The sequence below is a fragment of the Chroicocephalus ridibundus genome, chromosome 1 (genome assembly GCF_963924245.1).
Source record: "Chroicocephalus ridibundus chromosome 1, bChrRid1.1, whole genome shotgun sequence".
Classification (NCBI taxonomy): domain Eukaryota; kingdom Metazoa; phylum Chordata; class Aves; order Charadriiformes; family Laridae; genus Chroicocephalus; species Chroicocephalus ridibundus.
In genome coordinates, this window is record NC_086284.1 from 107,923,039 (window position 1) to 107,995,127 (window position 72,089).

Consider the following 72,089-nt stretch of genomic DNA (forward strand, 5'->3'; position numbering starts at 1 on the left):
CTTGGCCTCATTTATCTTCGTTACCATGTTTCCACTTGGCTACACACTAGTGCATCAAATTCTATGCTTCTCCTCCCAGTTACACATCGTATTTTAAGATGCATATCTGAGGAGGTGGACCACAGTATAAATATTCTTAGGACAAGATATAACACCTAGAGGGTCACAATATTTGTCATTGTCTATTTATGGATTTTGCTAAATGGGTGACAATATCAGCATACACTGTAATATTGTCTGGTTCTCTCCCTATAACTTTTGAGAAGCATGCTCTCGATCAAGCTTTAATTATTTTTTTTTGTGAGGTCCCTCCAAATCCCATACAAACATAAGTACTTCCCAATGATTAGTGTTACTGTAACTGACATTTTACTGACACACGAATTTGCTCTTTTTTTCCACAGTGTTTGCGTTCCTTCTTCATTAGGCAATGATAAACCGCACGTTTGGAAAAGAATTTATATAACTTACCTTTAGTTTTATACCTTACTTGTAAATAGTCCTGTAAGAACTGCAAATAGAAGAAATGGAGTCTAACAATAGCCTTTCTAGGGCGCAATTCACTGAAACATTTGTTTTAAATCCTGAGGTAAGGGGGTAAACGCTTTCTCTGCCATACACTGTTCATGTGAAAATATTTTTCTGTGGAACTCAGTTTCCTATTTATAACCATTAAAAGCAATTGACTCCCTCATAGATACAAATATATATATGAGACCTTGTGGTGGTCAAATATTACAATAATGAAGTGGTGTAATACTGGGTGTGTACTGGGTGAAGTACAAGTTAGTGTTTTCTGCATTGTAACATTAGGATTTCAGAGATATTATAGTCTTTATATTATGTAAGTACTAGAATAAATAAAAATATTAATAGTTTTCTATGATGAATAATAGGAAAAGGAAGGTTAAATGCCCATTTGAGACCTATTTCTATAATGAGAAAAACAAAAATGGAGCTAACTTACCAGTAGGACCACTATATTTCCCTTTCTGTTACCCTTCAATTCACTTTTGAAGACACATTAAGTGAAAATCGATTGTGTGCATGTGGCTAGGGACAGTAGACTGAAGTGTAGGGTGCACCTACACTACATATGTGTGAATTTATAGATCTCAGATCGTACCCAAGAAAGACATTTTAGAAGTTGTCAGAAGAAATACACATGAAAATTTCATCAGCAGCTCAAGAGAGCATATGGCACACTGTCCGGCAGTTAAGTCATTTCCCATCATGATTCTGTGGAACATTAATAATGCCCTTTCCTTTTCACTGCAAAGCTGCTAGTACAGGTTCATAATTATTATGTTTCTGATAACAGTTAACAAATGTACAGCAAGTATTGTGATACATAATTAGCAAATCTGGTCTTTCCTTATCCATTTAATTAGTTTTCCTTTCACATGTCCTTCACTTAGTGTGCAGCACTGTTTTGACTTTTGGGGGTGTGTGTAGTTTTTTGAGAGTGAAAAGGGTGTGATGTCTCAAAGGTTTTTTTACATTAGAGACTCAATAGTGAAATAAATCTGACAGAGTTGTGACCTGCCCAGTGGGAAGGTGAACCTGTTACTTCCCAAGAAGTGGCAGGTACATTGTGATGGTCTGCATTGCTTTTTGGTGGCCTTCCTGAGCTTGAATTGTGCTGTGGTACCCAGATATAACCCGCTGTCTTTATATGCCACTTTCCAGTAAAAGTGATGGCTTTAGGGCATAAATTATCCCATACTTGATTTTTTAGGTAAAACTCTGCTTTAAATCTAGCGTCTTGGAACCACAGCTCCTTGCAAGGGGGCAAGTTATACCAAGGTAATCAAAAGATTCATGTTTTTTAGCCAGGAAAGCAGAATATATCCACCTATTCCCAGTCATGGGCCCCTGTCTAATCTTGAACTGTTTTCTCTGTCATTACTGATCCATTTAGAGGATGCCTCCATAAATGCCTTTCTAATGACCCCTTGCTTGGCTGCCATACCAGTCCCATGGTGATCATCAGCTCTCACAGTGCGCTATTCTGCCAATGGCCAGGACTCTGGGATTTGCAGCTTTACAGTTTTTCTCATCTCCTGAGACTTCAGCCCCTGAATATGAATATGGGGTGGAATTCTTTTTCTGCTGCCCTTGCTTTGTCTCATCTTAGTGAGCTTTGTGAGAAAGAGAGATGCTGTTAGATCTTAGCCAATGTCAAGACATCCCATAATTAACCTGAATTTAAAAGAAAAAATACTTGTAAAAATATTTATTTAGATAAATTAATTGGATTTTTGCAAGCATTACAATTACCAATATTTTTGTTTAAAGGTCTTAAACAGAGGATAATTTTCCTGATAAAACATTTGCGCTTTCCCTTCTTAATCATTAAACAGACACAAACCTTTCTAAGTTTCATCCCTTTGGGTAGACAGTTAGTAAATCATCTTTGTTATAGATCTGTTCAAATGAACAAGTTTTGTATTTATACAAATATTCTGATAAAGCTGCAAATTACAGTCTTTAGTAAATAAAACCAGTCTTATTTAACAAAAATTATTATAGCAGCTTTGTTTGCCATGGGGTTTTTTGTTCCAAATTGATATTCAAGAATTATTTCAATTCTTCAAATCTGCCTACGACAACTTATCCATGTGACTCATTCTGTTTTGGAGAGCAAGAATTGGACAACATGACAGGTCTTTTTGAATCAAGCATTCTCAAATAGTTTCAATTTTTATAACATTGACAGTGAAGACTTTTTCTTATTTATGCATCTCTACAATTGCACTTCAAATTAAAGATTAAACTGTGATGTGGCAGTCAGAAGTCAAAGGTATGCCTTTGATTTTATAAAGGGAATATAAGACAGTAAATAAAATATTTTTTTAGATAAATAACCTTCTAAGACTTTTTTCCTAAGTGCACTTGTACTGATACTGCATTTCCCCCCAATTTTTCAATTTAATTGCATTTGCTTTGACTGTGTTTACACCTTTCTCTCTGCTTGCTGCAAATAATGAGCAAATTAGTTCACTAGCATGAATGCTAATGTAAAATTTATTTTACCTGTGTATTGCCAAATATTTGTAGAAATAAACCATCATTCATATAAAACATTATTCACAGATGAAATCTTATTATTTTGCTTCATTAAATAAAATAAATAGATTTTTTGACTGTGTTTAATCCAAACAGCTGGATTTACAAAATACAAATGTTTAAAATTAGTTGTATTTTAAAAGCTACTGAGGAGGAGTTTGTGCACACAATTTGTCAGATCACAAAACGATGGCTCAAAGGTGAACTGGAGACTCGAATTATTTTGTTCAGTTTTTTTAATGAAATTCACCCATGAAGTAAGTGTTTATTTACAGAAAACATATAAACAGAATTAAACTACAATAATTTGTTATGAATTCCTTGCCAACGTGTGACTTACATGTTGGATCACAGTGTTGGTAGGAAACAGCTGTTCATTATTTACAATCTGTGGCAGGTCTAAAGAGCAGCCTGTTATGCTGTGCCATGCATTTAGAAAAAAAAAAAAAGATAAAAACTCAAAACATAAAAAAATAGTTTGTATCACCATATTTTGCAAACCTGTTATACTTTACTTTTTTTAAAAAGCTCTGTCTTTAAGAATTAACTTATGAAGTGAAAACTTCCATTTATTTAAACAACAAAATCATGGTTTTGTTGCAAGAATAATGCTCAGGACATGATATAAACCCAAGAACAATATTAAATAAAAATAAACAAGGGAAATAAATTTAAAAACTAATTTTCTAAACCCAGACATAAATATATCTTTTCTTGGCAAATGGTTCATCCTTGATGTGGGCATTTTTTTTAAATACGGTCTTTAATCAGAAACTTAGTCCACTTCACTCTTTAGGACCTATCAATGTGAGTAGAAGTTATATGTTTCTTATTATTTCAACTGTTTTTGAGAAAAAAGACCATTTCATCTTGAAGCCTTTAATCAAAGCATAGCAAAGGTCATTATTTGCTTTAACAAGTTCAGTGTATGTGTGTTTATTTTAAGAGGATTCCCTTAAAGAACTCTTCATATTGGTGTAACGAGCTTCTGCTTATGGGTGCTGAGCATAAGTCTTGATGATCATTCCAATTGAATGACTGAGGCATTTTCCTAGTTTGAGACAAAACACAGAGGTTGACACACTAATGACTGACAAAATGGTCACTTTATATGGTGTTATCCTTTCTAGTTTCTGTAACATTCTTTTTATTAGATGTGGATAGACAGGGAAACAACAATGAGGAAGAGAACAGGATTTACTCAGAGTTACTTGTGATGCTGAACATCTGCAGAAAGCAGAGGAGGAAGAAGAGCTTTTTAAATATAGCTGGAAGAATAAGGTTGGCTAAGAAAATTTAACTGCTATCCAAAGATATTGTCCAGGACAGCTGCCGTCCCGATAGAAACCAGGAAAAGATGTTTGTTTTGCTCTAGGTATCTGGCACCACATATGAATATCTAAGCCTGGCAATTGGTAACAGGCTTTTGCTTAGTCTGTAGGATAAATAGCTTAATCAGTTCTGTGCAATCAATGCTTGATAGTTAGTTAATCAATTGTTTAATTAATTAGCTTACAGCAACAACTCTCTGAGCCTAAAAACATTCACACCTTTAGCTGCAAGAAAGGTGGTGTAGAGTCAAAGCCAGAGGTGAAAGGGAGTCTTTTTGCAACTGTAAGGAATAAGCCTTGCCTTTGCAATGGCCACTGACCTGACCCAGCTTCTCTCTGTGAGTGCTGCTGCTCTTCAGCTGTGGGCAGCACTACTGAAAACTGTGGAACATCAGGAAGACTGAAAAAGTTTAGTTCTATGGCTGCCTTTGTATCTTGGAGGCCATAATTCCACTTCAGAACAGGGCAGGTTATGACTTCCTGTAAGAAAAAGCTGAGTTAAGTTTTTCATCCTGTGTGGGTGGAATTTTGGTCTTCAAAGTCAGTTCTGAAACAAACAAACAAACAAACAAACCCCCAAAACAACAACAAAAAAACCACAACAAAACTGGTTATTACTCCTTAATTCTCAACTAGCTTAACAAGAAATTTATTCTAGCTGTTTTTCTTCCCTGAAGGCTGACAATAGCTGATTCAGTAAACTCCAGTGGAACCATATGCTGTCAAACTATGAAGTTTTGTCAGTTGAAATTCTTCACAAAATTGGCTTCTTTTAACCAGAGTCTGTTTCACGGAGGTGGTGTCGGTTGGGAAGTCCTGTTTTGACACTTACGCTTTGAAACTTCCTGAAGGCAAATGTAATTACTTTGTCTGAAAAATGAGGGTTTGGGCTTCTCTTAATCTGAAGTTGTAAAAAATATTTTGGCTTCCTCAATAAATGTAAAGTAAAAGATAGTAAATACTGCCAATCTCCTCCTCCTCAATTGTTTATTGTCGCTCTTTTTCCGGCATGAGCATGACAGAACAACTGTGCAAAATTTGGACACAATTAATATTTGTCTCATTTAACAAGTCCATTAACTGATATCAAATGATTCTGCAGCTAATGGTATCAAAAAGCAAGTTTTTTTTCTGTTGGTCTGCCTCCAGTTTAAATTAACTCTATCTGCATTCCTGTTAAAATTTATTTTCGGTGATCTTTTTGCATTTAACAAGAAAGCACAGCACAACAGAATGCATGGGAAAGAAGTAGGTAGTGAGACAATGAAATTACCTCAGAAATGAAAAAAAAATCTATGAGTTTAACTTAAATGGAGATAGCTTGGTCAGCTGTACTGGAAGGATTCATCATTTTACTAGGAATCACATATTGTTGGAGCTTTCTATTTTCACAGCATAGGAATAAGCCTTTGATGCTGAACACCAATTTGTTAAAGTGTCATTTTTAATAAAAAATGAGGGAGCAGTAGTTAAGAAAGGTAAGTAATGACGATGAAATACATAAACTATTAATTATGAGCTATATAAACTATTAGATCTAAACTCATAATGAACTCTCAGAACGAACAAGTCAATAAAAATAGCAGCTTCAACTTTCTGAATTCATAGTTTAGGAGATAGAGAAGCTTTAGCGAAGACCAAATTAAGCCCCTTGAAACACACAAAATCGAAAGAAAAAACGAAAGAAAGGGGTCCATTGCAGTCTGAACTCCTAACCCTTATTTTCCTTCCATCTTTCATCCTCTCTTCCTAGAAGGATTGCCATACATAAAATACTTTGCCTTTAAGAATTATCTGAAAACATCTAAACAGTTACATTTATATTGCAATTTCCATAAATAAGTAATTAAAAAATCCCAAACCCTGCTGTTGGAAATATTGCTGCAAGAGACCTTCCTGCCCTCCTACTCCCAGATGTTTGTCTAGACATAATACGGTGTATCTGTGGGTTTGGTTCATTCTTTATGCACTTTTCCTTAAGTAATTCAGTTTGCTAGATTAGAAGGCTGCTTCAGATTCCAGAAGGATTTATGCATATGGTCTCATGCTTGTGTTGCTGGTGGGGCAACCATGGTAGTAAGCAACTGGCAACCAGATTGTTAACATGGGTTGCTGTTTTGGGTAGTACCAGTAGCTTAGCTGGTAGCATGAACAGAAGTCCTTGATTTTTACTGCTGTATATATAAATACAAATATGAATATATGTTTTTTCATATTATTTCCTTACTACATGAAAAAGATTATTGCAAGTAGAGTTACGAATAACTCTTCACAAAAAAGAAGTCTTTGATGTGATTTTTGCAGACAGGGTGCTTAAAGAAAAAGTCAGAGGGTAGACTTAGGTCCTGGTTAGAGTCTTTGACATCCTTAACCACAAAATCACAGAATCACAGAATGACAGGTGTTGGAAGGGACCTCTGGAGATCATCTGGTCCAACCTGCCTACCAAAGCAGGTTCACCTAGAGCACGTTGCACAGGAATGCGTCCAGGTGGGTTTTGAATGTCTCCAGAGACGGAGACTCCACCACCTCTCTGGGCAGCCTGTTCCAGTGCTCTGCCACCCTCAAAGTAAAGAAGTTCCTCCTCATGAAGGTCCCTAGAGGCTTCCGCACAAATCTGTTTAAGGTGCTTGTTAATGTCATGTTGAGGAGGATCCTGAGCTGAAGGGGAGTGTTAGAGATTTCATGGTTAAAAATGGATAGAGGGAAGTTTGGTTTTTTTGTTTGATTGGTTGGGACGGGTTTTTTTGGGGGGGAGGGTTGGTGTGGGGTTTTTTTTTTTGGTTTGGTTTGGTTTTTAAAACAGGTGCTTACTGGGTAATTATTTTAAATATCTCTTCTACAGCAGCTCTTGATTTTGAGTCAATAACAAAGGAATCCGTGTTTTAATAACAATGGAATTTTCTGCCTACAGAGATGGCACTAAGTCAAAGATTGCAGAGCTGCTGGCCTGTGACCTACTCTTTGCTAATGATTGTATACAAACTGTACACGCACTGGAGGATTTGCAGTACATTACTATTTTGATCCTGCTGCTAAGTGGTTTGGCACAAACATCAACGTAAAAAACAGAGGTCTGGGTCCAGCCATATCCTAATGGAAAGCTAGTCAAGTCAGTTGTTTCTGTTGTCAGTGCAGCACCAGCTCTTCTGCCCTTGTGGCAGCGTGCCATCTCAGAGTGTCATGATTGACGATGAAGTCCCATGGAACAGAGGAAAAGCTTGAACAGCTTTTGAGGAGATTTAAACAGGAAATCGGCATCTGAATCTGAACAAAAGTAAATATGCACTATGCAGTTGTAATCCCCATTCTCCTGTGCGGCTAAAAAAATGTAGACAATTTAGAGCTGTTCCAGTAGGCATTTTTGGCTGTTAAACACACACACACTCTGTGCCCATGGAGTACAGTCTTTTAGAATAAGAACCAATGCAGTCATAGTCAAATATTCAGCATTCAAGCAACAGGATCAGTTATATTGGTCTGGCATCTGATGCATATGTCAAAGTAGAGTGCCTAACACTATTTCAGGAGGTGGTAAAAAAAAGTTGTATTTCCAGGCCAATGAACGCTTGAAAAAGTGTATTCAGGCAAACCATTAGCTATCAGATGTCAGTTTCACAACATGAGAAACTGTTATTATGGTCCATGTGTCGGTGGCAGAGTTGCCAGAGCTGGTGGTTGTAGTGATGCTGTCGGCAGCACTAAGCTAAACCAGCAGAACAAAAGGCAACAGAGGAAACTGGACACAACAAACAGGAGAATCTGCATCTGTGACGCCTGTGGCAAAACTGGGCTAATTTGTCACCCAAGCCAGAAAGCAACACTCATTCCTGCAGTTTATACGGGCTATAAATTTGGGAGAAATCAACTCATGATTTTGGTTTTTGCACCAACTTAATCTAGTGTTACCCATTTCACATATGAGATTCAAACACTTTCAATAATTATTATCTGTTTCTATCTCTATGCAAGAGATAGTGGGTGCATTGTGTCTAAAAGGGAAAACAGCCAGTGATTCTGGTTTGGACACAATTTCAAGGTAAGATTTTAGCTTCAAATGGAGTTTCTGGGGTCAGTGGAATGGATTGTGCCTCAGGAAGTGCTGCCCATTTTGGAGCGATAATGGTATTCTATACTGCTATGCCATGTCTATATGGCTTTTAGAGCACTTAAGGGTCAACACTTAGAGAGACACATTTTCAATCTTAAGTATAATAGAATGGAACTCTGTTATAATCAAAAGGTTCATAAGTTGCCCTCAAAAAGTCTGTAAGTTACCCCATGAAAGACACAGACAGTAAAACCCAAAATATGAAAATTATGTTTGCAAGAGAAATCATTCTTGAGAACAGTGACGGGCTGAGTCATTTGTCAGTACAGTAAATTCTAAGGCGTCACTTGGGCCTCTGTGCTGTTTATCACATTTTGTTAACCATGACAGCGCTGCTAGTGATGCAGTCTTTGACAGACCTGGTTTCAGTTAGACATGAGTACAGCTCTACCCTTTTATGTAAGAGCAAGGTTCTATCTCTTCACCTATTTTGCCTAACAGCTTTTGTTGATTAGTGAAATTCCTTTTCGGAGCTTGATGTCTCACTACTTATTATAAACTATTATTTATTTTCCTAATTACGGAATCATGGAATCACGGAATCTTCAGAGTTGGAAGGGACCTCTAGAGATCATCTAGTCCAACTCCCCTGCTAGAGCAGGATTGCCTAAAGCACATCCCTCAGGGCTGCATCCAGGCGGGTCTTGAAAATCTCCAGAGAAGGGGACTCCACAACCTCCCTGGGCAGCCTGTTCCAGTGCTCTGTCACCCTCACTGTAAAGAAGTTTTTCCGTGTATTTGAACGGAACTTCCTATGTTCTAGCTTGTGCCCATTGCCCCTTGTCCTGTCACTGGGAACCATTGAAAAGAGCCTGGCTCCGTCCTCCTTAAACCCACCCTTTAGATACTTGTAAACATTAATCAGGTCCCCCCTAAACCTTCTCTTCTCCAGGCTAAAGAGTCCCAGCTCTTTCAGCCTTTCCTCATAAGGGAGGTGCTCCAGTCCCATAATCATCTTGGTTGCCCTACGCTGGACTCGCTCCAGTAGTTCCCTGTCCCTCTTGAACTGGGGAGCCCAAAACTGGACACAGTACTCCAGTTGTGGCCTCACCAGTGCAGAGCAGAGGGGGAGAATGACCTCCTTCGACCTACTGGCCACAGTCTTCCCTATGCAGCCCAGGATGCCATTGGCCTTCTTGGCGACAAGGGCACACTGCTGGCTCATGGATAATTTGCTGTCTACCAGGACCCCCAGGTCCTTCTCCTCAGAGCTGCTTCCCAGCATGTCCACCCCTAACATATACTGGTGTTTGGCATTTTTCCTTCCCAGGTGCAGGACCTTGCACTTGCTTTTGTTGAACCTCATTAGGTTCTTCTCTGCCCAGCTCTCCAGCCTGTCCAGGTCACGCTGGATGGCAGCACAGCCCTCTGGAGTGTCGGCCACCCCTCCCAGCTTGGTATCATCAGCAAACTTGCTGAGGATACACTCTGTCCCCTCATCTAGGTCATTAATGAATATATTGAACAAAATTGGTCCAAGTATTGACCCCTGGGGGACACCACTGGTTACAGGCCTCCAATTGGACTCTGTGCCACTGGTCACAACACTCTGAGTTCTGTCACTCAGCCAGCTCTCGATCCACCTCACTGTCACCTCGTCTAGCCCATACTTCCTCAGCTTCCTAATGAGGATGTTATGGGGGACAGTGTCAAAAGCCTTGCTAAGGTCAAGGTAGATGACATCTACGGCTCTCCCCTCATCCAGCCAACTCGTTATAACATCATAGAAAGCTATCAGATTGGTCAGGCATGATTTGCCCTTGGTAAATCCATGCTGACCACTTCCAATAACTTCCTGTTCCTCTATGTGTTTGGAGACGACTTCCAGAATGAGTCGCTCCATTACCTTTCCAGGGACAGAGGTGAGACTAACCGGTCTGTAGTTCCCTGGGTCCTCCTTCTTGCCTTTTTTGAAGATTGGAGTGATGTCAGCCTTCCTCCAGTCCTCAGGCACCTCTCCTGTTCCCCATGACCTTGCAAAGACAATGGAGAGTGGTCTAGCGATAACATCTGCCAGTTCTCTCAGCACTCGCGGGTGCATCCCGTCAGGGCCCATGGATTTATGAATGTCCAGCTTGGCCAAGTGGTCTCTGACCCGGTCCTCCTCAACTAAGGGAAAATCTTCCTCTCTCCAGGCCTTCCCCCTTGCCTCCAGGGTATGGGATGCGTGAGGGACGGCTTTATCAGTGAAGACCGAAGAAAAGAAGGCATTCAGTAACTCTGCCTTCTCTGTGTCTTCCACCACTAGGGCACCCGTCTCATTCATCAGTGGACCTATATTTTCCCTAGTTTTCCTTTTTCTGTTGATATATAATTATAAATAATATAAATATAATTATTTAATTCTTGCCTTCCTGTTCCATTTACCAGTTTGTACTTCATCATTGTTTTCATAATAATTTAGATAACACTGTTTTGCAAAGCCTGTCTTTGGAACATATATATATAACCTATATCTTAAGCCCATTATTTTCAATTGTTTAAACATTACCTGTTACATTAGTAGACGGTAAGCATACTCTTTTCTTGTTGACTTGTGTTATTATACTAGACACATCTAGGGTGCTGCATTAATATCCTGTATAATCAAATGATATCGCATCTACATGACTGGAATAAAATTTATCATTCTTAGAAAAAGTTATCATACCTATTTTTTTTTGTGTGTCTTTCATGTTTTCCACAAGTTCAAAAATACTCAAGTAAAAGAAGCGTTTCTGAAAAATTACTGCTTTAACATCAAATAATTTAATTTCCTTAAAGGCCCAACTGCTGTCCCCTTGTGGATTCTCTTGGAATGAAGAGGTATTCATAGAAATAACTCATCTACTGGAATACACTGTTCGGTTTGCACAACTAGAAGGAAGCCATCAGCCTTAAAGCGTCTGGATGTCTAACTAAATACCTGCATTCATTTGATATAGCCATCTCTATCCCTTGTTAACACCAAATAAGTATTAGAAACATGGCAATGAGTAGAAGAAAAATTTTATGCAGGCAAAGGGAAAAAAAAAGCATGATTTACACTCAATGTCTGTATCTACAATATGCATATGCACACTCACATGTATGCATAATAAGAAGATTGTGTGTGTATACAGAAGAAGAGAGGTACACATTACATATATAGAGAGAGATGCACAAAAATGTTTCTAAACTCATTTTATGGTAGAAAAATAAGACTTGCTGACATGAGCTTAGATCGTTCAGATTTATTCAAAAGATATAAACTGTGTCCCCATGAAATGACAGTTGACAGGAAATAGTGCAGTAACATTTTAATTCTGTAACCTGAAATGAGTTAAAAAATTACATCTGTTTGGCAAAATTGAAAATTTCTTCAGGAAACAGACTACTCTCATATTCCAGTATTTCCAAAAGTGAGAGTAAGCTACATGAACTTTGACTGTAAAGAAGCAAAATAAATTTCAGCAAAAACATGTAAATCTGCGAAGTGCCTAACTAAACCATAAGTTAGGCAGGAAAAAAAATTGGAAGTCTTTATCCAAGTCACAATTCAAAATGGTCATATCCTTAGAACTATGAGTTGTATTAATCAGGACATACAAAAAATTCTCTAAACTCTATTTAGATGCTGCAATTGCTTTCTAATGTGGAAAATTTCCATGCAGAGAAACGAAGAAACAGAACTATATAGGCACTGCTATTAATGCCTGTATGATATATTTGACAAGAAATCAATCCTGACCACTGAAAGCAGACAATTCCATAAAGATAATCCTTTATTAAAAGCATAAGATCGTGGTTTTTTCCTCACCATGTATCCTTATCACACAAGCACATCAAAAGACATTCCTTTCATTTAAGAAGAGAGTTTAAAAAGACTGGGAGAAGAAACTAGTACAGCACACTCAAAACACTTGTGAGATAAGCTCTGTTTGAGGTAAACGTCTGGGATATTAATTCAGCAAAATTTCTCTTTACAAGAAAGAAGAGTTGAAACCATTCCAACTTTCTTGAAGTCTTAGGTAGTTGAACATAATACAGGATTAGTTCAATCATTTCTTCATTTAAGATATTTATATGGTTCAGTTTTGCTTTCCTGTACCCACCAAAAAGGAAAAAAGTTATTTTGTACTGATGTTCCTCTTCCTCTGCTTTTGTTGCTGCATTGGCTAGGGCTGAACAAATCAAACAAGCTTTAATAACACAATTAAATGTCTCATCAAATTTTACATTATATAGACTTGACTGGAAACTATGCTTTTTGGAAGCAAAGCAGTAAAAATAGTAATGAAAATAACAGTAAAATACTTGTTAGCTTAACTTACTTTGTTCATGTTTAAATTCGGGCAAAGTAAATATAGTCACAGTATTATTTAAACATTGCATTTGTTTTCTCAGTACTTCATGTAAACTAGCACTATGATCTGATCTCACCTGCCACATTTATTGCACATGCATTAAAACTATTTCAATCATTATTTCATATTACTTTACAAAGTTAGCTTTCCAGTAATGTGTTTCATGTGCTGTTGTCAGTTACCAAAAACTAATGTTGTCAGTCTATGCAACAAACTTGATGTGCAGCTGAAGGTTCATTCTGAGTTCTCTGCTCTACTCCTGGTACAGTCAGAGAAGGACATATGCTGAAAGGGATAGCCCTTCTGGCTCATTACTGGCACCTTAAGATTTTGTGCAGATGTAACTCTTCTTTTAATTCTACCCTTTGATTCTAGACTTACATAGAATTTTGCTCCCTTTGCTCTTGACATTCTCTTCATTATCAGTGTTCATAACTGTTTTAGATTTTTGCTTGAAATATTTAATTTAATGTATAAGAATGACCTGGAAAATATAAATTTTCAATTTTAAATTTGCTCACAAAGTATTACTCAAAATCACTTTGAGACTGAGAGACTAGCAGAAGACTTTCAGACTCTATCTAAAGGTGAAAAGGAACATTGAAAGAGTTCCTGCCACCTGGCAAATTTAATTTGCATATTTATCACTTGGTTTCAATATCATTTTATAAACTGTTCAATTTTTTTTGTATCAGAAGCTTTCCTAAGAGGATTTCTTTATAACCTTCTCTTAGGAATGACAGCAGCAATGATATGTAGCTCAGTGTGCATAGGAAGGTTCAGTGAGCACACTTAAGGGAAAAAAATATGTATCAAAGGTTCTCTTTTGAGTCACTTAACAGCTCCTTTCAAAAGGAGTCCTACTTCTCATAATCAAGTGCATTTTAAAAGTTTAATTTATGATACAATAATTTATTAATACTATGGAGAGAAAGTTGGACATCCTAGTCAAGTGGTCCCTTGGTTGCATTAGATAGTCCAAAATGGAGAAAGGTGAAGTGGAAATTCCTAAGGGTCTTGCTCAGTCCAACAAGTTATAACCTAGGTTGTTGAAATTCATTGAAAGGTCTCAGGCACCACCGGAAGTCATGATGTGGATGGGAATCTAGAGCAGAAAAAACGAGTCTGTTACCTGTTCACTGCATTCAATAGTTATGAATTGCAGATGCTCGCTTTATGGTAGTGATACGATGACTGGAAATGAGGCCTTCATTTAGACTACAGAAACCACTCAGAAAAATACAAGGTTTAGGATTTTATACATGTTTTCATAGGCAAATACCCAATTTCAGATAGTGTAAGTTGTAAGTATTGCTAGAATCTTTTGAAAATTGTTATTTTGTAGGATTATTTTTTTTCCCATTCGTAAATGACACTACAAAATTTTTTAAACAATTGTATTTTTATTATACACCTGGATAAGAGCTGTAAATTTGTACCAGACAACTGACTAAAATGCCAGTGCACACAAATGGATGTTTCTGCTAAGAGGATATTTAACCATGTAACCACAGCAGTAGCTCAGCAAAGATGAAGGATGCAATGGAAGACAACAGACCTCAAATTTTAAAGCTTTGGAAAAGAAATGTTACAGGATAGCTTTTGGCATTGTTGAGTAAGCTAGAATATTAGCAGTAGATTATTGTCTCTGATGCAGTCCTGAATTACACAAATTTGACATCTGCATTGATACTCGGTTGTTGAGATTTAATTTATGTTCCCCCCAGTTAAAGTTGCAACATCCTAAGCCGATATCAGGATACAAAAGGAAATGGTAACAAATCACAGCCCTGGCATCATGGCTCAGGCGAAGCCTGAATCCACACTGCCAATATGAGCTCTGAAAAGCAGCACTGTGATTTCTCAGAACTCAAGAGTTGGTTCCCTACGTTAGAGGACCCAGCAAGAGCAGGATGTTCTGGAGGTGGGCTACCCTGTGCTGGAACCTCAGAAATGTGATAGTGTTCCCTACATTATCACAGGGAAGTGTGATTAAAATCTGGAGAGGTGAAATAGCTAGCAGGGGAGTGGGGCACCAATAATCATAGAATCATGGAATTGTTAGGGTTGGAAGGGACCTTAAAGATCATCTAGTTCCAACCCTCCTGCCATGGGCAGGGACACCTCCCATTAGATCAAATGTTTTCTACTAAATAGAACTTTTTTTTTACCTACCTAGTGAATACTACGTAGTATAACAAGATGTCTGTGAGATGGGAAGAACTGCTGATGACAGGCTGTAAGTGTACACGTAAACATTCATATTCATGTGTCAAGATGGGGAGATAATTGTCGGTTAAATCTACTGGAAAAATGATTAATTATATTTAAATAAAGCTTTGAAAATAAAATTTCTTTTAAACCTTTTAAAGATAACGCTGACTTCATAAATATTTTTACTTTAAGGATTTTAAATGACTATTTTTTCCATTTTGCTTCCTCTCCCTCCTCTCTGCTTCCCCTCCATTATATCCTGCTCCTTTTCCCTCAGTTCAAGAAAAGATCTTGCAAGAAAGATCAGATGATGGTGTCTGTCTTGCCTTTCTACCAGGGAGTAATTTAAGAATAGCACAATTATGCCACTCAGGTAAGCACAACCTCATAAGAACATCACCATGTGTCATTTTTAAAGGTATTACAAAGACCCTATAACTTGGTATTTTGCGAAATAGTAGACAAAGGTGAACTGGTAACCATAATTTAATTAAGGATAATATTAAAGTATTTATAAATTAACTTGCAGCAGAGAGCACAACAGAGCAATAGAATCAAATTAATACTGATATACTATGCTGCAATTTTGTGTGGTCCATTTACATTTCAATAGAAAACTGGAAATAGGTAAATAGGTATTCTAAAGGATGCAATTACATAAATTGCAAATGCACACTAAGGACTTCCTTTTGACAGCAAATACTTTTCCAGCTTGGAAAAACAATACAAATGAAACAACACAAAGTTACTCTGGTAAAGAGGTCTAGCAGGTATTTCAGATCTTGGTGATGATCAGTCAAGGCTAAAAGATAACTTTTGGGTATAAGATAACTAACAGTTAGCATGAGTGGGATGAACAGGGTGTTTTCTTTTAGCTTTTTTTTAACCTACTCACTAAGAATGACTCGTATAGCACCTTGGACATGTAAAGTGCAACCGTGAAACACGCTATCCATCCTTAACAGAAATCATCAAGTACTCATATAGAAAAATTGGCATGACACATGAAGCATTTGTTCTCCACATGAATAAAGATAAGGGTTTGTATCACCCTTTAAGTCCCTCCCCAAGATTTTCCACCTCTAGAGACCTAACTATTTTGCAACAGTAGTTTGTTGATGCTATTCCTATTTCACAAGTGGGAAACAAGAAGCAAATCTGTTTTAACAAGTAACATGGAAGCATGTCTTACACTTTGAATACCAATTCTGATTAAAATTAAAAATCCTTAAATCTGCATTAGACCGACATAAGCAAATTCTTGCACTTACAACTTCTGCTTTCTTTCAGAAAATTGGTTAACAATTCTGCAGGTCCAACTAACATATAGTAACAAAGTATGATTACAGTTCCAGTTCAAATCAACTTTCAGATAACCATTTCAAGACTAACTCTTTAGTGAATGAATTTGTATGTTGAACTTGTCAACAACAGCAACATATGCAGTCTTCATCCAGTTACAGGCATCAAAAGCAGCTCTAGACCCAAATGTTTATCAGGGCCATCAGTATAAATTTACTATACTGAAGCTATACTTTATTTTCCAAATTGACAGATTGGGTGTCATGTCACTAGATCAGGCAGGACCTACACTTTCAGTAGCTCTTGCTTAGTGTGATTCTCAGTGAGTCAATCTAGGACAGCAATTTTATGTGGCACACTCAAGTATTTCCTTGGGAGAATGGTATATACACTTTCAAAAAGTAGAGAAACCATTTCTTCATTCAGATGTGTCAACGTAACATATTTAAAAGACAGACACTCCTGCCCATTTACTCATTCCATGTAACCTCAATGAAGGCAGGATTTTGGCAGACCAGAGACAAGTGAAAATTCAGGCTGTCTTTTACTGCATTGCATACCGGGTATAGTACAAGGTTCCTGTCTATAGTTGCCTCAGACTTTCATATTAAGCAGTCTTCCTCTGTCAGGCTTTCTTGCCAGTCTCATTTTTTGCCAGCTGAAGCAAAACCTCAAACATTAAATGTGGTTAGCAGACTACCCTTTCCTGAAGAAAAGTCCAAAGTAAATAAGCACCTTATTGTGTGCTGCAGGAAACCTAAGAGGACACAGTCTTAATTTATGTTGATTTTATACTTTAGTGATTTTATACTTATTTTAAGTATATTATATATTTTATATATATATATATATATTTTAAGTGATTTTATACTTATTACTATTTTTAATAAAATGAACATCACTTCCACATATTAGATGTTTTACAGCAGATTGGTATGCGGGACCTGCCTTTCATGGCCTTTCATCTGAGATGAAAAGCTTGGTAACTGGGCATTCATATAACACATGTAGTTACAAGAATCAATTCTCCACTGTATTTTCAGTACAGGATTTAGTCATATCTGTGTGTATATATGTGTGACTCTTAAGAGGTACTTTACTTTTTTAGATTCTTTCTTTCATAGGCTCAAATAATAGAGGTTCTTTTCAGCAGTTGAAAATATTAGCATATATTTAAGATGCAAGAACAATACTGCATTCTGCTAAATTCGCTATTAAAGTTAGAGTCAAATGATGATATCAACTTCCAGGGTCATCATTTCAAATAATATTTTACTCAAAAAATGTAAAAGTGATAAAGATATTTTCATTTGAAGCTTTGTAAATAGTTAACATAGCAGAGAAACTGAAACATACAGGTCAGCTGATATGTAAAAATTATATATATATATTGAAAAAATTAATTTGTATATTTACATAAATCTGTGATGTGAGAAAAGAATCAAAAAGAACAGTAACATCTGGCAAAAGACAGACAGACAGACAGACAGATAGATAGATAGATAGTTCATTTGGAATGGTAAAGATTTTTTCAGATAACTTATTTTGTTTCCTTTTGGACAGATTTTTCCACTAGATGGATGTGAATAACTTCTGTGACATTTTTGTTGCCAGGCAACAGCCTGGGAGATATAAAAAGATGAGCCAATAGAAGTAAAGTTATACTAGAAGCCAACCCAAAATTTGCATATTCCTTCTATAGTTCTTAAAAAATATGGTGTAATTATGCAAATCTTCCTCATTCTGTTAGTTAAAATGTTTGTCAACCAATCAGAGTTAATGTGAGGAAGACAAAATATCCATATGGCATTTTTGTAAAGCATGATTATTTCAGTAAGAGTGCAGGGATTCCCTTTGTACAGCTTCGTTCCAGCTCTGCCAAGAGCTGGAAATTATCCTTCAGCTGTTTTCTCCTTGCGGCAGGGATGTATGCTTGTGCCTGCCAGAGGAGAAGTCTTTCCTCAGTCTTGGCATCACATCATACAAGGCCCAACTTAACGCATTCATTAAAATTTGCACTCCTCAGAAACATCTTGTAATACAAGCCGTAAGCTGTACTGGAGCTACCACTTTATTTGGCTTCATTGCCCCTGTAGGGATGATGCACCCTAACCTTGCTCACATCGCTTGATCTGCACCAGGTAAACTTACTGTAAATAAAGACAGTACTTCTAAGCAAATCTTAGGGTATGGTATTTATTATGAGAGTAGGTTACAGGTATGGAAAGAAAAACTGCTATCCTGGTCAAGCAGAAAAGCTGGATCCCTTTCAAGTGATTTAGACTATTTTATATGCTGTCCACCAGCCATAGATTTTTAATTTCTAAAGCCAGACTGGCAGCTGAACACAGCTATGCAAGATACACCTCATGTTTGCATGCCTTCTTGTAGCCATTGAGGAACAGGTGCATCCCTTCCACTGAAGGTGCCAGTGAATGTAATTGGACAAGAAATTCTAAAGCTTCCATCAGCTGCTTTAGAAATGCTGTTAACTTTCTGCAAGTGTTTGTTTCCTTTTCTAAGGCTAATTTATTAATTAGGTTAATTAATTAATTAATTAGGAGATATTTCTCTTCTGAAATTTTTTTCCCTCAAACAATATTTGAAAAGCTGCATCAATGTCATCTTTAAGAGATCTTACACAGTTTTGCCAAAATGAAGTTGCCCTACTAAAACGTCACTGTATGGAATCAAAAAACAACTGATACTAAACCAAAAGATTTAATCAGGCGCTGTTCTTCCTGGCATTAGAAACGGCTATTGATTCCTGTAATTTTCTATTTGTGATGTTACTTTCTTGAATTGTGCACATGTAGCCCATATCATTTAATTTTCACTGGCAGAAAATTAATTGAGCTTTCATTAACAGAACACATTTCAGCTAATGTGAAGCTTCCTGTTTTCAGGTTAGGTATATTGAATAAGACAGTATATATGTAGTATATATTTCTTAATCACCCTCTTTTCTGTCCTTTAAGACAATGGTAAAAATTGCACACTGTAGCATTTTTCCTTTGCTCCTTCATAGAATGTCCCTTACTGACAATTATTCATGAGATTTTAAAAACAGTACCAAATCACAATAAGAAATTTCTTTTTCCACCTTCCTTACACAATTTCTCTTCCCCAGTCAATGCATATCTGCTGCCATTTCAGTCATGCCGTAAACATCCATAATTTAGAATGCTTGTTTTTTGCACAATGGCATTAATATAGACATAGAGAGAGTGTCTCTACAGGACAAAATGCTGAAGTTCAGGCAAAAGTAGAACAGCGACTGGCAACTGCACTTCCGAAAGGAAGTGAAAAGATTGCCAGAATACAATCTTCAGGCAAGTTTATTGATAAAAGGAGAAACTTTTAATATGTTATACTGAAGTGTTACTTTGGCATGCACGCTTTGAAGAGAAAATGAAGAGAAAAAAAAACCCGGCACTGAGGCTGTTTCTGTGACTGAAGGCAGTGCACAAAAATGAAAGAGCAAATAGACCTGTGAGATTTGACTTGGAAATCTGAGTTTGGTTCTTGGGTCAGCATAGTGTGCTTGCATTGCAGTACTCAGAATTCAGGAGGAAAAGTTTTCAAATGCAATAGAGCCGGAGTTAAAAGTGTAAATTAAACTTCAGTACTCTCCTGGAAGGTGGCCGAGTAGTCCGTGTGAACATAGATATTGTCCAGCATATAGTGCTTTGGGTAATTTTTCTTCATCTTAGTTGCAGCAATTTTCTGATACACAGAATTTAAGAACAGATGAGTAGATTATTTTGATCACTAACTCAGAGTGTTAATTAATTTGACAGCATGGTATAATAAACAAATGGATAGCCCAATGCTCATAAAAATTTTATATCCAATTTAAGGACATTTTGGAATTCAGACTGCAGTTTCATAGCATCCATTGCTACTTGGAAGAGGAAGCTGCAAAAACTACCTCACTAGCATGGTCTCAGCATTATATATCATCTCTCACTGGTTCTTGCAGCTCTTTTCTGGTACAAGTTGTTATATTTGTTTTAGGCATGTGCAAAACTGCTAGTAGCTGGTCCTACAGTATTGTCACATGTTCTCTGGGATCCCCTCGTTCAGTTATACAAATTCTTTGTTCATCAGGAAACAGCAGATAATATCTTGATGGCTTTGTTGGAGAAGATCAATCTTGGAAAACTACCTGGTAAAGAACTGAAAAAGGAAATCATTTTAGCTTACTCTTTGATTTGTGGTCTCAGATCCTTTTTAAGCTGTCAGAAACGCAGTCAAGGTGGTCATGGTGCTACAGCACATGGGTAGAGCATGTTATCAAAACAGTCAAATCATGCATTTACATAATTGTCCTGGTTTGAGGTAAAACAGAACCAAGTTTCTGGTCAGTAATTTTATTTCTTACCTAGGCCTCTTCTAACTGTCTGAAAATTAACAGCATATTGTGCCGAAAATGGTTTATTCTCAGAGTGATAATACCAATGTTTATAGTTAGTGCCAAGGAATGGTACACAGAGAGGCTCTTGCTTATACTTATTGCTATAAGAACCAAGGTCAGCTAATTTTGTTATTTGCCCTATTGGAGGGTCAGAAACAGAAAAGTGTAGAGGGGTCCTACCTGTGGGGAGGAACGGGCAGGACAGGTGACCCAAAATTGACCAACAGGGGTATTCCATCCCATCTGCCCCATGCTCAGTATAAAAGCTGAGGGACCAAAGGGTCAGCTCTCTCTTTCTTCAATGACAGATGTCCAAGGAGGACCCTGTTTGTTCATCTGCCTTTGATCCCAATCCGTGGGTTCCTGGTGCCAGCTCTGGAATCCAGTTCCCACCCATCGCTGAGTCCAGTCTGGGACTTTCCCAGTGCCTGCTGGTGATGTCATCCTGGGAGCTTAATATGGTTTTGTATATACTGTATCTATTTTGTTATTTTCTTTTTATTTTATTATTGATATTTCATTAAAGTTGTTTGGTTCCTTCTAAACTTGTAAATCTCTTTATCTCTCCTCCTCCTTTCCTTGTGTGAGAGGTGGAGGGAGAGCATCTGTCACCAGCCATTGGCCAGTTTGGCCAAAACCATGGCAATGATTCCATGGACTTAAGTGACAGTATGATTATACTTGAGGAAATAAAATACACAAATGGGTTCATAGATGTTGGCACGTATCTATGGGCAGGGGATTTGACATCAAACTGTATTGTGTTAGGAAGCTATTTTGGTGTCAGTCTGATCAGGCATGTGTGATATAATGTGGAAACTTTATACACAGCATTGCTGATGGTAGGATTTGAGAAATAAAGAATCAAGCAGACTTTAGCAACAGTCAAGGTCCAGACCAGTTTAGGAAGTGTCTCATGCAGGCTGGAAGAGTCAGACTTGGAGAAAGAGGGTGGGGAACTCTGATTTTTAGAGGACAAGGTATCCTTCTTTCTTACATTTTATGACTCTTACATCAACCAAAGATTTTGGAGTCCTACTACCATGAAAGTGTATGATAAGATGCATGCATCCAAACACTCAACATGTCTGGATACAGATCTAGTTATGAATCAAAATTTTATTATAAGACTACTATTCAACCCAGTTACTTTAACATGTGTCATCTTTTCAACCATGTTACCACTGAGCATTTTCCTGTGTCCCCAGCTTACTGTTAGGACACTTAACAAGAATAGCAGACTCTGGATTAGCTTCTGAGAGAAACATACAGTTTAACTACTAAAACATCTCACAAGATTCTAGGTGGGATTTGTCTTTAAAAAGCTGAGATGAAATAATATGCATCAAAAAATGACACGTTGCTTGATGGAAATTTTCAAAATCTAGCAGTAAAACAGCTGTCAGATTCTGTTTTTAACTGCAGGGTTTATTCTCTTGCTCTAACTTTTATATCATCTAATGTCAATCTAGTATGAGCTAGACTCCAGTAATTTTAGCAGCAAATTCTCTTAGCTTGCAAGTATTTTTCAGTGTTTGTGTCTTAGTCCATTTGTAGGGTTGTGCTTAATATGCACCATAATAAACTTCAGTTTATGTATCTTTCAGTCATGCTGGGAATGTATAAATAGGCAAAGGAATATAACTCGCTGAAAACCACTTTCTGCTTAATGTCAACAACTGCTTAGTAGGCTCCTTTATGAGCTTATTTAAATCATGAATTGCAAGGTACAACAGAATTTTTCTGTGAGCTAAGTGGAACTGTCTAATTATTCTTCCTAAGTAACTGCAACAGAACTCCTTGGCATTCTTCAGGGTACTTTCTCTTTCAGTCACTTGCATTAGATTTGCGATGGACAGCAGTGTATGTTTGCTACCAGTATTTAATCACCTTAATTTTTTAAAGTCTTCCCTTAAACTACACCTGATTCTCTACAAGCAGCTCCACTCTCGATCAGTTAGAATTTAAGGGCAAGCTACCAGGCAGTTTTAAAACAGAAAATAGAATACTTTGTTGTATTTTCTGCTTAACTGTGAATACTTCTGCAACCTTGCAGTTTAGTTGACCCATTTTCCTAAATATCTCATGTTGATTGTAATCACTCGTCATATTTTCTCCTATATGTATAGGTTAAGAAGAGAAGAATTTAACCTGCAGATGCTTCTCCCCATTGTTTTACAACATCTTGTGGAAAGATTGGAAAGGTTCTCAAAAAGGCATGGGGAGTCCATATGATTTCTCTCTCTCCATCTCTACCACCCCTTCTCTCACCTTACACGTTATGTGTACATGTGTGTATACATAACTAAACACTCCAGTGTATTTTATATGTCCACCAAAAAGTCAATGTTCAGGTAACACAAGCTAGTCCTTAAATACCATAAATAAGTCTATTCTAAATAAATGAAGCCCATTAGTTGTAATGGCCTTAATGTTTTACACTGCCTGACGTACTGCCCATCTTTTAAGCAGTGAATTTATTTATAAGAAATGAGAAATGGGATTTTTTCATGGAATTTGAGAATGACATAGGAACACATAATTTTTTTACTAAATATTTCAAACAGAGTGTGTTTTTATTTATTAAAGGAAAAAGAAGACATGCTGGTTTTAAAGATTTTTACTTTTATAATATTTTTTTTAATTACTTGTGCTTTACCTTTTCCCTACTGATTTTCAGGAGGAGAAAAACCCACCTATTAGACAAAGTGATCCTTAGAGGATGTAAATCAAAGGCAAGGAAAAGAAAGACTCGCATAAATCTTTTGGAAAAATATTGTTTCAGAAATCCATTTCAAAACCAAATCCTCTTTTAAAAAATGTGAGAGTTTTCAATTTTGCATTATGAAAACTGTTTTCCCTTCTTCAACCAACAGTATTTAACATGTTCACAAAAAGCAGTACTGAAATCCTGCACTGACAAAAAGCTGTGAGGATATTATTTTTCATCAATTTTAATGCTGTATTTGTATAATATGTATATATATGTATAATGAAGTAAAAGCTGAGTGCTTTTATGTCAAAAATTCTTTAAAGAATATGCTTAAATCTAAGCTTCTAGTTTCAATTATAGCAATGAAGAAGTATTCATAGATATTATAGCAGTATTTACTGAAGCGCACAAGCAGTGACATGATGTCAGCGAACACTTCACTGCTAGTACTGAAATAAGTAACAGTGCATTACATACATGCTTAAATTTAAGCACATGCTTTAGTCAGAAAGCCCAGGGACTGGGGATCATCTTGATCCCTTCTGCTTAGCTGCCTGCACGATGTAAGCCTGTGGCCCTGTAGTGTGGTGTTGCAATTGCTCGTAATGGGCCATAACCAGTGTGCTGAGTTTTCAAGGCCTCAGCACTAAGGTTGTCCAGGCCTGTTCTGTATTAACTTTTCTTGACCTGCCTGAAGCTCCATTTTTCTTGGTTTAGCTGTGACAGCATTTTCTCTAGTTGACCGGGTGTCCATGGCTAGATCAGTTTACTTTGTGTGACATGAGCACAGTTGTAAATAGATAGTAGTCACAAGCAGTTACTCTGCTCAGAACAAGATATTTATGACTAACGCAAAGATGCAGTGTAGGAAAACACAGCCCTGTTATGACAGCAGAGGCCTTGAGGAGATGGCATAGGATGGTCAGAGATGGGACACAGCGTGTCCCTGGAGGCCCTGCAGCTGTCTGCACTCCATTACAGAAATGAAGACCTGGACAAAATGGGTTTTAGGAGTGACAAAGACAACACAGAAATAGTATTTAACATGTAAAAGGCACCATATACAGTAAATTCAGATGTAACATGGAACTGCGGACCAGTGAAGAAGCAGAAAGGTGTAAAAGGGTGTTACCAAACATATGAAAAATAACCCAAAGTGAATCCTAGACCAAGGAATAAGCAATGATCAACATCAGCATCATACTCCTGGCTACAAACGATTCAAGATGCTAAAGACTCCCTGTAACATGCATCCCCTCTCAGCATCAGCATGAACCCCCTGGTCTCAGGACCCAGAGGAGCAATAGCAAGGGAAGCATGGGTCCAAGGAGAAGGGGTAGAAACTAAGACGTGTGTATAATAATTTTAACTACTTTTTTTTCCTTTCTTTTTTCTGTAACACTTAGATATAGACTAATAATTATTGATTTATACTATTAAGATTTCAGTCATACTAACAATAATTTTTTTTATTTCTATACCTATTTTTACACATATAATGTGTGTTTCCTCTTTGCATATAAACAAGATATTAAGCATAACAACAATGAAGTATTGGACTGTTTGTAGGAAATCTTAGTATTACCAGAACAAAAATCAGTGCTTTTCTATACCGAAGGCAGCACGTTTTATGAGGCAGAATTCTCGCTTTAGAAGATAAATAACCTCAGGGCTATGTCAGCAAGCAAAATTCCTATTGATCTATTGTTTTGCTCAAATGAAGATAACACTTAAAAGAAGCAACACTCTTGGGTCAAATTTGCATCACAAACTTTTGCTGGAACAGTTTGTTTATCTGAAGTATACGACGAATATGATTAACTCTCAAATTAATTATGCTAGGGAAAAAAATACTGATATAGGGTATACAGGGACAACTTCATAAATTTTTACTTTTTAAAGACAAGATTCCAGCTGAACTCTTTTCACATAGAAGATCAGCTGTATATTGGATCCCAAAGATGATTTATCTTCTCCATATACCCTCCTAAGTGACAGACTTCTCTACTTATACTGTCAAAATGTTCCCAACCATCAAACTAGTCTGTTCTGGTACCTGTCTTAGGTCTCTACATCCTCCTTAGAGACTGCAAATCACCATCCTGTTTCTATAAATGTGAGAAATATAAGTATTTGTTAAGCCTTTGGTAAGCCAACAACATCATTACCTTTTAGGTTCTAGTTTCCACCTTCTACAGTTTTTTATTTTTTGCATGTTTTTTGTCTGCCTCTCACATCTCATGTACTTAATTTATTCCCACTTCATTGACTTATTTCCTTATTTCTGATCTTCAGGATGAAACCTTTTCCTACCCTATCACTTTTGTTAGTCCTGTTTTGGTGTGGGTTTTTTTCTGTATTGCAGGTGTCTATGCTTCTGGAGTTGCCCATGCAGCTTCTGCTCTTTTCTGTTCCATCACATCATGAAAATTTCTCCACATTCAGAAAGACCCACAATAAAGTGTTACTCCAGAAAGATATGATGTGATTGCAACCTAAGCATTTTCTTGACTCTCAGACTACTAAGGCAGACCAAATTAACTAGCTTTTGGAAAACCTGCCCATTAAATTATTAACAAATAATCAAAGGGTAAATAAAGATCATATCTCGTAACTGTGTAATGTACTAGGTACATAATCTACTGAAGTCAATGGGATACTGCTTTTTCCTCACACCCCTTAATTTTCATAAATGTTACATTGATCTGACTGAGAGGAATAAGGACTTTTAGCATATACATGTTCACCTTGAGGGTGTTGTGAGGGCACAGCTGGCCCTTATTGCTGTGAGTGGCCTTACCTGGGACCTGGACCCACAGCCATGCCCATGGGCCCAGGAGCCCTATTCGAGCTGAATACCTACAGGCCTGGCTTCTTAAAGGGTGCTTTCTCAAATCTCAAACTTAAGTTGTAGCTATGTTCCCAGCTCCATCTCCCATTGCCCCTGGTGGGTGCCTCCTGGTCAGGCCCCAGCCTGTCTGTTGCCTTGCAGTGTCCAGGGCTGGCTGAGGTGCCCACTGCCTCCCACAGCTCTGCCCACCATGGTCAGTGGCTAGAAGGTGAGGGCAGGGCCCTGCCCACGCTGGGGTCAGACTCATCCCGCCATGCTCCCTGGCAGGTGTTTCTGGTCAGGCCATCTGTTAATAGGAAATACCATGTTCCCTTTTCCTTCTAGTCCTGCCTGCTCAGTCAGTCCTGTCTTTTCTGCTCTTGTCTTTAATCAGATTAAATGGGCATGTGGGGGAAAGCTGCACTCTTGAAAATAAATACCGGTATTGCTCTTAAAATGCTTGGAGAGTATGTGGATCACCAGCTGAAATCAAGATGGGGCATAGCTCAATTTTCTCTGCTGTTCACCTTGCAAATTAATATTTCATAAAGGGTATTTTTAGTGAAGCAAAACTCCAGTTATGGAGAACATAACATTGTGGTGAGGTTTTTTTCAATAAAAAATGAAGGAAAGTTTAAGTTATATAAACCGTATTTCTTCCTATGTTATTTCTAACATAAAACAGATTTTTTAAACATGTGATATAAATCAAATGCTCATGCAATGTTTATAAATATTACTTCTTGAATTGATCAACATTTACTCTGGTTTTAATTACTGAAAAATCAAGTGTTAATTCGAATGTGTTAATCTGGGTTTGCTTCAAGGGCCTGTGACTACAAACTCTCAGCTTTTTGAAATCTATTGCAAGATTTTCTGTACTGTTTGTGCTGCACAAATTCTTCTCCATGGGGTTTAAAACCTAGCAAGATTTTTTAAAATCCAGAACAAGAGGAGAGGATCTTATAATACAAACCCGCATAAAAGCAAGTAAGCATCTACTTATGTGTGATGAAACAAGGAGCCCCAGAGGTAAAACATATTTAGTTCCTCAGTTTAGGTCTTCTCTACCAGTGAGTTTTTAGGATTTTTTGGTCCACATAAAATTGACCTTATTTCTTGGTTTTGGCATGTATTTTGTTGGAATTTTTTTGTTAGGGAGGAAGACGGAGTCTAGATTTAGAAAACAGATATTGTTTTTAATCCATGTAAAAATCTCTCCAAATTACCTGAACTTTATCACTTCCAAAACTGCAGTTCTGGGCAACTCTAGGGAAACACTTTGGTCCTGAACATTCCTTTACATTGTCGTATCTTTACAAAATTGTGAGAAGGCTAGAAATAACCTTCTCTTCCACAAGGTATCAATCTCAGCTACAGAAAAAGCCTCCCACAGAACACATACCTTGGTCACTCAGTCTTAGTAAGATTGCTATATATTTTTTTTAGTTCCTTCCACATCAATAGAAAGCTTAAAGGTCGGTGATGAAGGATGTGTAATTCTATTTTTTTATGCAAAACATTGCATAATTTCTTTGAAGTTAAGAGTTGCTAAGAAGATTATCTCTGTCAGTAAAAGGTTCTGCTAATGATGAAAGATGCAAGTGTAAGAAAGGCAGGTATTGCTTTTGCAGAGGAGAAAAGCCGTTTCCATCAGAGGTGACATGATAAGGGAATGACTAAGACAAAGAGGCTCCAGCAAAGGCTTGTAGAACATCTCTTATCACACAGACAAAAGGACAAACTGTTTCATACTGGATTAGTGTCTAGAAGGGTAGTCAAACATTTAACCAGGGCTAATGACATTGAGCAATCTTTTACCAAAAAGGAAAGAAATAAACTAGTCAGATAATCCCTCTAGGTGTAGCATAAAGAGAAGTAAACAGAGGCAGGACATATGGGAAGAATTTTAGGTGCCTCGGACAGACTGTGAACCCTGGAGTACCTAACCAATGGGAAACAGGGGAGGGAAAAATTCGGCCGGGATTAGAGAATAAAAAGGTGTGTTTCAAGAACTGGAAGTGTGCCTACTTGCTAGGTCGCCCGCTCTTGCAAGAACGTAAATAAAAATGTGCTTCACAGCGGATTCTGCCTGAGCCTATTTCATTCAGACCGGAACTTGTTTCTCACACAAGGTAGTATCTTGTTACGAGGTTTCACCATTTCAGCCTCCTTTGATACTTAAATACTGAACAAACTAAAATAATTTGAAGGTAATTGTGGACTGTGTCTTGGGTGGGGATTTGGGAGACAGTAAACAGACTGGTATTTGGAGAATTTCTACATGGGCTGGCACTGGAGTTGGTAATTCTGCCGCTTGCTGGACAGAACCACTGGGACCGCAAAACAGTACCTGCCATAAGAAGAAATGTGATCTAGTGCTAATTAAAAGAATGAATGAAACATGCTATTCTAAGCTATAGACCTATGAAATAAAAATAGCACAGCAGTATTCTCTTCCTCTCTCTTCTGTCACACCATCGTATTATCAACACCTAATTACTTCTAAACAGAGAGACTATAAAGTATTATCCTAAAATGCTGACAGAAAAATACTCAGGTTTCATCTGTTATTTCTATTATAGCTAAATATTTTTTCCCTGCCATTAATAGGTTCTGTGAATTTGTCAATGAGTGTTCTTTTTATTGGTGATTCTAGCACTTTCAGTCACAGAGGACATCCTGCCATTTTTTTCAAAGAATGGAGATTTGGACATTGGGTTTTTTCTTATAGACATACTGGGTAAGAGTGGACTTTGAAGAGCATGTAGCATAAATAAAGAGGATCACAATTGTCTCTTGTTTTAGACAACTTAAAAAAGTAACCAAAAACCAATTACTCAATTGTACAAGATCTTTGAAAGGAGAAAAAGCTACATTTATTCTCTAGTTTCAGGTTTTTGCCCATATTTATACGATACAAGAGCTTCGTAAACAAAAGTTAATTACGATTTCACTTAACCATGCAGATAGTTCAAATGCCACTGAATAACCCCTTGAGAGAGCATCTTCTATCAAAAACCTCATTCTTTTCCTGCCTTTTCCCAGATGTAGCTAACTAAAGCAGTAATACATACACAGAACTAATTTATGTCTATAAATTGTTAGTGATCACTTCTCTTAATCATTAGAAATAATAATTAACATCTGAAAGTAGAATAAAACGACAAATGGTCTCTTTTTATGTTACTCTTTGCTATTCCTATAAATTCTTTCCAAAATGGTCTTGAGTGTGTAAGACATTATACCAGATACTGGGTTGGGGCAAACCGAACGTATATAACCAAAACAAACCCAACAAAAACCAGCAGTGCCAGATATAATTCAAAGGTGTGTAGGCTTCTATTACTTATATGTAAACACAATTAATCATGCATATTCTTGAAGTAAAGCACTTGTTTAATTGCATTGCAGGTTGAAAAATTACTCACGTAAAATCCTTCTATAAGAAAAAAAGCCTATTAATAATTTTATTATCTTTTCAGTCGTGGTGGCCTACTTCTAATGATGGGACAAGGCAGGAGGGGGAGGTTTAAGAAATAATGACATCTACTTAGTGACCAGTAGCCCATACAACTCCTCAAAAGAGATGTAAATATGAAGGAAGAGGAGACATAACATTAGGGTTTTGAGGAAGTTGAAAAAGAAGGTAGTCGGCCTTTTAAAAGACAAAGACTATTGTGAGAAATAGGTAGTTCTGTTGGAGAATAATGAGGATACATGTAACAGGAATTCACTTAGAACCAGAAGTGCCACGTACTGTTTCATCTGCTGACTTTTTCAAAAACTTTGTGATTGGGATCCCTTTCATTAAATGCTAGCCATCAAAACTAGGCATCTGGTCTAAACTAGCCCTGGCTTCTCCTGCAGCCAATGGAAAAAGAAAATATCTCCACCTGAAACTTCATCCTGACTCCTTTGCCAAAAAGAGGTAAGCTAACTAATTTTCAAAAAAACGGCTGTCTGTCTCCACCTTGGGTAAGTAGAGTCTAAATGGGTAATCTGGCCTCAACTTCTCAATTTGAGATGTCAAAGACTAAGTGAGATGTATTCTACTGGTAGTGTTAAATATATGCTGAAAACAATAAATTGAAGAATAATATCTATACTTAGTTTGAAATTCACTAATTTCCACTCAATAAAGCTAATACCAGTGAAAGAGTTTGAAGTCACAGAATCATTGACCTGTGAGAGATCAGCAAGCCTGTTCCCATGTCTCAGGACATGGTGACTTAGATGATAACCTTCTTGCCAGGATCTTATCTAGTTTGTTCTTGAAGTTTTCCATGGGTGAAGTCCACTTCACTTACTTCCATAGTAGAAAATCGTACATAGACATCCCATCGTTATTGGTCTTCTTTCTTTCTTTCACCAACCTTTTTAAGTCTTTGGACATCTGTACCATGCCCATTCTCAGTATTTATCTCTTTTAACTAAAAGACACAACGTAGGACATACATAATTGATGATTGATTATTTTCTCACTTCTGCAATACATCTAGTTGAAGCATGGCACATGGCCAAAGTAGTCCAGGTAAGTGTAGGACACATTTGTTTATTCACAACCCATCCAATTGTTCCTCTCCTCAGCTTGGGAACACTTTGGTGATCTATTCATCACTAGAGTAGATCATTCTCTTTTAGGACATTGGCATGTTCTTGATTCACCCTCAGCTTGCGATTCAATGATACACCCTGACCCTTTTCCTGGATAGCTGCTACCTACAAAGTTCCTAATTGCTACATGAATTTGTGTGAGTGACAGCACCTTGCCCTTTCCTCTGCTGAAGAACATAATGCATTTTTCATATCATATATAATCAATTTTTCAAGATCATTTTGAGTCCCAAATTCCCTCTTCTGTATATGAGCAATCTCTTTCAAAGTGATGTAATTCATGAGTTGAATAAGCATATTCCATCATTCTGGTTGTTAATAAAAATATTGAAAGCAACAAAAGTCTGATTCTGCTTGATAACCTTTCGTTGTTAATAGCAAACCAGAGAGTCATTCAGATTTCCAATGACTTTATAGTGCATTATTTTCAGCTAGACCATGCTTCCTCGTTTGTATGTGTCGTGTCAAAAACCTTGCTAGCATGAAAAAATGACATTTGCTGCTTCTTCTCAATCCACAAGTCTTATTGCCATGTCAGAGAAGGAAACTAAATTGGTCTGACAGAGCTTTTTTCTTGACAAATCCATGTTAGCTGCTTTGTACCTCTGAAAAGACACTTTTTTCCACTAGGTCATTCAGCTTCCAGTTTCTTAACTGATGCTGTCATGAGACTTCAGTTGTTTTGTAATTACCACAGAGCTTCTGGGACAGAAAAGACTGCTTCTTTTTAAAAGTCAATTTTTTTTTTTTTCTAGGATTTTTAACAGAAAAAAAAATATGTAAGCAAACTTTGAGCTCGTACCTATTAGTGTTTATTTGACTACTGTCTGCAATGCACAGATGGCTGAACTTTAAAACAACATATTTGAATTTTTTTTACTATTTAGATTTTTTTACACTTAACTTCTATCATTATCTATAAACACAAAATATGTAATATGTGATTATAGTATGGAATAGTCTGACATGAATAATATCAGTAAAAATATTTATTCCCAAGAATTTGAGTTCCAGGGCAGCACCATGCATTTTCCATCAGTGTTATAATTTTCCATAAATTCCAAGTGTGGAAATAACAATCAATTCTTAAAAACCAAAATAATACTCCAAAAAGAAATTCTAAGCGATTACCCATTCTGATACAATAATCAATGGCTATCTACTTTTGAGATGCTTTTTGAAAATGCATCTGACCATTTCATTCATAATTATTCTTTATTTATAAAATAAAGATGAATAATCTTTATTTGTAAAATGAAAATTAAAAGTATTTTGTCTTTTGTTTGTGCTGCACTGAATATCTGAATGTTAATATAGCTTTCTGCTTGTGGGAGGGTGTAGTGATTTAACCCTGGCTGGCAACTAAGCCCCACACAGTAATTTCCTTACTCCCCCCTGGTGGGATGGAGAAGAGAATCGGAAGGGTTAAAGTGTGAAAACTCATGGACTGAGATAAAGACAGTTTAATAGATAAAGAAAAATCTGCACATGCAAGCAAAGCAAAACAAGGAGTTCATTCGCTCCTTCCCATCTGCAGGCAGCTCTTCAGCCACCATCTAGAAAGGAGGTCTCCATTATGTGCAACGTTTACTTGGGTAGACAAACACCATAACTCCTTCCTTCCTTCCTTCCTTCCTTCCTTCCTTCCTTCCTTCCTTCCTTCCTTCCTTCCTTCCTTCCTTCCTTCCTTCCTTCCTTCCTTCCTTCCTTCCTTCCTTCCTTCCTTCCTTCCTTCCTTCCTTCCTTCCTTCCTTCCTTCCTTCCTTCCTTCCTTCCTTCCTTCCTTCCTTCCTTCCTTCCTTCCTTCCTTCCTTCCTTCCTTCCTTCCTTCCTTCCTTCCTTCCTTCCTTCCTTCCTTCCTTCCTTCCTTCTTCTTCCTCCAGCTTTTATTGCTGAACATGGCATCACATGATGACCAGTTAGGGTCAGCCATCCCAGCTGTGTCCTCTCCCAACTTCTTGTGCTCCCCCAGCCTACTCGCTGGTGGCGTGGAGTGAGAAGCAGAAAAGGCCTCCCCTCTGTGTAAGCACTGATCAGCAATAATGAAAACATCTGTGTTTTATCAACACTGTTTTCAGCACAAATCCAAACCATAGCTCCAAACAAGCTACTACAAAGAAAAGTAACTCTATCTCGGCCAAAACCAGCTGAGACAGTCACAGTACCAAACACTATGTAATGATACAGCTCACACAGGGCAAACAATGGATGATGGAAATACATTCAATAATCAGAGGGGAAAAAATGCACTGAGAACAAGGCATGTGCTATTAATTTTATTTGTAGTGTACAAGAAGTCATGATGAAATATAGAAGAGATTCAAAAGCCTACTACAGAATGAAATTATATGCTAAAGGGTTTTCCTCTTGTCTCTTGTTGAACATCCGTGCTAGGAAACTTAAAGTTTACCTCCGTATTCTGTGAATATAAGAAAATTGCCCTTAAACAGATGGCTTGGTCATTTGTGGGTAAGTTTAGATAAAGCAGTCAGGTGGATTCTGTGTTTGAATGTGAACTAGTTGATCAAGACGGAGTGAGAAAATCTCAGACATACTCTTATTGTGCCTATTAGCTATCTAACATTTGGCAAGTGACTTTTTCCTTTTTTTTTTTTTTTGTTACTTTCTTCATACTGCCTTCAAACATAAGAAGGAAACATAAGAACAGTCCGAAGATACATCTGATATTGTGTTCTCCTGCTGACAGTGGTCAAAAGCAGATGCCTAGGGAAGAGTATAAAAATTGCAAGCACGTGGTGACATTTCCCAAAACACTCCATTAAGGCATTGGCTGCCCTGCATTTTTTCTCAATCATTTTCTTTTTTCCTTGTCAATTTTGAGGCCCTTTTATGTAGCAAAGTGCTTCAATGGAGGTACTATAAGTGTTCTGAGCTGATGATCTTCCAAGAAGAAAGAAGTTGAGAACATGAAAAACCTATTGTTTCACAAAAATTTGTGATACAGAATTTTGTTTTTCAATGGTTTTGTCATTGACAATTTATATTCACTTCCAACCACACATGCATATAAGAAGATTTTTTTTTAATTAAAATATACAATATTACTTCAAACTTTTTGAAATAACAGTAAATTACAGCACATATTTTTAGTTGCTATACATTTGGTGAGCGATGTGACAAAAGCAAGGAATCAGTATTGATTAAGGGTAATCAGTTCTGGTGGGAGAATCAGTTACTATATAACATTTTAAAAAGTTAGCTTTAAGATAATAGTGGCTAGAAGGTGAGGACAGAGTATAACTGCAGTAGAAATACTCAAATTTGATTTCCGTCTAAGCCATTAATAAAACCTCTAGAATTCATTTCTTGCTGATTACATTGTCTTCTTTTTATAATCCAATTTGAAGGCAGCTTTAGGCCTTTCAGACATGGATACATGACATCTGAGTGTCAGGTAAATGTCAATGAAATCAATCTTCTGTCTTTTCTATTAAAACTTCCTGATGTTGGCAGTTTGTAGGCCTAATATTCAGTCAATAAATAAAGACCCAAAAGCTATAGACAGTGTTGTAAACACAAAGTATTCAAGTAATGAAAATCAGAACCCTTGAATAAAAAGAAGAAAAAAAAAAACTTTAGGATAATTAACTAAAATGCATTTTTTGTGCTTTTCATATGCATTGAAAGAATTAAGATTAATTTTTAAAGTATTTTTTTTTCTAACTTTGAGGACTGGAAATGTCAGTAAGTGGGGTTTTTTTTGTGTAATCAAACGACTGGAACACCTGGGCACAAATTAAGAGTGGTGGAATATGTGGAAAGCAAATTTTAACCATCAAAAAAGAATTCTGAATTGATTAATTTTCTGTGCATAGTCTTTTTCTTCTAAACAATGTGCAACTGGTACTGATGAATAAACAGATTGTAAAATTCATGTGTTACTTGCACAGTTTGGATTTATAGGAAGGAGAGTACTTTACAGACACAGTGAGTGTGCAGACAGGGGATTAGGAAAGGCAAAGCCCAACTGGAAATGAATCTAGCAAGGAATATCAAAGACAACAAGAATGACTTATAAAAGTACGTAGGTGACAAAAAGGGGACTAGGGAAAATGTGGGCCCCTTGCTGAAAGAGTTAGAGGACTTGATTACACAAAACATGGCAAAGTCTGAGGTACTGAATGCCTTCTTCACATCAGTATTTATTAGCAAGACCGGTCTTCAGGAATCGTAGGCTTCAGAGACCTGGAGGAAAGTCTGGAACAAGTAAGATGTAACCTTGGCAGTAAAGGATCAGGTCAGGGAATACTTTAGCAAACTGGATGTATGTAAGTCCAAGAGGCCTGAGCGCTGTGGGAGCTGGTTGATGTCATTGTGAGGCCATTCTTGATAATCTTTGAACAATCATGGCAACTGGGAGAGGTGCCTGAAGACTGGAAGAAAGCAAATGTCACACCTATCTTCAAAAGGAGCAGAAAGGAGGGCTTGAAGAACTACAGATAGTTCAACCTAATAACCTTCTACAATTAAATGACTGGATTGGTAGATGAGGAAAGAGCTGTGGATATTGTCTGCCTTGACTTTTGCAAGATATTTACATTGTGTCTCTTCAGATCCTCACAGAACAGCTGATGAAGTATGGTCTGGATGAGCAGACAGTGAGGTGGATTGAAAACTGGCTGAATGTTCAGGCCCATCAGTGGCATGAAGTCTAGTTGGAGTCCAGTAATCAATGGTGTAGCACAGGGGTCAGTGCCAGGTCTGATCATATTAAACATATTCATTAACAATCTGGATGGTTGGCCAGAATTTACCCTTAGTAGCTTTGCTGATGACACAAAACTGGAAGGAGAGGCTGATACACCAAAAGGTCATGTTGCCACCCAGAGGGACCTTGATGGCTGGCAAAATGGGCTGACATGAGGTCAGGTTGACATAAAGTTCAAAAGGGGGAATTGCAAAGTCCTGCACCTGAGAAGGAACATCCACATGCACAAATATATCCTGGGGGGCACCCAGCCAGAACGCAGCTTGGCAGAAAAGGACTAGGGGGACCTGGAGGACATCAGTTTGAACATGAGCCAGCAATGAGCTGTTGAGGCAAAAAAGGATAAAGGTAGCCTGGGCTGCATTAGGAGTGGTGGAGGGAGGTGATCCTTCCCTACTACTCAGCACTGGCGAGACCACACCTAGAGTACTGTGTCTAGTTCTAGGCTCCCCAGTACAAGAGAGATATGGAGCTTCTAGAGGGAGTCTATTGAAGGGACATAAAAGTGACTAAGGGACTGGAGCATCTCTTCAATGAATAAAGGCTGAGAGAGCTGTGAGACCTCAAGGGAGGATCTTATTAGTGTGTTTAAATACCTGAAGACATTGTTTAGAAGTAGCCAGGCTCTTTTCACTGGTGTCCAGGGACAGAATAAGAGATAATTGGCACAAACTGAAGTAAGGGATGTTCCACCTTAACATAAGTAAACACTTTTTTACCATGAGGATCACTTATCACTGGAGCAGATTTCTCAGAAGGGTTGTGGAATATCCTTAGAGGTATTTAAAAGCCATATGGACATAGTCCTGGGGAACCTGTTCTGGGTGACTCTTCTAAAACAGGAAGGCTGGACCAGAAGACCTCCAGAGGTTGATTCAGACTTCAACCATTTTGTGATTGTGTGACTGACATGCAAAGAATCTCAGAAGGAAAGAAAACGTCTCCTCCCTTGAGTATTATGGATTGCACAGGATAAAAGAAACTAACATTTCCTTTCCTCATGAGAAAGAAAAATGGAACACTGAAGAAGTCACTCACCTACTATCTGAGCATGCCATGTGTCTGCCTTCCATGTAGATGGAGATTAAGATCTGGAGGCAGGTATCTGATGGTTTCCTTTGTGTCTCAGCCATAACCCTGACTTCACCCAAGAGTTACTGCCCGAAATCCTTGCCCAAAGTATTGCCTTGGGCAGTCCTTGCCCCCATTACTTTGACAGCAGTCAGAGCAGATTTTTTAACTGTATATCTATATACTCTACTGTTATTATTAAATCATGTTTACTACAGCAGTGCCGAAGCACCTGTCAAGACTGAATTCTCATCATTCTAAGTAATATAAGTGCATACCTACAGACAATCTCTCATGTGAACAATTTATAATTTGCACAGGACAGTTGCAAAATTTATACCCACAAACAGTGGTACACCTTTACCCCTTTCTCTTCACAAAAAATAATGAAGCTTTCAAATGTTTGCAGAGAAAAATACAAAATCTAGCTCTCTGGACCACAGAAGTTAAAGCATTAGAAATTATAATTATATTGATATTGATCACATGAATCACAGAGGTCTATTTATTTGCCAAACAATAAACTACAGGGTCTAAAAGTAATGAGAATAATTTTTTTTATTTTTTTTTTCATTCAGATGTCACTCCTTCCTTCCCATCCTAGGTTAAAGAAGTCTTTCCACTGTGAAGAATCTAGTGAACTGTGGAGTGTCACGACGAAGATTTCAGGGAAAATAAAATCTTGAAACTGCATATGTGCTTGAGTCATATAAAGTCAAACAGTATTAACACTGATTTCTATGGAAACTGGAGCAAATATATTGTATTTACCTAGAAAATATTACCAAGAATATTCAGAGAAATTAATGTAAACATTTTTTTTCCAAGCCCAGACACTAATGTTTACCATAAAATAATGTAATATATAAAAGAAATCCTGTTTCTTTCTTAGAAATGTCTATCACTCTAGGTAAATAATCCCTGAAAATTCACATAAAGAACTATTATACTATAAACTAGGTTTAATCTGTCACCAGCCATTGGCCATTTGGCCAAAACCACAACAATGGTTCAGTATTTTGGGCCACAGTTGGACACTTAGGGTTGGATTTTCATTTTTCCGTAACTCCTTTTCATGCCTGCAGCATTCCCATGGGGAAAACAAGCCAAACTGTCTGTTTTGAATTCTCCTGCCAGCAGCTAATCAAGGAATTAGAAGCCTGGCTTGTGAATGTTGTCAGTGATGACCTCTATTCTCACTCCTAATTACAAAATTAATGGAGTACAAAAATCATGATATTAAGATTTAAATTATTATAAGTAGCTAACCTACCATAGAACTACTTTTATTTCATTAAAAAAAAAAAAAAACAAAAAAACAAAAAAACCAAACCCAACCAAACAAAGCAAAACAAAACAACAAAAACTCAAAAAGCAAAACAACAAAACAACAAAGCAAAGAAATTTTGGGAAACATATTGACTGTGAATATTTTGTACAAAAACATACTGAGAGTGAATCTTTTGTATGACTTGATAGTGACAGTCCTGAACAATAATTCTTTTAATTCTTATAATGAAGTCAGGAGGTCACAATAAATGGATTTATCAGTGACTCAGTGAGAGAGCTGCAGTAGAAGCTGGATCTTTTGAAACACTATCTTATATTTATATCTCCCTGAAGCTGCAATTTCCTGACTGATGCTGAAAATATGGGTTTCAGAATGAACATCTGAATACAGGAACAACCCTTTTGCCTTCTATTTTGTGTGTGTGTGAAGCCTAACTGCATGTAAGACAGACAGCATATCACATACGAGAAACAGTGAACTTTGCATTACTCCCGTCAGATTCTAATAATATTGTGAGGTTCAATAGTCTTAGAGCTAAATCCATACAAGACTCAATTTCTGCTCAACTATCAGCCTATAGACTAAGGATACTTACTTTATTGACACAGAAACATGCACCCAAAGTTCTGCTCTTATTCTTGTCTCTGTAATTTTACACCTGTCTCCCCACCTGAACTCTACCAGAACTGAGGAAGGATAAAGCTGATATACATGGCTAGAAGCTTATCTCACTTTTATCCAAATGATAGCAAGGACTTTACCTCCATTATTTGTAGGAGCATGATGTAACCCTCAATCAAAAGTGAGTTCCAGGTATGGTGCTGTGGAAGCAATACACTATACCTGGAATAATAAAAAACGAGGGAAGGTTGTTTTAACATCTGGCCAGATGGTTAGGGTACAGAGTCTCTCCTGGGACAGGAGAGACCCAATTCCAGCCCCTATTGTATTGACAGCTCAATAAAAATAGTGCAAACATTAGAGCATCAGGATGAGCCTTTCAGTATAGCCCCTTAATTGAATGTTTCTACAACCTAGGCATAACTGCCTCTCCTCTATATCATAAACATCTCATATTTTCATGACTATATAATGTCAAGCTCTAACCTGGAAGTCACTTCATGAAGAACTATTATAAGTTGGAATTATTCACTTTGGAATCACTGGGAAATGTGCAGTGAAGACAACAGTAGACAATTACTGGCCTCACAGTAAAGGCCAGCAAGTGATTCACATTCTCTTTGATCATTTCTTTAGTATCCTTCTTATCTAACACATTCTTTAAATTACCTTACATAACACCAATGCTTTGCATTTTCACTGGGGTTTTTTTGCATCCACAGAAGGATTCAAAATATTTTCAGAGACTTTTCAATTCTCTTGAGCCAGCACTTATACATTGCAATGTTTATTCAGATCAGGAAGCAAGCAATCTTTTAGATAAATGACTTTACCCTCTTCTATTCCTTGTGCTATCTTAAGTGCTGCAGATACATTGCAGTTTTTGTACGTATGGATATTTGTATAAGCTGAGCTGAATGCCTGGAGGCTGCAAGGAGTAATAATACAACCCAACTGGAAAAGTGAAATCAACGATTTGACTCCAGGTGTGTAAAGTTAAGCACATGCATAAGAGTTTGTAGGACTGAGGCTCAATATAAAAAGCATTGTTGAAGTGCAAATTATGAACATTGGCTTCATGCGAAGTACTTTCATAGAAAAGGTAATTTAAGTTTTGTATCTTTCCTTAGCATCATAAAAAAAATAAATGTGTTTCTCAACAAAGTTTGTTGTGCACTTTACCTGTCAGGACAATAGGTGAGGCCTGAAAGAGACAATTGACATTTAAACTCACTATGCCGTTTAAATGGAGCTCCCACTATTATGTACATCACTTTTTGAGGTTTATTTTTTCAGTGTAATCACCAAATAAGAATGTATTTTATGTCCTAAAGTCTAGTATTCTTAGGGAGAACAACTACTTTTCATCACAATTATGGGAAAACCATTGCAACTGTTTCATTTTATAACATTCCAGACTTAAAGGAAAGAAAAGAGACAAATCAAGTATTCCTAAATTCTGGGATAGGTACTATGAGTTGTATGCATGCTACTAAAAAGTGGTATTCACATAGGCCACTTCAATAGATCATTCCACCCCACTTCTCTGCTTCCAGCCTTGCGTTAGTTTTCAGCTTTACGCTTTCTCACCTTTCTCCTGCGATACGCAATCCAATCATAGTCAATCACAGTCACCCACATATTATTTCCTTCCCTGTTCATCACCAGGCTTTCACAGCATGCTGCTGTGGTACAGAAGAGTTCCGGTTGTCCTGATCTGTTGGTTATTTGGAGTGGCAATGGGCCAGACATCCTGGGTCTCTTGTATTAGTCATACCAGAGTTTTCTATACTAAGCATTTGGTGAATGAGGGATGAGGAAGAAAAGGTATACCTGTATTTTACTACATATACAGAGATGATATAACTGAGGAAGACTCTTACACACACACATAAACGAAAAACACACAGGCATACTTACATGTATATGTATTCAGAAGGACAGTGACTTTATCTCTGACAATATTCCAAGGTGCCTTTATGTCCAACAATGTTTCAATAACTAGTATCTTGAAGAGGCATTTTCTTCATGTACTTCCATTACAGAACCTTAAATATTTTCTAAAATTCTAAAGAAGTTTCTCCCAAGCTATATTTGAGAGTTTACACTCATCCTATTTAATTCTACACAGCTAAATCTCTCTCTTCTGTGTTATATACAAAATGCTGGCCAGATTCAAATGAAATATAAGCAGAATCATATTGACTTTACTTAGAATTCACATATGAGGAAAGATTTTCTTTTCCATTTCCATTACATCAGTATTTATTACAAAAGGTGTGGGTGAGTATTTATGGTGATGTTTATGATACTTCTTGACTACATTGTACAAATTAGTCCAGTATCAAGTGTAAGGTAGGTATTTCAGGAAGCTGCATGCAAAGAGTCACAGCTTTGAGGAAAGAAAAAATCTGAAGCTTTCTGAATTTCCTCACACTTAGTTTAGTAATGCGTTTCAGATTCACACACCCACACTCCTTTTTGTATCTTCTCATAGCAATAGCTTGTTAAAATTGATAGAAGTAGCCAAGGTCAACTGTTAATGTTTAATAGCCTTATGCTATTAGATTTTCTTTTAAATGACACCATTTATCTTTCTAAATTCAGTCTACAAACTTTAGTGATAATAATGCTAAGTGGTTAGACACCACAGCAGCTTTGCTTTCATTAATCATTGTCCTCTGAGAAACTATTAACTGTTATCCCCATATTGCTTTGGAGATGCAGAACCAAAGTCCAGTGACTTGTCCAAGGCCTATGAGGTGGTAAGTCTCTTATATGAACTTCAGTGTCAAATTACCCTCTTTCAAATTTATCTTTCTAGGTATCTCTTGCTAGCCCACATTATTTAGCAGATGAATTTATTTACAATAAAATGCAATTACTTGAATTGCTATGTCATTCTTCAGCTATTCTGATTCACATAGCTGTGAATCACAGAGATGTAGATACACCTTATCTTCATCATTATTGTGCAAAACTCCTAATTAATGTATCCACTTGCTATTATTTCCTACAGTGATAATGGCTTCTGAATGCAGCAGCACAGTATGAGAATCTTCAACCAAGCAGTACAATTTAAATGTCCTGCTAGCAAGAAAACAAAGCTTGTCACTACTGTAGAGACGGCTTATATTTACAAGTCTTCCATTGTGACACCTTAGTTTGGAGAAAAATAACTACTCAGAAACACATCTATATTAAGAAAGAAGTGAAAGAGAAAGTGACGGTTTGCCGTGCTGGTTTTGACCGAAAGCTAAGCAGGCTGAGGGTAAAGGAAACAAATGGAACCAAATTGGAGGCAAGGCTATAAAATTGTCCAGAAGGCCCACTCAATAACTACAGCTGACATGTTGCAAGAGGATCCACCCCAACAGTTTGCTGCCTGTTGCATTGTATTTTGAATCTTCTCAAAGACAGCTGGGAGTTATATTATTACATCGGAATTTTTGTTTTCTTGCCTGCGTTCAATTGAAGAAAAACCAGAAAATATGAAACCTATACCAAAATACCCATAAAGACACAAGCAGCAGCAGCAAAATCTCAAAGATATAAAACTTCTCCTTACCTTAGATACACATCATCATATTTAATTTTGGTTGCATTGATACTGCCATGCTTGTATTTCAACACCACAACTCAAGTTGCGAGAAGAGCTCTGAAACTGATTTTCTTATCAGAACAGATAAAAATACAGGTGAATTTATAATAAAGTTGGTATTATAATACAGAGATAATTTGTGCAGCCCTTTGCTGCCTGCCTTGAACAGCACCCAAAGATGAATGTATACTGACTGCTGGTGTAAAAAGAACAATATAATTTGGGGTCATATGAATATATATGTATTTGATTCACATCTTCTGAATCATTATAAGGAATTTGAAGCACGCTGGTTGTTCTCCCATTAAACAGAGCAGACGAAGTATCAGAGTTGATGGGAACAGGCCACAAAGACTTTTTAATCTAAATGCACACTACAGAGGGATAGATACTTTTTATTTTAGTACCTTTATTTGACAACACCACAAAGAAAGGTAAAGATCAATTTAATACCCTGATTTTTTCCTCCCTGTAGTGCTGTGGAAGTATATATACTTCTTAAAATATGTTATAGGCTTGGGTTTATATTTCAGCCCTAATTATGTATCTTCTACTTTATTACTATAAATTGAGTACTAAGGAATTTGGAATCCCCTTTCTCTTATCCTGCTTTCACTGTTTTGGGTTTGTGACTTTGTCAGCGCAGTTCTCTCTCTTTGGCATTGAGCTTAAAAATGTAGCAAGCCTGTGCAATCCTAATAAGGTGTTTCTTTTGGCCTTTCAGATAAAACATGTAACTACATAAATTAACTTATTCCAAAGGTTTGACTGGAGCATGTTTTCTTGTAATATTTCTGGCCCTCGAAGAAGTTTTCAGTCAAGCCATTATTCTACATCAATGCATAGTTGGCCAACACACATTATTTACTCCTTATATTTTGATGAGTCCTTTGGGCACATTAGGTTTTCTCAGTGACTATATTCAATACAACTCAAGGTCTTAATATTTTATTGCTAAAAACAGGAGATGAAAAAGTACTCTAAAAAAAAACCTCACACAGCTGCTACTACTTCATTACAGGCTCTACATAAATTTCTCTTAGATCAAGGATCATTGACCTGATAAACTGCAATAGAGTTGATTGCACTTGCTTTCCATGTGGATGTCATGAAGGTGCATTAATTAAGTAAATGCACTAATGCTGCCTTTCTCTGTTGGAGGGTACGTCGTTAATGTGGGCCTGACAAAACAAGACTATTCATATTATTATTAGGATAAAACCACCTAATTCAGGAGATGATTCTTTGAATGACAGAGCTGAAGGTGTTCTGCTCACAAGGGAACAAGTCCTGTGACTAAAAAGGTAATCCGACTGAAGTTTGCACATGCTATAGAGCTGGATGTCTTGCTTTGAATTGAAAGGACAGAAACAGGCCAACACTGAGCCAACTCATGAATGCAGACATTGATCTAAAGGCTAAATTCTAAACAGTACTTAAAGAAAGTAATGTAATGCTTTTCCAGGGAAACAAACAGGTCTTACTCTAAACCAAAACAAAATTACAAGGCAAACCTGAAGTAAGAGCTTAAAATGTAGTTGTTCAAATAAAATCACAAATTCTTAATTTCTTTTCCATTAATTTCTCATCCAATGATCTGTTAGCAAATTATTTTTGGCATAATTTTCATGAACAATTATTTACATAGATGTTGTTCTAAATAGTGAAAGTTAATTTGGCATGGGGAGAGGAAACCTTGAATTTACACAAAAAGCAGAACAGTGTACAGTAAAAGTTTAACCAACCCCGTTATCACAAGCAGATTAATTTGGTCTAAACTTCAAAACAGGGCTGAAAGAGTAAATAGTAAAAATGTTGTTACTAACAAAAACAAGATACCAAATAAATGCAAGCTGTGGTCAAGGTTGTGCTACTCTTCACTAACTACTTAAAGGATCTCAGTTCTTAAATCTGAACACAATTAAACTAGCCTAAAAATAATAACACCTCTTATTAAAGGTACTTTTCCAGCAAAAACAAATGTCATACCAAGCATGTAGAGCAGCTATAGTTGGGGGCCCAGGCTGAAAATAGACTAGTTTAGCTTATTAAACAATAAATCATATGTATATAATATCAGTAAGTAATATTTTGGAGTAAATGTAACAATGGCGTATTTAATTGTATTTTTTTCTTATAAAATATATAATGTGGAAGTTTAATATCCAGATCTGATCATGGTCTCCATAAAGTGTGTCTCATGCAAAAACGGACGTCACAGAATCATAGAATTGCCTACGTTGGAAAGGACCTTGCAGATCATCTAGTCCAACCATCAACCTAACACTGACAAAAACCGTCACTAAACCATATCTCTAAGCACTATGTCTACCTGTCTTTTAAATACCTCCAGGGATGGTGCCTCAACCACTTCCCTGGGCAGCCTGTTCCAATGCTTGATAACCCTTTCAGAGGAAATTTTTTTCCTTACATCCAGTATAAACCTCTCCTGGCTCAACTTGAGGCCGTTTCCTCTTGTTCTATTGCCTGTTACTTGGGAGAAGAGACCAAGCCTCACGTCTCTACAACCTTCTTTCGGGTAGTTGTAGAGAGCAATAACGTCTCCCCTCAGCCTCCTTTTCTCCAGGCTAAACGACCCCAGTTCCCTCAACCACTCCTCATAATACTTAAGCTCTAGACCCCCAGCCAGCTTCATTGCCCTTCTCTGGACCCGCCCAGCATCTCAGTGTCTTTTTTCTGGTGAAGGCCCCACAACTGGACATAGTACTCAAGGTGGAGCCTCATCAGTTCCAAGTACAGGGGGACAATCACTTCCCTAGTCCTATTTACCACACTTCATGATACAAGCCAGAATGCTGTTGGCCTTCTTGGCCACTTGGGCACACTGCTGGCTCGCATTCAGATGGCAGTCAACCGACATCGCTAGGTCCTTTCCCCCAGGCAGCTCTCCGTCCACTCTTCCCCGAGCTTGTAATGCTGCATGAAGTTGTTGTGACCCAAATGCAGGACCTGACACCTGGTCTTGCTGAACCTCATACCATTGGCCCCAGCCCATCGATCCAGCCTGTCCACATCCCTCTGCAAAGCCATCCTACCCTCAAGTAGGTCGACGCTCCCACCTAACTTGGCATGGTCTGCAAACTTACTGAGGGTGCACTCAATTTCCTTGTCCAGATCATTGATAAAGATATTAAAGAGAACTGGAAGAGAACTGGCCCCAATACCGAGCCCTGGGGAACACCGCTCGTGACTGGTCGACAACTGGATTTAACTCCATTCACCATATCTCTCTGGGCCCGGCCCTCCAGCCAGTTTTTCACCCAGCAAATAGTACTCCCATCCAAGCCATGAGCAGCCGGTTTCTCCAGGAGAATGCTGTGGGTAACCGTACCAAAGGCATTACTAAAGTTCAGGTAAACAACATCCACAGCCTTGCCCTCATCCACCAAGCAGGTCACTTGTCATAGAAGGAGAAGCAGGATCTCCCCTTCATGAACCCATGCTGACTGGGCCTGATTGCCTGGTTGTCCTTCATGTGCTCCATAACGGTGCTCAGGATGATCTGTTCCATAGCCTTCCTCAGCACTGAGGTCAGACTGACAGGCCTGTAGTTCCCTGGATCATCCTTCCAGCCCTTCTTGTGGATGGGTTTCACATTTGCTAGACACCAGGCAACTGCGACCTCCCTGGTTAGCCAGGACTGGTGATAAATGATGGAAAGTGGCTCGGTGAGCACTTCTGCCAGCTTCCTCAGTACCCTCGAGTGGATCCCATCCAACCCATATACTTGTGTATATGTAGGTGATGGAGCAGGTCCCTCACCATCTCCCTTTGGATTACAGTGGCTTCATTCTGCTACCTACCGCTAGCTACTAGCTCAGGGGTCTGGGTACTCAGGTAACAACCGATTCTACTACTAAAGATTGAGGCAAAAAATGCATTAAGTACCTCAGGCACCTTCTGATCCTTTATCACCATGTTACTGCCAATGGTCAGATATAGATAGGGGGGATTCATGGTAATAAATAATAATCAAGAAGCTTAGACATAGCACTGAGATAGTTCCCATGATAATTCACAAAGAGCAACAATAACTTGGTTAAAATAGATAAAGAATGTAGGGTTTCAGAAAGCAAGATATTAGGACAAGGGGTGAGCGTACCATTGAAGAAGCAATTACAATAGATGCAGAGGCCAGTATGTGTAGCCTTAAAAACATGAATTACATGGAATAAGAGAAAGCTGCATTTTATTAAGTGTGAGAACAGAGGAAGTACCAGCAGCAATGTTTTTCCTGACATGGGAACTTTAAATAAAAATGAAAATCTTGCTTGGCCTGCTTAGTGAAAAGGGGATGCAGTACAAGTGATTGGTATATGAAAACTGTACTCTTAATTAAAAGAAATAATTACAGTATTCATTATTTTAAGTGACTCAAGTGTTGTGAATGACATCTCAAATGAACTAGGACAAATAAGAGATAGTAATGGGGTGAAAGACAAATGGAGAATAACTGCTGAAAAAGGACAAATTCATTAATTATACAGTTTTGAGCCTGGGAAGCTCTCAGGTACTTTTCTGACAATGTCATGACACCCAGATTCCTGTGTTGACTGTGTAGAGAACAAGTGGTGTGTCCTACAGCAGTACCCCAGAGCACGGAAACACCTTTACATTCCCCATCTGTGTATCTTGCATACGACAGGTCAAGGTCTGTGTTTCAGGCTCTCACATGACCTCCAGACCTTGAATGTGTTTTACTTGACATGAGCCTTGTGAAGCAGGAGGTGCTGTTGCCCCTTTCTACCTCCAAGGCAGTGGGTCACTGAGGTTTACAGGACCTATTGGTATTAATACATTTAGCTTCATACTCAGAGTAACCATTGAGAAGCACTTGCCTTTCCCCATTTACTCTGTAGGGATTGTATCTTGCTCCGAAGTTAGATGCTTGTTGCAATCTTCAGTAAAGTGTGTCACCAGTCTTATAAATTAAACTAGTTTTTTTCTCTCTTTTACGAGTCCCATGAATATGTTCCAGTGTATTCTGCTCTATCATTTAGACTATTAATAGTGATATGCACATTTACGTAGATTTCTATTACCAGTGCATTTATTTACCTTTCTTTTGGAATGAAACATATTATTTATTCAACATATTTCAACGTTGTCCATAGAAATTAAAAACATTTTTAAAAGAGATTAAAGTAATAATAAAAGGTGATTTCTCTTTGGGTTTCAAGCTCTTTATTGCATAATACATACCATTAAATTTTGTAAAATAAATAGTAAGAAAGAGTAGGGGAAAAGGTAAGAGAAGATGCTGGTAATCAAAGGAAGGTCTTCACAACATAATTCAGTGTCCGCTGAAGACTGTAGAATTAAATTTTTCTTGTTTATAGACATATATCTAAGGAGTCATTCATATGTGCTTAATTGCTGTACTTATTTATTTTAAGAATAGTGTGTTCAGATATCTGTCTATTCCTTTCTAACAAATTAAGGTATGTGACAGCTTATAAACACAGAAAGTTTGTGGCATATTTTATCAACATTTACTAGTTCTTTTTAATATTTTGGAACTATAATTCAAATTACTGGAATATTTTACTTCAACCATGACTTTTCATTATGTGGACCTGGTGGATCTTCATTTGTCCTTAACTTCTCTTTACTTTTGTCTAATTAACTTGATTTATTCTTGCAGCATTGAAGCAAGCTTGTTAAGTCCTTCATAACTGAAAAAAAAAGCAACTTTGTCTTCTTTTTTTTTTTCCCTGTATTAAAAATTTGGCTGCTGTGAATATCTTGCTGCTTTTGAAAGGCTTCGCTTGAAGCCATGAAAGAAAACTCTTCAGGCTTGAAAGACTAACAGTCACAGCTATTGTGCCCTGATCTGTCAAAGCAATATCTCAATGGTGCGAAAACTTCCACCCACATTAGAAATCCATTAGTCAGTGAACTTTAATGGCAGAATGAGCATAATGGGTGGATGAGCTTCTGCGTTGTTTTGCCTGCTTTCTTTACTGCCTATTATATACATGATGGTTAAAAGTATTGACAAAGCATGAATGTGCACTTTAAAGAGTATATCCTCTAAAATTTTGGATTAAATCAACACAAAATACCAAATGTTTTGATACATTGTTAATGGTAACTGCAATTAAAAAACATTTAAAAAATAATTAAGAAGGGTTCCTCTTCCTCTCCCTTGCCCCCCAAGCACAATGATGACTCATGCTTCCCAGGAAGAGGTAGAAGGGAGCAGTTGCTTCTAGGAGGCACATAAACTCTTCCAAGTTTCATTCTTGAGTTCTGTGATAAGTAATTTTAGTCATCTTCAGAACTTGGAAGATTTTTCCCTTCAATGCAGAATGAAACAAACTGATTTGTCCTAAAAACTTCCTGTCTCCTTGTTGCCCTTAGTAGTCTTAGTAGTCTTAGGATGCCTCCCTCCACTCTTGAATTGTATAGGATGCAGGGAACATGAAAACAACTCATGGAAAACACCATGGAAGCACAAAAGCAATGTGCTTAGCATGCAGAACCTTAAAATTAAGGTTCAACAAGGTCAAGTGTAAGGTTCTGCACCTGGGTTGGGGCAACTTCTGGTGCAGGCTATGGGATGAAGGGATTGATAGTAGCACTGAGGAGAAGGACTTGGGGTAGATGAAAAGCTGAACATGAGCTGGAAATTTGCGCTCACAGGCCAGAAAGCCAACCGCACCCTGGGCTGCAACCAAAGAAGGGAGGGTCAAGGGAGGTGATTCTGCCCATCCACTCCATCCTGGTGAAACCTCACTTGGAGTACTGCATTCAGCTCTGGAGTCCTCAATACAGGAAAGACATGGACCTGTTGGAGTGTGTCCAGAAAAGGGCCACAAAAATAATTAAGGGATGGAACACTTTTCCTGTGGAGAAAGGCTGAGAGAGTTGGGGTTGTTCATCCTGGAGATGAGAAGGCCCCAGGGAGATCTTATTGCAGCCTTTCGATACTTAAAGAGGGCTTATAAGAAAGAAGGGAACAAATTTTTTAGCAGTGCCTGTTGTGATAGGATAAGAGATAATGGCTATAAACTAAAAGAGGTAGATTTATAAGGAAGAAATTTTTTGCAACGAGGGTGGAGAACCACTAGAACAGGTTGCTCACAGAGGTGGTAGATGCCCCATTCGTGGAAATATTCAAGGTCCGGCTGGACAGAACTCTAGCAATCTGATCTAATTGAAGATGTCCCTGCTCATTGCAGGGTGGGGTTAGACTACAAGGTCTTTAAAGGTCCCTTCCATCCCAAACTATTCTATGATTCTATAAATGTGCATCAGGCATTGTTCTAAATGCTTTGACAGCATCAAATGATGAGTGGACTTGAGTTGGAAGAAGAGGCAAGTAGGCTTTCTTTTTGCTCTTGTGTTTACAACCTGGATTCTAGACACTGTCACCAAAAAGGAATAAACAAAGCCGCTGGATTTTAGTTCTGCCCACAATGCTCTTTCTTTTTTTCTTTTAAAAAACCCCAAACTAGTTGTCTCTAGTCTAAAACTAGTCTAAAATAATCATATTCTTGAAAATCTTTATATTAATTGTTTCCTTTTTTTTTTGTTTTCATGCTAATATCAAGTAATATTCAAAATTGCTAAATGTATGTGACATTTATTGCTGCTGATTATATCTATCTTTATACTGAAAAAAGGTTTTACTCCCCAGTCCCTTGTTAGGGTTGTTAGGGTGTCTAAAGGTGCAATGACAAATTTCGAGATCTACACTTTTAACAAATACCATGTTAAGACACCAAGTTTGGTGTATAATTTGGTCATCAGCTTTACATGTCAATGTTTTTGTGTTGTCTATCAGTTACACTGTTAGTACAGTAATTTCAGCTGCTTCAAAAAGATAACCATTATGTATTTTGCATAATTTAGTTGTTTGCATAAAATATAAATATATATATCCCCTAAAAACATATATGTCGATTGGTAAACCATGGCTGTTTTGCACAACCAGAACTCTTCAGGCTATATAGAAATGCACCATGGAATTATATTTGACTGGATTTTATGCCAATTGCAATGCCAATGCAAACAAAGTAAGCTGTACTCTACCACTGCATCAGTCTAAATCTAACAGACACACATTGGGTGCGTAAATATTCGAATGCTGGACAAGTGTTGAAATTATAGTTACATATGCAGGTCATTTTATTCAGGAGCTGTCACTAGAAGAACTGACATTTCATAGACACTAGAGTGAAGAGACCAAGTACTGATCCATAAAATCAGAGCAAATGAATTGAAATTGATGGACCCCAAAAGGTTCAGTGCTTCTGCCTTAAGTCTTTCCAATGACTTTTGGCTTAGAAAGTGCATTGACTTTAATATCTACTGTAAGTATGGCTGGATTTAAATTTTAATCATTCTATCCATTTCATAGTTTCATGCTGTCAAATTCTGTTAGACAACAGAGCTGATGATAAATCTAAACCATTCCTTTCTTGCTTTCAGAGCTATGCTCAAAGTCAATGGTTACTTACAAGAACAGACAAGATTGAGGTGTGCAAGGTTATCTTTTAGAGTACTTAAAAAAATTAAAACTTACCATGGGACACACTTGATATGAAATCTCTGTCACTCAAATTAGTGACTCCCATTCCCTTACCTGAGTTTCAAATTCTGACATCAGTAACTTATAACAGATAATAGCAGATAACAGTGTTTATATATATACACATGTAAGTATGTACATACACTTGTGTGTTTTACCAAATCATATAGTTGAAACAAATGTGCTCTGGGTCAAACTAGAGTTTGGTCAGGACAGTGTGAAAAGGTTCATTCAATCAAATTTCTTCAATCTAGTTAGCATTTAATAATACTGAAGTACATTTCTAAGTGAAACATTTAATTCAGGAAATGCCAGAATGAAATGTCCTTTGTTTTTTTTCCGAGTGAAACAATCTAATGAAATGTTTCATTGAATCTGAATGTATACTTCTCAACCTGACTCTGCATTTTTCATCAAAAATAGGCTTTCCAAAATGTTTTCAAATCTCTACTCTAAACCTCTAAGGTTAAGAAATCAGAAGAGGTCAATATAATACATCACAGCCTCTCTCTTATGTTGGATCGCATTTCTCTTCACATGCACAACACTGGAAACAAAATTGCATTAACGAGGCGTAAATAGTGTAATGAATGCTTCTTTTAGACTGACCAGGAAAAAACCAAACAAATAAACAAAAAATCCCACACGACGCGCATTTTTTTTACCTTTTTTTCATTTGAAACAACTAAATGAGATACTGCAACAGTAATTTTTGTTAACTCTATCTCGTCTGTCCTCAGAGACTCAGAGGAAAAATCCAGAAATCTAGATTCAGTGCTTCTGTATGCATAAATTACTTGAAATAAGTGAGACGTCAGAGATTAAATGAGTATCTAATGGGTAACAGAGGACAAAATTTTCTTCAGTTCAATCATATAAATGAATAAACAATATATGCCAAATATTTTATTACTAATGTTTTCTCTTAACATAAGGCTTTTTTTCATATCTTGAGGAAGTGTGAAGTTTTTCATCATTAATCTTAATTTTAAATAATAGAACCTGAAACATGCTATGTGAGCAATTTTAAAATATGGATTTTGCAACTATTCTATGACACTGTTTTATGTGCTTTTAATCCAGTAACTGTGATTCCAAGCAACACTCCACAATCTGTCTTGAAACTGAAAAATTTATTTGCTCCCTCCCCTGTTCAAATAAAGTTGCAATTTGAATGGTTTCTTTTGAATCTGCAGACTAAAAAAATGTAACACTAAGTTAGGTATTTTTAGAAAATGTATAACATTTACCATGCTGTTAACTGATTAACTCAGTCAAAGTGGAAATTACACACTATTTCAGCTGGCTATTCCTTACCTATTTGTCCATATTACAGTTTAATACAAGATTGCAGTGAAATACAGAACCTACAGTAAATTTGAAAGTGAAAGGAAGAAAGGAAAAGAAAAGCCCCTTGTCTTCTCCATGCGGTCCTTGTGAAGAGACAGCCTCTGTCCTCTTTGAAGCAACCCTTTAGGTACTGGAATACAGTGATGACTTCCCCCCGCCCCCTCCTTCCGAGTCTTTTCCTCTCCAGGGAGGAAAGACCCAGCTCCTTCAGTCTTTCCTCACAGGGTAAGCTCCCTAGCCCTTTGAACATGTTTGTGGGCTTCCTTTTGACCCTCTCCGGTCCAAATGAATTTATTACTGTTGGTTAAACTAACCCTTCTAAACTTTTAAAGCATCTGTAATAAAAAATAAGGAAGAAAAACATATCTGAGAAAAAAAATGTCTATTTTATTGTAATTCAACTTAAAATGGGGTACCTTATAAAGAATTTTAATGGGCTGGGAAAAATATTTTCTAGTAAAATTGTGAAATTAGCAAACTAAATACCTTAATACAATGATTCTTCCTCCAAATTCACAGTTTTCTTGTTAAAAAAAAAAAAAAGTTTTTATAGATTCCCTATTAGATATGATTTATAATAATAAAAAAAGAAAGTCTAAAACAAAACTGCAAATTCATATAAGTGACTGGGGGAAAAATAAATATTACTATTCCCTTTTACATTAAAAAAATAAATGCACTTAAAGATAAATTGATTGTGCAATGTCCCATGAGAAGCCTAAGAGAAGCAAGAATTGAACCTGCATTTTATTCTATGACCTTAACTGTAAAAATATGCAGTCTTGAAACTGTATAATTATTAATACAAATGACAAGTTAATTACAACTATACTCTCCTCACTACAGTCATCCTTTTGTTTCTCCATTGAGGGGAAAAAAGCTAGGAGAGTCTCTCTGAGAATGTCATTCACTTTTATGGACTGTTATTTCCTCTGTGCCTTTTAAATCTAATTGTCAAACAGCTCAGAGTCCCTTTTGTTGAGAACCAAAAAAGCAGTTTGAATGACACTATCAAGGGCAGCAGCAGCAGCAGTTTAGCTGTTGGAGTCTATACTGTGCTGCACACCCGTGACTGCTGCCTAGACTGAGGAAACGAAATGTATTCTCTTTCAAATAAACTTGGTTTTGATTTTACAAGTCATTTATTTCTTCTTCTTTAAGATACAGAAAACATAATTACACAATGAGAGTTAATTGCTACACATAGTTTTGCTTTTAGATGAGTTGGTTTAGCAGAGCGCTGTGGATTACTTTGGGTAGAATGACCACAATGTCGGGGAAAAGACACAGCCAGTATTACAATGTGTCTAGAGAACACATTGCAGAGCACCATGAGCAATAAGAAGTGACAAGAACAAGTACATATTCCTGTAACTTCCATGATGGCTGACTCCAGTTGTTCTTTCTCTAGTGTCTATGATGTTCTGTACGTATTATAGACTGGATAAGCACACTTAACACCGAGGGGAGCATTTGATGACATTGCTGCACTGTGCAGAGATGGCTCAGTACAATACATTTCAAAAGACTAAGATCGTTAAATGGCTACGTTTCTGAAAGTCAGGATTCAGCCAGCACTCACTGCCTTACGGCTTCTGATTTCTTCACCTACGCGTTTATCCCCATTTTAGCAGGATTACCATCTTGGAAGAAAGGCACCAAAGATGTATCATGTGCCTGGGTGATGCTGAAGTCTATCATCCAGTTTTCAACTACAGTAATTTTTTCTGAAGGTGAGGAGAAAAGATGAGTCTTCTGGAGTACTTCTGAACCAAAGAAATCCAAAAATAAAATCCTGTGGAAGAAATTGGCACCTTATAAATTATTTTTGGGAGGAGCTTGCAAGGAGAACACACTCAGAACTGGAAGAGGTTGCACTGAAGTAATTGGAGTCAGAAAGTCTACTGCTCAGAGGATGTAGAGAAATATGGACAAAAATATTTTAGGGGATTTTCTGAAGTTCAGAGAAAACTCAGACTATTTCAAGGTAACCTTTATAGAAAATGAAAGTAGTCTACATTAACTGCCTGAAACATTAGGCGTGAAATCTTATCTCTTTGGCTTCAGTCATGCTTTGACTCTTGATCTTTGTTTCATACTCCAATACAGAATTTTACAGCCACTACTAGTGCTTGTTCTATTATGGTCAATGTTTTGATTACATTGTTTATAATTTTAGTGGTAGTACTAGGTCTATCACACGGGAAAAACGTTGCAGAAAGGGTTGCTGGAAAGAAACTTTCCTCAGTGAGGACACATTTAAATCACCCTCTATGTCTGCAGCTTTATGTATAAATTATTACAATCACAATCTAAGCAGTCTTGCACTTTAGATATTTTTCAAAAGCCAATTTTATTTATCTCCTTAACTGACAGGGTTTTAGGAAGATTCGTCTTTGTATCCGTAAAGAAAAACTAAAACATGTAAAGTGCTCTATTTTGCATTCATTACTCAGGCAATACTTACTTGGTTGTCAGGACAAATACTAAAGGATAAACAAAATAATGCAGGAAAAAAACCTGACAAAAATTGAACAGTAGGGTTGTTGTTGTTATTTTAATTATTATTATAGTTATTACTATCGTAGTTATTATTATTCCCATGTCTGTTTATATTTAAGACTAATAGACCTTCCTTGTATTAATAGATTTGCTTTGTATTTCATGAGAAAATCAAAAGTTTATTTTTGCATTTTGTATAGATTACCTTTGTTCTAGATTAAGAATCTGCTCTGTAAATTATTTTTCATTTGTTTCTGAAGTTCTTGTAAAAGCACACAGAAAATACACCATAAAGTGGATTTGCCAGCCTTTGAAAATCTCTACTCTTTTCCTCACTCAGTTTTAAACAGTATTGCAGTACCTATTTAAACTTCTCAATAAGATATAAGAGGAAATCATAACAAGTAAAGCACTTTATTTCCATAGCTTTTTGGATTCATCACAGCAAAACATTGATACACGTTATTGTCACCATAAATATTTTGGGACTGAGAAAGCAATTACCCAAACTAGCATACAATGTAGATGAGTTTTAACATAGTTATTAGTGTAGTCATTCCTATATCAATATAATATTGCATTGTTTTATTAATATAAATGTCCCATTCCAGACATATGAAATGTACCTTTATAAACTGACCAACTTATGTGATATATAACTACAATTACCTAAGCCTAAATAAGTTAAATATATATTCAATCAAATTTAATTCCTATGCCAAACTCTCATCTGGCAACTGGGAGCAGAGGAGACAGACTATGGCTTTGTTTATTTGTTTAGAAGCTAGTTTTTGTTTCTTCATTTTAAGGGAAGGAGTAGGTTTGTAATATTTCTAATTTATTTCACTACTTCATTGACTAGAAGCTAATATGATTCTGGTCTTGCACTGCTTTTTTTGCTATTTTTAAAAATTGCATAGCATGTATGTGACATCTTATTACATTAGACACTATATATTTAACTCAGCTTACTGATGTAGAGAAAAAACTGAAATAGAAATTCCCATTTGCTAAGATAACGAGTCATAATTAAAAATGTTGCTTAATTTTTAAAACGCAAAGCTATATGACCCATTTTCTTTTCTCCAGATATCTTAGAAGTGTTTTTTTGTGTTTGTTTCATTTATTTATTTATTTATTTATTTATTTATGTTTTTAGCATCTGATACCATCTATCAGGAAATAATATAGGTTATCTGCTTGAGATTACATTCTGAAATAAACCTTCAGAGATTCACGTTCCTTAACATTTCCCCTCCATTTTAATTTGCAATGTAAAAGTTCTGATCAAAACAAGCCAACACCTTTGAAGAAAAAAATTGATGAACTACTGACTCACAGCCTGGTAAAAACAATGTTTTTAAAAGGTGGAGTCTGACACTTTGAAAATATTTTAGAGTTACGAATCCTTTGAACAGCCAATTTAACTGAAATCTTACTGTTTCTGATTTGTTTGAATATAGAATCTTCCTACAAAAAAATTTAACTTGCATTCACTTAGAGGAGGACAGACAGAAGTACCAAAAATTTTATTCGCTTGTTCTTCAATAAAAAGTATTAGAAGAGGCATACTACTTTGTCATGAAACATAGTGACTTTTGAACTTTTCTGGCATGACATTTCTGGCATGATTTCTGATTTAAAATCTTTCTATAAATACTTTAGCAATAAAAGGAAGGCTAAGGAGAATCTCCATCCCTTATTGGATGCAGGGGGAAATATACTGACAAAGGATGAGAAAAAGGATGAGGTATTTAATACCTTCTTTGCCTCAATCTTTAATAGTAAGACCAGCTGTTCTACAGGTACCCAGCCCCCTGTGCCGGAAGATAGGCATGGGGAGCAGAATGAACCCCCATAATCCAAGGGGAAATGGTTAGCTATCTGCTACACCACTTTGAAACACAGAAGTCTACGGGGCTGGATGGGATCCACTAGAGGGTACTGAGGGAGCTGGCAGAAGTGCTCACCGAGCCACTTTCCATCATTTACCAGCAATCCTGCCTAGCCAGGGAGGTCGCAGTTGCCTGGTGTCTAGCAAATGTGAAACCCATCCACAAGAAGGGCTGGAAGGATGATCCAGGGAACTACAGGCCTGTCAGTCTGACCTCGGTGCTGGGGAAGGTTATGGAGCAGATCATCTTGAGTGTCATCACATGGCACATAGAATCATAGAATCATAGAATTGTTGAGGTTGGAAGGGACCTTTAAGATCATCGAGTCCAACCTTTAGCCTACCCTGACAAGAGCCACTTCTAAACCATGTCCCTAAGTGCCCCATCTACCCTTTTTTTAAACACCTCCAGGGATGGTGAATCCACCACCTCCCTGGGCAGCCTATTCCAATGTTTAATAACCCTTTCAGTGAAAAAATGATAGGACAACCAGGCAATCAGGCCCAGTCAGCATGGGTTTATGACTAACCTGATCTCTTTCTACGACAAGGTGGCCTGCTTAGTGCATGAGGGAAAGGCTGTGGGTGTTGTCTACCTGGATTTTAATAAAGGCTTTGACACCATTTTCCACAACATTCTCCTGGAGAAACTGGCTGCTCATGGCTTGGATGGGTGTGAAAAAATAATTCCAAAGGGAGGGATTTAGAAAAAAATAAAGGAAATAGATTTTGCTACATATGTAAAATATGTAGATGAACTGATTTTTTTAAGAGATATGGAATGCAAAAAATAAAGGCACTTTAGAGTGCAAAACTCCTTAGTAAATATGATTTCTTATTTCTGCTGTTTGCAGAATGAATTACCTGGTTTTGTTACATTTCTCCAAACATTGCACTGTTTTGTTTCTGCACATGCCTGTACCTGCCTCCACCTTGACATTTACCAACTGAGATTTCTTAGCTCGCTTAGGCCTAGGTAGGAGACAGATTTTTCTTAATAAACATAAACTCATCTGAACAATTTGACCCTGGAACACACGTAATATACAGGGTACAGATTTAATGTTTCACTTCGTTGCTGGTTTCGTCAGACAAGCAGAAACAGAAGTTTCCCTTTCACATGAGAACCAACTCATGATCCCAAAATTCAGCCACAAGAGACTGAGGTGTATGCCCATCATTTTGCAGTGGAAGAATAAAAAATCATGATTTTCTTATGTTACAACACATTACAATCACGACTAATTTTTTCTGCATCGAAGGATAAAGGATACTCTTTTAATTATGAGATATGACTACTGATCCAAACTGGACGAAAAATGTGTAAATGTGACTTTGTAGGCAAGCAGTGAGGGCTGGGTTCTCATCCTGTCTTGCTGCAGTGTTGACAGTATGATGTAAAATGCACCAACAGTTTTTGGAGCAAAAGCCTGAACTAAGGACTGGTGTCTCCCACATGGTTGCCCACCAACCAAGAGAATGTGCTAATGTTAGGCTTCTGTGAAACAGCTGGATACCATAACTACATCTTTTTTTTTTCCTTTCCTTTTCATTATCCTTCTTATGCCACACCTAAAATGAAAGGCATTTTAAGTTTTATAAGTAACTGTTAAAGGATGAATATTAAAACCCAACAAACCAACCAAACAGGCGAAGAGAGGGATTGGGCTATATTACCTGAGGACAATACCTTCAGACAGGAGCACAGCTGAAGGCACATTTTGGTCCTTAGCTGCTTCATGTGTTGTATGAGGACTTAAGACAGTCCTCTACTCAGTGTCTGGTCGTGTATCATCCCAGCCTAGGAATCTAACTTTTTAATGCGCTGTAAACGTTGTTTGAGCTTTTGTATTCACCCCAAAACCCCTTTTGGGTGGGGTGTCAGCCCCCGGCAGCTGAGGTATAGTTATCTTGCGGTATATGTGTGCACATCTGCTAAAATTGTTCCATTTATGGAGTTTCTACTGAAGGCTTATCCAAAATGAGTCCTAACTGCTCAATCTTAAACAGAGCTTAAATGCTGCAAAGCACATTTTCAATGGCCTCTATTGAACAAGGGTAGATTTTTATGGATTCAGACATAATCTGTTCTGTGACAAGATCGTATACAAACCATGAGAGAAAATAGTTTAATCAGAATTATATTTAATTTCAGGGCATTTCTTAAGTTATCTCCAAAACGGATTATCTTAATTTTATTTTTTTTAAGATACTTAATGTGGTGTATTTTGTACTGTTTTTAATTGCTGTTCTATTTCCATTAAGCTTTTCACATTATGCATTTTCACCTTACCTTGGTGGATTAAAGTGTCCTTTGGAATTAAAGTGTCCTCATTAGAACAAACTTGAGCCTTTACCTCACAAGATACAACATTGTCCTTTTGTTCGTTGTTAATGATCATTGCTACTTCCAGCGAGTAGATGTCCAACAATTGAATTTCTGCAGTTCAAACATGTCATTTGAATATTTTATGAATATTAAAAATAATATTTTAAATTACTGTCCATTGTCCTTAGGAACTAGACCAATCTAACGTAATAGTAATTATATTAATTTTAAGTAAATTTTGTTCAGCTCTAAAATTTGTTACAATTAAAAATTTCATGAGGACAAGCTGAACATTCTTGCTAAATATTGGCAAGTAAAAGTCTGATAACTGTCTTTTCCAGGGATGGGAAACTTTAGTAGTGCAAAGGGAGCACAAACTAAAGACCATAGAGATCCAACATACCAAGGAATTTAAACTCACCTATGTTTTGGAAAGACCTATTAAGATGACAGTGAAAAACAGAAAGAACTGAAATTCATAAGACAGAAATGATATAAAAATATTCCATCTATTCAAGAATAAAAAATAGATGCTTTCAGCCTTTTATCTAAGATAATTTCCACATTGATTCCACAATGAAGCAGCTTTAAGGAAAGACTTACAGTAAGACATTAATTTCTTCAGTAAAGACCTATCCACTGTATCTGGCATTCCTGTCATTATATTGTATCAATGTTATGTGACATAACAACACCTTAGACTTTTCTGTCTTCTATTAAAATGAATGTCAGCTTGAAATTAAGCAAGAATTTTCTTCACTCTTGAGGATTTCATCATCTGAGCTGAATCACTTCAGAATATTAGCCAGCTATTAAAAATCTCTAATATAATGTAGGTCTTCTAGGAACCTGAGAATCATTGTGACCAAATGGAAGAGTAGAAATAGAAAATTTGAATAGCCCAAAAGGAAAAGTAAGGGGAAATAAAGAAATATGTAGACTAAGGTCTATCAAACATGTAATATTGCCCTTAATGAGCTGGACACTTACGGAAAAAGAATAAGATGTGGGGTCCTCCATGAAGAAACCAAACATTAAGAATAGTCTGAAGGAAAAAGTCATAAACTAGGAATTTACTCTTTAGTGTTCTTTTTGAATTAGAAATAAGTAGGAATAATTTTGGACAGAGAAGTAATTTTCTCTCTAAAAATATTCTGAGAGAGAAAAATGAGGAAATAAAATATTAACAAAGTTTCTAATTAAAATTTTGTGTGTTTTTTAAAGATTGCATTAAAAAAAACAACCATTTAGGAATTTGTATTGGTAAGTAGAGGAGGAGAGAATGGGAGAACGAGACTCGGAGTTCAAAATGTTGACATTTCAAAATAAGTCCCTTTGAACCATGGACCCTTCCTCTCCTTTCTTTATACCTTGACATACATCTGTGTTGGGGGGAGCAAGGGAGTGGGGGAACAGAAAGAGGAAAGGGCAGAGGGAGGAGGGACAGAACAGCATCTTAGAATGCTTTAAAGTGATTGTGAGTAAGAAGAGGTTTTCAGACTTAGGGAAAAATTGGTGGTGTCTAAAATCTGATCAGTAAGTTTCTACAGTGGTTTTATGAAGTGAAATAATTCATTTAGATTTTTTTAGTGAATAAATCCATATATCTATGTTTTCATGAACTCTTCCTCCTTTAACATCATATTACGATTCTAAAGTGAAAGTTATGAATGTTTTAACTACCACTTTCCTAGTTTTGAGGTCAGAGAGTATATATATCCATTCTTGTACATTTTATAGAACTCTATCTGTGCTAGTCTTCTCTGTGAGGCCTCTTGCTTTCAACTACTTGCATTATGGTCTATTATTCATTACTGTGAATTCATAATTTACTTTTGTGTTTGTCGAAGATGTTAGGCCAGCTGTCCAACTGTACCCTTCATCCTCTACCTGAGTCCTTTTTCCACCTGTACAGTGGAAATACAATGTTCCACGTTGGATTTCTGAAGCTCAAAAATGTGATTGGGTCTGCAGCTGAATTCCTCAAAGTGGGTACTATCGTCATATATGCTAGTGTTTTATTTTAAAGGTGCCAGTCACTTTGAACCAAAATTATTCTTGGCCTTTTATGCATTTGAAGATTCAGATGGGACTTTTTGCTTTGTTTATTTTCTTCTTTATGTCCATTGGGCTCAGTAGGATTAACTGATGGAGACCTCTGAGATTACCTTTTGCTGTGTGATAAAAACGGAATCACGGAATTTTCAGAGTTGGAAGGGACCTCTAGAGATCATCTAGTCCAACTTCCCTGCTAAAGCAGGATTTCCTAGAGCACATCACTCAGGACTGCATCCAGGAGGGTCTTGAAAGTTTCCAGGGAAGGGGACTCCACAACCTCCCTGGGCAGCCTGTTCCAGTACTCTGTCACCTTCACCGTAAAGAAGTTTTCCTCATATTCGATCAGAACTTCCTATGTTCCAACTTGTGCCCGTTACCCCTCGTCCTGTTACTGGGAACCATTGCAAAGAGTCTGGCTCCATCCTCCTTAAACCTGCCCTTTAGATACTTGTAAACATTAATAAGGTCTCTCCTCAGCCTTCTCTTCTCCAGGCTAAAAAGTCCCAGCTCTCTTAGCCTTTCCTCGTAAGGGAGATGCTCCAATCCCTCAGTCATCTTTGTTGCCCTACGCTGGACTCTGTCCAGTAGTTCCTTGGCTCTCTTGAACTGGTGAGCCCAGAACTGGACACAGTATTCCAGTTGTGTCCTCACCAGTTGTGGAATAATTACTGAATTGGCCAAGAATACAAAAGTACAGCATTGTTCACACATTAAGGAAAAGTATAAAATCAAGAGGCTTTCTGAGGTAGAAAACAGCTGCGGCTGGCATGCGAAAAACGCAACATCTGCAGTCCCCTGTACGAGGATGCCTGCGAAGCTACGTGAGATACAGGACAGAAGATAATTATTCCATGGCCTTGTCTTATGCAGATACAGGAACAGGATGGTACCATGAAACAGATAAGCTGCCAATTCATAGAATCATAGAATCACAGGGTTGGAAGGGACCTCTGGAGATTATCTAGTACAACCCCCCTGCCACAGCAGGGTCACCTAGAGCAGATTGCACAGGAACGCATCCAGGCGGGTTTTGAATGTCTCCAGAGATGGAGACTCCACCACCTCTCTGGGCAGCCTGTGCCAGTGCTCTGCCACCCTCAAAGTAAAGAGGTTCCTCCTCATGTTTAGATGGAACTTCCTGTGCTCAAGTTTGTGCCCATTACCTCTTCTCCTGTCCCCGGGCACCACTGAAAAGAGCCTGGCCCCATCCTTCTGACACCCACTCTTTAAGTATTTATAAGTGTTGATAAGGTCCCCCCTCAGTCGTCTTTTTTCCAGACTGAAGAGACCCAAATCCCTCAGTCTTTCTTCATAAGAGAGGTGTTCCAGTCCCCTAATCATGTTCATAGCCCAGAACTGGACACAGTACTCCAGATGAGGCCTCCCCAGGGCAGAGTAGAGGGGGAGGATGACCTCCCTCGACCTGCTGGCTACACTCTTCTTGATGCACCCCAGGATGCCATTGGCCTTCTTGGCCACAAGGGCACATGGCTGGCTCATGGTCATCCTGTTGTCCACCAGAACAATTAGCTGCCCGCTGGCTACCCTGAGCCAACATTTTGTCAAATTTTGATGAAATGCTGTCCTTTGTGCAAACTTTGCTCATTATAATGTTATTATAATACCAAAACACACATCCATCCCAAAGGCTACCCGCCTCCAAGGTGTGACCACTCCTTGAGTCTGTGCCCTGAATTTCTTGTAAACTATACCTTTAAATGCGAAGCGAGAGAATGTTACACCAATCATAATAAAAGTATGTATGACTAAAGTCACTCAAACTCCACCTTGAAGATAACAAATAGTATAAAAATATCCCGAAAGAGGGGGATATCAGGGGAGACACCATCGCGAAGAACTCCATCACTGACTTCTGGGATCAATCAACGGACTGAGCCTCTCTTCCCCCTCATAGGGACGCCTTTGGGTAAGACTTAGATTATACCTAGTGCCTTCTCAGGAAACTTAGAAATTTCTCTAGAGAATCTCTTTCCTACATTTACACCCAGGCTGTATCGTTTATAACTTTGTCGCGTGTTTTGTAAATGTAACAATACTTTCATTTGCATGTGCTTTGCAGACAGTGTATTTATCACCGGCAATCCTAAGAACCTATATATCTGTTGTTTAAATAACTGCACTGTTTAAGTAGCTAGTTGTTTCAGTTTCTCACTGAATGTGACCATAGACTCAAGAGTGGCAGTGCTAGTTCAGGAGCACGACTAGACTGAAGGTGCAGTCCACTATTAGTGTATCCAAATCGTAACAGTTTAATACTTATTAAACGCGACTGGACTGATAGTGGAGAATTGAGCATCACTCAGAATTTAAGCCTATCCGCACCTAGCCTCCCACCTTGGTGAGGAGTGCTAGAACGCAAGGGGGTTTATCTTCTGCCAAAACCGCTTTCTCCTTTCATGCAACACCAGTGCAGAGTAGAGGGGGAGAATGACCTCCCTTGACCTGCTGGACACACTCTTCCCTATGCAGCCCAGAATTCCATTGGCCTTCTTGGCGACAAGGGCACATTGCTTGCTCATGGATAATTTACTGTCTACCAAGACCCCCAGATCCTTTTCTTCAGAACTGTTTTCCAGCAGGTCCACCCCTAACCTATATTGGTGCCTGACATTCTTCCTCCCCAGGTGCAGGACCCTACACTTGTCCTTGTTGAACCTCATTAGGTTCTTCTCTGCCCAGCTCTCCAGCCTGTCTAGGTCATGCTGGATGGCAGCACGGCCCTCTGGGGTGTCAGCCACCCCACCCAGTTTGGTGTCATCAGTGAACTTGCTGAGCATACACTCTGTCCCCTTGTCCAGGTCATTGATGAATACGTTAAATAATACTGGTCCAAGTATTGACCCCTGGGGCACACCACTGGTTACAGGCCTCCAACTCGACCCTGCTCCATTAATCAGAACCCTTTGAGTCCTGTCACACAGCCAGCTCTCAATCCACCTCACTGTCCCCTCATCTAGTCCACACTTCCTCAGTTTCCTAAGGAGGATGTTATGTGAGACAGTGTCAAAATCCTTGCTGAAGTCAAGGTAGATGACATCTACTGCTCTGCCCTCATCCAGCCAACCAATTATAAGTATATCATAAGTTATATATCTATATCTATATAGATATATCTATAATATCTATATCTATAATAAGTATATCATAGAAGGCTATGAGATTGGTCAAGCATTATTTACCCTTGGTAAATCTATGTTGACCACCTCCAATAACTTCCTGCTCCTCAATGTGCTTGGATATGACATCCAGAATGAGTCCCTCCATTACCCTCACAGGGATGGAGGTGAGACTAACCGGTCTGTAGTTCCCTAGGTCTTCCTTCTTGCCCTTTTGGAAGACTGGAGTGATATTGGCCTTCCTCCAGTCCTCAGGCACCTCTCCTGTTCTCCATGACCTTTCAAAGATGATGGAGGGTGGCCAAGCAATAACATCTGCCGGCTCTCTCAGCACTCACGGGTGCATCTCGTCAGGGCCCATGGACTTATGGATGTCCAGTTTGGCCAAGTGGTCTCTAACCTGATCTGCCTCTACTGGGGAAAACTCCTCCTCTCTCCAGACCTTCCCCCTTCCCTCCAGGGCCTGGGATTTACGGGGGACAGCTTTAGCAGTGAAGACTGAAGCAAAGAAGGCATTCAGTAGCTCTGCCTTCTCTGTGTCTTCCACCACTAGAGCGCCCATCTCATTTGTTAGTGGGCCTACATTTTACCTAGTCTTCCTTTTTCTATTGATATATTGAAAGAACCTCTTCTTGTTATCTTTAACTGTGGTGGTCAAGATGAGTTCTGCTTGAGCTTTGGCCCTTCTAATTTTCACCCTGCATGGCTTCACTACATCTTGGTATTTTTCATAAGTAGCCAACCCCCTTTTCCAAAGGTCATAAACTTTCCTTTTTTTTCCTGAGGTCCAGCCAAAGCTCTCTATTTAGCCAGGCTGGTCTTCTTCCCTGTCTGGTCGTTTTTTGGGACTTGGGGATGGCCTTCTCCTGTGCTTTTAAGAGTTCCTTCTTGAAGTAAGACCAGCCTTCCTGGGCACCTTTGTCCTTCAGGACTGTCCCCCAAGGGACACTCTCAACCACGCTCCTAAGCAGGCCAAAGTTCACCCTTTGGAAATTTAAGGTGGCAGCTCTGCTGGCTCCCTGCCTTGCTTCACCAAGAATCGAAAATTCTATCATTTTATGATCACTCTCCCCAAGATGACTTCCAATCTTTACATCCCCTACAAGACCTTCTCTGTTAACAAGCAGCAGGTCCAGTAGGGCATTTTCCCTAGTTGGCTTCCTCACCAGCTGTTTTAGGAAGTTGTCTTCCGCACACTCCAGGAACCTCCGGGACTGTTCCCTCTCTGCTGTGTTATATTTCCATCAGACATCTGGGAAGTTGAAGTCCCCCACAAGAAAGAGGGCGAGCGATCATGAGACCTCTGCCAGCTGCTTATAGAATATTTCACTGGCCTCTACATCCTGGTTGGGAGGGTCTATAACAAACTCCCACCATGATGTGTGGCTTATTGGCCTTCCACTTGATTCTTATCTATAAACTCTCAACAATGTCGTCAAAAACAATGCAAGGGTTGGAGCCATTGTTCAAATCTCCTCCAATGAACCGCAAGTTTACAATTCATCAAATTGTTCCATTTTAAATCTACCTGCTACATAATAAAAGCAGCTTGGAGATTAAGAACTGATCTCAAAACACCATATGATGCCTTTGTTTCCTGAAGACACGCCCCCAGACTTGCAGAATTCAGGCAACAGTTACATTTCTGTAGATATTGCATAGCTCATGTGTGGGCTTCTTCTTTCTTTTGCTTTCTCACAGGAGTAGTCCTGTTAATAAAATAAATGTAGTACATAGTTTCTATAGTCGCTATAGGACCTATTTATTTTTTGAATGATGCAGTAAAATTAACAGGACTTTATTCAATTAGAGAACTCTCCATGACAAGATCCCATTACAGAGCACACTTAACCCAACCAGGTTAATTGCTTACTCCATTCTAGCAGTTCCTTCACATATTTTTTCGGGGAAAAGGAGTCATAAATCAGCTTCTGTTTTCATGAAAAGGGTGCAAGGTACTTAATTTGATCTTTGCATAGACATCCTTATAAGCATAAGGAAATTTAATACAATATTTTATTGATAGCACACCTGTTTATTTTGAAAGTATTCTGTGAATTGCAACAACATGAACTGACATAATACCATGCTGATAATTCAATTTTGTGAAGTAATACAGCTCTGCCTAGTTGTATGCAATCTGTTCATTTCACTTTTCTTGTTATACTGGCAGACAGAAGACATTTCTGAATGAAGATTTATGGTGCTCTTGCTTCTCATGTATTGTCTTTATCCATTTTCACACCATCATAAAGTAAGTCAATGACAGTGCTACCACCTTTGGAATTTTTAGATGAAAAAATTTACAGCTTGCCAACTTAAAAATTAATGTCAATCACTATTTTTGCATGGCTGTTATTTTGAAAGCATAAAAACTTAGGGGGTTCCCAGGTTTTTGTTGTTTGTTGTTTGGGTTTTTTTCCCGAACAAGAAGAAAGTAATAGCAACATAAAGCACTTCTGAAAATATATGAGATAAACCCCTCATACCTCGACCCCTAGGTCTGCCTTAGCCTCTTACAAATACACAGCTGCTGCCTCTGCATTTTTACAAGAATGTCAGAAAATAAGTCTAGCCAATACAGACAGAATACTTAGGGGGAAAAAAAAATACAAAATGCTAACAATGTTTATTTGCAGGTACTGGGAAAATTACATGCTTTTAGTGAGCTACTTGAAGTAATGACTGCTCACAGTTTGGAATGTTTTTTTCTAGATGAAACATCTACTTTAACAGACATGAGTTTTACCAGAGTGGTTTATAAAAAGATGGATCAAATGTGCTGTGAGTTAGGGTAGGGAGAGCAGGTACTGGTATATGTACGTATTATAGTTTCAGTGTTAAAATCACTACACTGATGTAAAGAGGTGACTAAGCAGTGAAAGGAGAAACTGCAAAGTAGTAGTCCAAGAAGTAGAAGTCCAATGGGTGAGACGTCGGGTGGGTGAAATGGATTTACAGAGACAGTAGGAGAGCCCAGGCTTTGGTGGCTACAAGGACTGCTCCAAAAATCTGAGGAGACCTTATAGCAGCCTTCCAGTACCTACAACTCTAACCATTCTATGATTCTATGATTTCTATTTCCCCTGTGAAGCTTAAGGGGAAGCATTCTTTACTAAACTTTTTCTTCTTTCTTTTCACTGGTATTTTCTTCAGTGGTGTTAAATTAGACATAAAACCTCACCTCAAGCTACACTTGACTGCTTGGGAAAAAGAAAAAAAAAAAAAAAAAACCCACTAGTCTAAGTTTCTTATGAAGTCCATCCTTCAGCTGTGAAAGCTGAACTTGGATTCCCATATCCCAGAAAAGGAGATGGACTAGAGCACTGTCCCTAACAGGTCCAGGACTGGACTCAGCAGTTAAACTTTTTCTAATCTGAGTTGACTTAAAACAAAATTAACAGTAACTTGGTGTTTGAACAGGAATTCCTAAGTGTTAGTCCACAGCAAACTGCACTAAATATAACACTATTTCATATTTTAACATTACAACTAAGTAAATTGGGCTTTTTTGTTTGTGGTGATTTTCACGTATTGTGCCAAAATATTTCTTTGTGGGTGAAAATCTCCTGGCATATGTACTGACAGGTTTTTGTGGGTACTTTTATAAGAAAATATGTCCCTTTACTGCTCTTGTAGATTTCTGTCTGTTTGACAGTTAAATATTGTTGTTTAATTTTGACAGGCGTCAGAAAGCCACTTAGAAACATTGTTATCAACCAGCTATCAGAAGATTTTGGTTCACTTGACCTCTCATCTTGCAGTACTAGTATTTACATTTTTCCTTTAATACTTAATTTTTGGGACCTCTTAACCTTGTAAGACAAATTCCATAATTACTTTCTGTAGTGAAAGTGAGCAGGCTACATTCTTGCTCACATCTATGTCAGCTTCATGCCAACCTGACAAGACCTGAAAATGATCATAACGGTGAATACCTGATGAGTAAATAGACCTTTTCTATAATGCAGTGATTGTGATGCTCAGGAAAGGTGGAGGCAAAACCATCCAGAAGTACATTGTCCAGACACACTAATTGCAGGTGGTCTGTCCCACTTCCCTAAAGGAGCAGAGTTCTTTCAATGGTGCACTGCTGCTGTTGTCTGAGGTAGAGCAGCCTACCTGTGATCCAGTAGGATGAGTTCTGGGTACCACATGGGAGCACCCATAGCCATCCCACAGTAGTTCCTGCAAGTGAAGGTACCTTCTCTCTGGATTCCAGTTCCATACTCGGTAAGTCCGACTTGAGATCGGGGGGTCAGCACAGACTTTTAACATAGGACCTGCTACTCCCTCCCCTCAAAGATCAGATACATTCTCTCTCTCACATGAATGTGACAGGCACTTGTGCTGGCTTAAAGAAACAACCTGGAAATGTGAAAATTTTCATTTTCAATGTTTTCACTTTGACTATTTTAGATACATACCAAGATATTTTTTATGTTATTCTGCTATACATCAGATTGCCACAATGATTTCTCTTAATGCCCAGCTTAGAACACATTTTTCTTTCCCTTCCTACTTGAATAAAGTAAAAGTTGGCGAACACTTGTTTTAACAGAGGTTGATAAAGTTGGATTCTGGAAAGACACTGAGTGCGTTCACAATAATACCTTGGTGTTACGTATAGCTTCTGCATGCTGCATAGAACATTTCTGAAGTGTGCAGGTGCATAAACAAAACCAATATCTTTCTGACATTTGATGGGATGTATACGCAAGGAATGGTTATTCTCTAATCTTCTGTGTTCTGGTAAGAGTCTGGACCTTACAGTATCAGATATAGCACAAGCATATAGTTTGGCATGAATTCCAGGAAAGAAGTAAGGTTACCTTCATGACACTAATCTGTCTGACTGTAAGGGGTTAAATGGGATTGGTACGGAAGAAGAAAAAAGGAATTGAATCAGTGAGGAAAAAATGTTCAAGGGAACAAGGTTGGGGAGGAGAACTGCATGCCTCCCACAAGCCTGACATGACGTCAAAACTCCTATACTTTAAAGATACTGGAGGACATCGGACAACCCACAAAGTATCAGACAAAGCTGTCAGGCACACAAAAAGGCACAGGGAGATAGAAGGAACATACTGACAGCATGCTGAGACAGTCTGTTTCCTCCAAAAGCAATAAAGGAGGGGAAGTAGAGCGGCCAAGGCAAACTCACAAAACCATGCAAGGAAATAAATGCAGAAGTGTAGATAAGGAGACATATATAAAGAGATTATTATTCTTTGTTCCCTCTGCTATTTACCCTGGATAGTATAAATACAATCATTTGTTTTGTACCTTCTGATTCTACATCAGTATAGATTTACACCATTAAAGGTTCCTGCAGAGAATTGCTCACAAATGGCAGATGCAGTGTAGCAGGTCACATCAGGTATACAAGAAACAGAGATTCAGCCTTGAAGTACCATACAACTGAATGAGAAAGTATTGAAACTCTTTTAGAGCTTTATGTTTTTCCTGAAATTCAAACCCAGAAATTCTTATGAGGCTTATGAACATACAAAAAATTCCTTTTTATTACAACCAGTTCTAAATCACTTTCTTTCATAGTCAAAAGTATATCTTAGAGATATGGAGCCAGAACTACTTTTCTAAAAATCCTAATGATAATTTTATTAGAGTTTATAATTTGGAGGAGAAATTGAACCAGTCTATGATTTCTGAGTGTTTGAAAGTAATAACAGTGCAGGCTTTGGTTTAAACCAAAGCACACTGGTGTCAGTGGGCTTTGATTCAGACGCACAGAGTGCACAGCTGGCAAAAACAACATTTGAAACATTCTGTCATCACCCTTGGGGAAGAGAGAACTGTACAGAAGGCCAGAGGTGCCAAACAGCACTGGGTCGTAAATCCAATTGTATCATCATTACTGTCTCTTTTAGACTTTATTAGTGATGTTTTAATAGATTTGCTTACGCTTTTTCTGTTAAGCATTTTTGCTCATCTGAAGTGTGAACATATGGCCAGAAGACGTTTACTCAGCAAAGAGATAAAAACAACACTTTATGCTCTTAGAATTTGATCGAATACTCGTTACCTCCAGTTGCTTTGTTCTCCCTTTAAAAATAAAATATCCAAGTCAAAGTTAGTTTAGTCTTCAAATGGGTGTGATGATCACTTTCTTTTCTGTCCATTTTTCAGGTCTGATCCCTGAAGAAAGGCAATTGTGTGTGATACTTACAGTTTATATATGTATTTCCTGTTTCCTAAACTGAGTTAAAGTTTGTCTCATTAGGAGATCCAAACCCCTGCAGCCACAGACAAACTTTAAGCTTTTATTCCTAATAACTATTAAAGTTATATTATATCTATGAGAGAGAGCATAAAATCTGAAGGACCTAAATTGGTAAGACCAACCATCCAATGCTGCAAAAAGCACATTTTTGATTGCGCTGAGCATGTGTCTCTGTCACTGTCTCTCTCAGTCTGTCTTTCCCCATTTTATGCAGGCACACACACACAGACACAGAGTTGTTTGTAGAAAAGATGTCCCTTACATGACAAATATCAGCCACACTGCTTGGGAACCAATCCAGCAAACATTTGCTTAACATTTCCAGCTCAACTAGCTCCACTGATTTTACTAAGACAACTTATGGCAATAAAATACACGTGGGAGTATTTTCAAGGCTGTGTGTTAACTGAAGTACTTGGACCCTTTAGCAAAGAAAAGGAAACAGAAGCAGGTGAGAATGTGTTCCAGTATCCTCTGCTGCCACTTGGGGGGACTGACATCTTTACAAGGTTCTTCTTTAAAAAATTAGTTTCTGTGGAAATACAGGTGTTAGGACACCTGCCACTAGACCAGGATGCTCAAAGCCCCATCCAGCCTAGCCTTGAACACTTCCAGAGATGGGGCATCCACAACTTCTCTGGGCTACCTGTTCCAGTGCCTCACCACCCTCACAGTAAACAAATTTTTCCTAATATTTAATATAAATCTACCCTCTTCTAGTTTGAAGCCATTACCCCTCATCCTATCACTACATGCCCTTGTAAAAAGTCCATCCACATCTTTCCTGTAGGCCCCCTTTAGGTAATGGAAGGCTGTTATAAGGTCTCCCTGAAGCCTTCTCTTCTCCAGGTTGAACAACCCCAACTCTCTCAGCCTGTCTTCATAGGAGCGGTACTCCAGCCGTCTGATCATCTTCATGGCCCTCCACTGGACCTGTTCCAACAGGTCCATGTCCTTATGTTGGAAGCTCCAGAGCTGGACACAGTACTCCAGGTGGGGCGTCACAAGAATGGAGTGGAGGGGTAGAATCACATCCCTTGACCTGCTGGCCACGCTTCTTTTGATGCAGCCCAGGATGCAGTTAGTTTTTTGAGCTGCAAGCACACATTCCTGGCTCATGTCGACCTTTACATCCACCAACACCACCAAGTCCTTCTCAGGGCTGCTCTCAATCCATTCTCCACCCAGCCTGTATTTGTGCTTGGCATTGCCCCAACCCGCATGCAGGACCTTGCACTTGGCCTGGTTGAAGTTCATGAGGTTTGCACAGGCCCGCTTCTCAAGCCTGTCCACTTCCCTCTGGATGGTATCCCTTCCTTCCAGCATGTCGACTGCTCCACACAGCTTAGTGTCATCAGCAAACTTGCTGAGGGTGCAGTCAGTCCCTCTGTTTGTGTTGCCAACAAAGGTATTAAACAATATTGGTTCCAGTACGGACGACCCCTGAGGAATGCCACTCATTGCTGCTTGCCACTTGGACATCGAGCCATTGACGGCAACTCTGAGTGCAACCATGAAGGCAATTCCTTATGCACCATGTGGTCCATCTGTTAAATCCATGTCTCTCCAGTTTAGAGACAAGGATGTGATGTGGGGCGGTGTCAAATACTTTGCACAAGTCCAGGTAGATGATGTCAGTTACTCTTCCCTTATCCACCAATGCTGTAATCCCATTGTAGGCGGCCACCAAATTTGTCAGGCACGATTTTCCCTTAGTAAAGCCATGTTGGTTGTCGCAAATCACCTCCACATTTTCCATGTGCCTTAGGATAGTTC